This window comes from Thalia democratica, chromosome 1 (genome assembly GCF_965202585.1).
Source record: "Thalia democratica chromosome 1, ktThaDemo2.hap1.1, whole genome shotgun sequence".
NCBI classification, from domain to species: Eukaryota; Metazoa; Chordata; class Thaliacea; order Salpida; family Salpidae; genus Thalia; species Thalia democratica.
The window spans coordinates 76,067,475-76,118,919 of record NC_139165.1 but is presented as its reverse complement, the minus strand read 5'-3'; the positions used below and the strand labels follow the sequence as shown (position 1 = coordinate 76,118,919).

The window sequence follows — 51,445 nt, the reverse complement described above, 5'->3', positions numbered from 1 at the left end:
TAAAATATCCAAGTTTAAAATTACCGTTTATTGAAGCATAATATAATTTGTAAAACGACAAGAAAACTAAGTAAAAAGTTCCTAAATGTATAATGCAAAAAATAAATTCAAGAAACACTATTTATTGAATAGACCTTTTGAACTTGCTGTAGACATTTAGAATTAACATTGAAAATACTATAGTTAATGCGTGTAAGCATTGAATATTCTTAAAACTGTTGAGCCTTAAAGTCAATTTATTGTTAATGGTCATTGCTCTCTTGCTGATTTTATGGTTTGTACCTTCTTAAAAGTTTTAGTACTTGTAATTTAAAAGAAAATTATTAACTTTGTATAAAATAAATTAAGGTAATTCAAGTTGAACACTAAATAGAAAATACAAAATAAGGTTTTTATCGTATATTATAATACATTGTTTTATGATGTCTAAAAATAAAATTGGAAAATTGTTTACTTAAGTAAAATAAATCATAAAATTAGTCTTCAAGTTTGAGCAACAACAACACTAATTTAAACTTTTATTTTCAATAAGTATATATTTTACATTAACTTATAAACATTTTTTTACACAAAAAAAAATTAACAGTAAATCTTTTTTATTTTTTAATTGTGTATACTTAAAAAATATTTATGTTTGGAAACATATTAGTCTAGTCTTCAAAGATTACAAAACTTTGCTACTTATAATTAAACAGATTTTATAATGTATTAAAGTTAGTAGCTTATCATTTTTGTTAATAAAAGAAGTTATAGTTTATAGTCCTGGAAAATACGTTAAAAGCTATCCGTGGTGTGCGACTCGATAACCGAAGGTTTTTAGTACTCCAGGTCCAAGGGCTAAATATTTCGAGCGCTTTTTTTTTGGTTCAATAAACTTTACTTATAGTTTTAATTCGCATTTTTCTAATACGTTTTATTATTTTTTTGCATTTTTTACTTTATGTTTCACTATCATAAGGGCTAAACATAAAAAAAAAGTAATTTTAACAAGCAAAAAGCACTTTAAAGTAAAGTTTAAAACTCTTTTAAATCTAGAAGACATGTAAGTAATATGTTCGATGTTTATTAATTTATTTTATAAATATACTAACTAATGCCTATTGAATTATTCCCTTTTTCACAATACATAACAGTCGAATTATATAACATGTAGTGTATCTCATACTAACTATTAATCTATAGTAATTATGGCTTATCTTCAGTAGATGCACATATTCACCTACTTTATCTTTTATACTTTTATTACAGTATTTATTGTTTTATAACAAAACATGGTGGAAGTGTATTAACTCGTTTAATATACAGAAACATAAAGTTTCAATAAAGAAAAAGAACTGCAAGTTTTTTCATTATGGTTTTTAACATGAATCAAATTCTTAAACGTTGTTGATATTCTACAAATAAGCATAGTTTGATAAAGTTTAAGTTAGCTAGAAGTATTGAAACAGAACTTCTTTTAAATGCTTTAAATGTTATATGATAAAACGGTTGCCTTAAATTAAAAATATTTCACGTTAAAAAGTATTTAAAAAAAACTGCGTGCTCGTTTAAAACGGTTAAACAATACATTTTAAAGCTTTTTTTGGATAAAGAGTTAAAAAAGTTAAAGAGATTAAAACATTTAATCATTTATAAATTGCTTGTAAAAGTACTTTTGTTATTTATAACGACAAACAAAGCAGATTTTCTGTTTGAACAGGAAAAACCTTTACAAAAAACTCGCCAACTGCAAATAAAAGAGCATTATGACGTATTTGAAAATAGGGAATAAATTATCACGTGCTTGCCTTGTAAATACGAAAAAAGAGCGTTGACCCGAAAGTATCTTATCTCCAATAAAAAAATTGTTGGAACATTAAAATCGAGCCCGCTTCATTTATAGATGATAAATTTTTGTTTTCTTTTTTGTTTGTTTGCGGTAATGAACGTTACGTATTGTGTTTGCTGTTATCTTGAGTAACAAAAACTCACGTAAAACAAATATCACGTTTTTTACTATTTTTAGTCATTTGTGGTAACTTTTAATAATTTTTGTTTTGTTATTATAAATGCATCTTTTATTTTTTGGCAAGAATTTAAGTTCAAAGTCTTTATTTAATTGGGAAAATTATGTACGTTATTGTAAAGTACTTATGTAGTTTTCAGACGTTTTTCACTTAACTAGTCTGGATGAAGTAACTGAGCTATGTTAGCATATATAAAAATTTGATATCAGAACCAAGTGTGACTTAACGTGAAGCTTCTAAACTCAAGAGTATATACACAAAAATTATGCAGTACACAAAATAAAAAAACGACAAATTTATTATTTTTGTCCACTTTTCCTTAGTTATATGTTCACTGATTAAAAAATAAAAAGCAGCAATAATTATTACAACTACAATTTAATTCAATAATTTTATCTTGAATTATACAAGAACTGTTGTTGTATTACTTATTATTTTTCAAAGGAAATATACAAGTGAACAGCCGCTCACACAACACTTGTTGTTAATATTAATATGATACCTTAAAGTTTGTACCTTCAACTTAAGGCTCATATGAAAATGATAGAAACAATAGTTTCAGCTTTAAAAGTATAAAATATCTAAGTATTGTAAGATTTGATTGTTTTAAGAGATACAACCATAAAAAGTAGATTTTATAAAATTAGTTTAATAGTATTAGGACCAAAATGTATTTTTTACGAGATTTTCATTAAAAATTTATTATTTATAGATTTTATCAAACGTACCTTAATTTTATTCAGAGTTAAATAAGCTTTGACAAAACTATGAAAACTGTAGACCTTATCAAAGTAAAATATTTTGTATGCTTTAGTATTTGAACGACAGCCATTTGGAAACACGTGCTATATCACAACAAAATTTGGGCTACCATTATGAAAATCATACTACCAAACGATAACATTGATTAAAACTTGTCATATGTATTTACTAGTTTCTCTATAAAACTGAGAGCACATTTTGATTTTTAAATCCATAAGTTTGCTTTTTACATGAAGTTAATAAACTTAAATACAAAGTAGGCTATAGCGTTAAAAGAGTAGCTATTTGGCCAACGGGTCGTAGTTTATTGATTAAAAGTTATACTTTAACTTGGAACAAAACATTTATGTTTTTGTTTTTTTCAGTAAAAATATTTACTATAGTAGTTAACTAGTAGTAATTTATATTGCAGTAACTAATTATTTCGTATTGGACTTTTAATAAATTAATTACTTTATCTTTACTGTATAACTTACAACTGATAGATTCACAAACAAGTATAGTACTAGTGGTTTATTAACAAAAAGCAGAGGCGTAACGAAATCAAACACATTTTTACTTGAGGTAACAACTAAATAGCAAAAAAACGGCGATACTTAACCGAAAATCACAACTGTTTCAACATAAATTTAACTATTTTTTGCTACAAAGACATCAAGTTTGATAAGTAGTGGCACCTTAACTTGGCCAGATTCACGTCCATTGGTGTCAAAGTTATTTCTGAAAATTTCAACAAAATCTTTAACTGTATTCTCTCCCTTAATTTGGATACACGCCCCAAAGCTTGTAGGGAGGCTGTCAAAACGAAACCAGTTCGAGTCTGTCGTGTAATATCGAGTCTTGAATGAAACTGGGGCAGTTTCTTCTCTTGCGTCAATTTGAGCATCGAGCTCCGAGCCGAAACGACTTTCAGGTTTGGGCTCAACAATTCTGTTTATCGCATAATTCATAGGCAGCTCCATTCTGATTTTTCGGATCAAAGTGTAATCATCCGGACAATCGTCCTCAGCCATGCTTTTTATAACCAGGAAGTTGAACTTTACAGCTGGAGACATTGGCTCCATGTAGTTTGAAAAAGGATCCAAACTTGTGCCACCGTCTGCACTACCTGCTCCAGCTTCCGAACTAGCAAATGAATCGCTACTTTCGCGTTCCCGTTTCACTTCTACCTGCTCTTCAGAGCCAGGTTCAACTTTTACTTCCTGATCTTCAGGGGCGGGTTCAAGTTGCTTTGTTGCAGGTTCCTCTTTTATTTTCACCTCGTTTTCAGAGGCGCTTTTGATGTTCGCAGGTGAATTAGCTTCAGATTTCGCATTCGGGTTGGAAGACCGAGCCAGTTTTCCACCAGTTCCATCAGCACCATCGTTTGATTCACTTCTTTTAGACATTACAGAAATAACGGGTATAAGGCTGAAAAGTAACAAAATTATTTTAGAACTATACAGCATTAGAGTGTTTTAACAATGTGAGAACTAAAAAAACATTTAAGTATGTATCTTCATAAATATTAGCAAGGATTTAAGATTACAAAATTTATATGTAAGTTTTATATTTCTTGTTTTATAACAACTATTAATCTTACTTTTGTGTTTTGAAAACCATTTCTCTAGTAAATCTTATGAGCTAATGTATAGAAATTTATAGCAAAGATTTTGGTTTGTTAGGACTCAATTTTTTCATAGCTTACTGAGCTGTTATTTGCAAGCCTTACAATGACTGCAAAATTTATTATGTGAAAAAGAAAACTCTAGAAGCTATCAGAAACTTGAGTGTTTATAATCAAAATAAATTTGCTATAGTATATATTGTCTGTAGATTAACATTAATATTGAATAAAAATATTTTTGCATTAACTTTGGAAATAGCAAATAAGTTTGTTGAGAAAAAACTTTTTAAACTTTAAGTATTTGTGAAGTAAAAAATTTCAACACTAACTATAATTTTTTGATTTAGTTGGTGTATGACACTGTGTTTAGCATATTTTAATAATACATATACTAATATATCAATACTTATTCAAATTTCTAAATTAGAAAATAAGATAATTTTTATATCATTTATCAAATTTTTTATAATTAAAGTTTTAAAACTGCGTAAACTCTATCTAATTCCAAATAGTTAGAAAGTGGTTATATTTTTTGTTTTATAGATATTTATAGCTTATAACCTGGGTTAATGGTTATCAGTGTTTGTAAAGTTATGCATTTAGTATTTACTGAAGGTTAAATCAAATTCAGAAGTTTCAAGATGTCATTGATGAATAAACTTCAGTATTAATAATTTTTAGATAGAAATAAGCAGTGTAGTATTTTTGAGTTTAGATTTGCAAAAACTAGAGTAAAACGTAATAATAATTTAGTTTCTATACATAAATTACTTTTTTGAAACATAAAGCGATAATATAAAGCAAAATTTTATAATAGTAAATGAAGGTTTTAAAATCAGTAGACTTTAAAATATATCATTTATAGCGTATGAGCTTTAGTTACAATTCTAATCCTTATGTGATTTAATCAGCTCAATATACTTTTATGATTATAATTTGTGCTGTATAAAAGTTTTATTTTTACTATCTAACTATTTTCATTTCTTTTTTCACATCTTTTTACTTTTCTTACAGTCTTTTTATTAAAACAAAGAGCCTCTTTTTAGCTTATTTATAGTTATTTGTTTACGTTTTTTAGGTCATATACTGCGTAAATTTTCTTAAGTTGTTTTAATCCTGTTGATAATTTTAGTTTTTGTTTCTAAAAATGACAGTTTTTAGTTTTTTTTTTAAATTCTATGCTTAAAACTGATAAATCGCTTTTAGTATGTTAAAGCGAATACATATAACAAAACACATATTGTGACAACAATTTTCTTTTTCAATTTGACTTATCAACTACATCAGCTGTATTTTTTGATAAATAAAAAGTTTTTAAAATATAAGTTTTCATTTAATGAAAATTATGCGTTTAAGTACTATGTCTGCCTGATGAGTCTCTAACAAGGACGTAACCATATCGTAGATTGTCACACGAACTGTTAGTGATGGTCGTGCAGTGCAGTCTAGTGCTTATTTTTACAGATATAAAACACAAGGGGCTGTAAGAACGATTTGTAAATTTTTATAATTGGCCTAATATTGTTGTTATTTTTATACAAAAACAGTTTGGCTAACTTCTAATGAAATATACTGACATACTTTTAACATAATATTTGTATATGAAATTTTGTGTTTAAGGTTTACTTTTTACTTTTTGTTACTTATGAAATTACAAAAATGCTCTAAATTAAATAGTCTTACAATTTAATCTTAAGTTAAAAACTTAAAACTTAAAAGGCATAATTTTAAACTAAAAAAACAAAAAATCTTTTTGAATTAGAATCTTTTTCAAAATTTTCGAACTAAGTTAGATAATTAATCTTTATTTATAATTTAGTTGAACTTTTAACTTTTTTATACAATAAAAATTAAAAAATTTACAGTTGTTTTGACTCTATTTTAATTCTTAAGTTTCAGCTTAAACATTTTGAGTTTAATACCTAATAATTTAACTAGAAAAGTTTTGTTATAAATTCAAAGTTAGACTAAAGTACAAAAATAACATCTGTTTAAACAAGTCAAGTATATTTTTGGAATTCAAAATTTTCAAAATAAGTATATGTAACTAAAGCACATAAAAAAAAATAGTATGTTTCATATTTTATATTTTGAAGTATAAATTGCATAGGTTAAAACTTATACATGATTTAATGGTTTTTTGGTAAGTATAATTTAGTTTTACGTGTAATTTATTCATCTGATATCATTTTTAAAGACAACTGTAACAGATTATGATGTTTCTTAAATTTCTAGACTTTTATAATCATTAAAAAGATTCTTTAAAAACAGTTTTGAGAATTGTACAGAAATACTTTAAAATTACTTATACCGAGTAAAAATTTCTTTTTGCCGTCGGGAACAAAATAATTATGGTAGCGTTTTTAATACAAAACCTTTTATCTTATAATAATATTGTAATTCATTTTAAAATTAATAAAAGTATTAGCTGGAGTAATAATTTGGTAAAGTCAAGTTGGTTTAGTGAAAATTATTAAAAAAAAGATGAGAATTTGAAAAGACATATTAGATTTATTTTTATTCTTTCTTTAGACTTTACTAATGTTAGAAAATAACCAAACCTTCTGTCGAAAATATGGTACACTCAGACAATTTGTTTTTGCTTTCAACTTTTATACTTAAACTTGCAACTTTTTTTTTTACACGTTATAGTTTCACGGTTTGAATTTTTTTAATTAATTTTTTTACAGAAACACTTGAGCCTTGTAACACCCACATAGAATTTAGCATTTAAGCTGCAGTTGTTATCTTGAAACAACTGAAAGCTTGCTGAGCTAGTAGAAGTTTTGTAAATAAAAAAGCTTAAAGAGATACAGTTTATTTTAGATTATTTTTTTAACACAAAGTTTTAGAAATTACCTGAATTTGACAACATTTTTTTTTAACGCGCTGGAAATTATAAAACTGATAATGATAAAGCTTGAGATTTTATAGTTAAAAAAGTACAATTTATCAAAGAGACAGGGTTTGATTTGTTAGCATCATCTTTTAAGCTAATTAATAAAAAAATATTAACTTCTGCTTTTTTGAGTTTTTATAAAAAGGAATTATTTTAAAGTCATTTTAAGTTAAACTATTTTTAAACTTCGCTTTGTAGCTAGTAAAAAAAAATGTAGTAAGACTTACAATTAGGACCTTAATTTAACAATAGCTCTTTACTAGAGCTTTTTTTTGCTTAGATCATCACACCTTTAGTTTAAAGTAGTAGTTTTAGTTTGTTTTTTATATTAAAATAACTTCGTCCGCAAGCAGCTTTTTCTAGAAAAATTGGCCCTAAACTTATAAAATACTGCCAACCCATTTTTAAATCTAAGTCCTTTACTTAGACTAAAGTGAAGTTTTTGCTCATAAGAAATTTGATTTATCAAAAAACTTGTTTTTATTTGCAATCAAAAAAAGTTATAAGATATACTGCGAATTTTTTTACATATCCACTAATAGTTAGAATATTAAGTTCTAACTAAACAGACAGTTTAAGCTTATTAGTTTTTAGTTAAACTGTTAACTCTTAGGTTTTTTTATATAAAATACTGATCATTTGACAAATTAGAATGTATTAATTTGCACCCCTCACTTTTTAAGTATAGCATTAATTAGTTTAAACTGCTTTAGTAAGCTATTTTTAAGACACTTACTTTTATTATGATGGTATTGATAGGTTTAAGTACCTAGTTTAATAAAGCCTTTACTTAAAATAAGTATATTTTAAAATAATTTGAATAACGTTTAATTTTAACTAAGATTCGTGTCTTTTTAAAAACTAGTTATTGCTTAAGAATTCACTTGTTTGTATATTATCAATAGAATGTACTATGTAAAGCTTCTGCCCATATGAATAAAAGTGGGTGAATAAGTACTTTTCACTTCTTGTTGTAAAAAATGAAATTTTTCAAACATCCCTCAATTAAAAAACTAACTATACTAAGTGTTTTTTTAGAAATTCAAGTACAAATATGAATAAAACATAAATAACTTGGATAACAACAGTTTTCGAAATAATACATTTTATTTATGTTCCAGTACACTGTATTTGAATACAGTAAGTCTCTTTTTATTATTAAACTAACTTGTAGACGTACTAGAAATTAAAAAATTGCATTCATATTTTTAAGCATGATTCAAAAAGCTTTGACTTGGATAACGGCAGTCTTAGAAAACTTATTTTTCTCGGGAATAATTTTTGGGTGGGCGAATATCGAACCTGTGCTTGTAAAAGAAGGATACTTTAGCGAGGGCTGTGTCAATGCTTCCAGACTCAACAACGTAACCACGGTAACTAAGAAATTCATGAAGTGCGACTACCAAGAAGATATTTTTTCGCTCGTGTTTGTTCTTGCCACGTCTTGTGGTCTTCTGTTCAATATCATAGTTGGACCAGCTTTGGACTATTTGGGTATTTGGACAGTCCGGACTTTTCTAATAAATATTGCTGTTTTCGCTGTACTGATAACCGGGAAAGGAACGTCTCGGGTTTTGTATTTTACTTTTCCCATTTTTCACGTAGTCGGTGTAGGAATTCACGTAACTAATCTTCAAATGTCTAATATTTTTCATAGCAAGAGGAATTTTTACGTTGCATCTATTACTGGAGCTTTTTCGGCAGGATCTTTGACATTTCTGATAATTTCTAATTTGTACGAGAACTACAATATTAGCTTTGAAGCTCTATTTGCTGTATATTCAATTATTTATTTCTCTTTAAATTTCAGAACGTTTCTACTTACTCCTAAAACCCTAGCACCTGAAGTTACCCCAGACGATTTTAAGTATGGATACAAGGATTTTGTAAAAATTTTCCAAAAAAAGTCAACCGCGAATCCTGAAAAGGAAAACTTAAACACAAGCAACAATGTCAAAGATGCAAGTTTCGGAAAGTTCGCCTGCTCAATGCCCTTCATCACCACTGTCGTGTCAAACTCTGTCGCCAACTTCTTGTACATGCTCTACATTTCAAACTTCGACGTTCTGATTTACAGCCTCACGGGAAGCGGTGAGGAAGGGGAGTTTTACGTCTCGATCTTCGGCGCCCTGCTCTTCACGGGATTATTCTTGTCGCTGCTCTGTTGCGCCACCTCGCGGTTGATACCCGACAAGGACCTGGAAGACCGCCAGAGCAAATCCCGCCTGATCATGATGTTCGTGGGAGGCGCGTGCACCGTTGGCATGCAGTACTTCACCGCCTTCCGCTCCGCCAGGCTGCAGCTCTTGTCGATGACGTTGCACGTCGTCGGGAAGGCGTCCTTCACCAGCTCGAGCAACACCCACGTCAGTGTCGTCTTTCCCGCCAAACTGTTCGGCCGCCTGTACTCGGTGATGGCGGTGTGCGAAGCGTTGTTGCTGTTCACGCAGATCCCGTTGACGTTTCTCCTGCAAGGCGCCCTCGCGTGGAACTTTGTCGTGTTCAACTCGGCCCTGACGCTGTTTTCCCTGCTCGTGTTCGCTCAGCCCGTGTACTTGCTGTACCGCTTGAAAAAGAACAAAAGTTTTGACTGATTTGTTTTGTGTAAAATTTGTTTTACAACTGTGAGTTTTTTAGTTGGTTTGTTAAATCTCTAATATTTTACGAGTGCATTAAAGGCCGAGTGTTAAAATATATTTATTTTCAAAAAGAAATAAATTAAGAAATAATAATTCAATTTGAACTTTAAAAATAAATTACGGGATTAAACTTACAACAATAAACTTCAGTTTTAAAATTTTTCTAGTTGAACTATATGAGCTAACTAATTTGAAAAACAATATTAAATAAAGAACTTTTTGTAATATAAGCTATTTACTTATATACATCTCTTCTAATTTTTCTTTTTGTATTTTTTACTTTTTTATGAAAATTATTTTATAAAACTTATGCTAGTTAGTTTTAAAAAACAAATGTCTTTTTCTTAATGTTAAAAAACTTTTATTTATATTTTTACAAACACACGTATTTACATAAGTACTTGAAAGTATTTTACAAAAACTTTTAAAAGCTACATGATTTTTGTAAAAAAAAACTCTTTATATATGTATCATAATACAAACATTTTTTTTGACTTATATAAGTTTTTTAGTTTTGCTAAGTTTTTTATATATAAACTATTACTCCGAAGTCATGGAAATATCTTAAACTGAGACATTCATTAAAGATACGAGTTTTACTTCAACACAGTTAAAATAAAACTTTAGTAATTAGACTATGTTAGATTTACTTGATACAACGAAGTAAGATATGGTCAGACTTTAGCTTTACAGATAAGCACTGAACATGTTTAAAAATTGTTTGTATTTCAAAAAGATCTTTTTATTTCTTAATGATAGCTCTAGTTAGAAGAATAAAGTTAAGAATTCTATAAAAAGTTTAAAACTGCGAATTAAATGTATAAAAAAACAGACAGATATTCAACAAGTATAAAGTAAATAATTTCAGTTATAGAAAGTGATTCTTTGAAAATATCATCTCTATTTACAAAAAGTTACCTCTTACGGTAGCAACATGTTTATAATTTAAATTTTAAACATAATTATATTGATAGTATTATACATAATAGAGTAAGTATTTAAAAAGATATAAATTTAGAATGTCAAAACTGAACTTTTTATAACTAATAATAAATACAAAAAAAGATTCCTTCTAGCATAAAATGCTGAATGATTTAACATTGAAGGTTTTATTAAATAAGACCATTCACACTACAACAATATGTATTACCTCTGAATTAATAAAAAAAAAACAGACTGAAAATATTTTGTTCTCATATTAGTTAGGTTGTGAAACAAAGGTATTATTATCATTATAAAGTTTAATCCAATGTTTTACGAAATTATAACTAAAAAACTTCTTCAAATTTTATTTCTAAATTATCATATATTTGTGCCAACATCAGTAATATAAATTGAAAAAATATTTGAATGTAATTATTTTACTGGAGAAGTTACCACTATACCAACAGAAAGCTACCATAAAACAGAAATTACGGAGCTTATAAATGATATTAGACCTTTGAAACAACTTACGGTAATACTATCAAAAAAACGAAATATAAAAAATAGCGGGACAGCGACCAACCAATAAAATATATGGGAAGAAAATGAATGATTATTGGTGATCAGTGTGATGATGGTTTGTTATTCTACAGACTAAACATTGGTAAAAAGCTATTTTGCTTTTTTGCTATTATGTCAAAGGTTTTACACAGTAAATTTTCTCTAAGAAAACGGTCAATTACAAAAAAAAAATAGTAAAAAGCATTACTACCGAAGTGTACAATTAGTACTTCTCCTAAGCATCCTTAAAACCTTAAAAGTGTATACTCTTAGTCGCTATTAAAACGCGTATTCATATCAAATAAATGACAGTAAAGAGCATTAAAACAATTTTATTTTTCTTTTAATACAAAGGTTTATACCATGAAAACTAAATATACACTTTTTTATTAAATCCATCTACTTTTAAAAGCTATGCTCACGGCTTTGCACGATTCTAAAAAAATGTTTTGAAATTTTAAATTAATTACATAACCGCTTGAAATATTTCTAACAAATGCACTTTCAAGTTTTAATGCTTGTGTATGCAAAATCCTAAATAAAAAAACATAAACAATTTAAGTTTATAATATCTTTTAAGACCCAATTATGCTTGATTAAACAAAAGTTCTTACAAAGGAAGACTAAACTAAACTGTATAAAGTGAAAAGACAATTCATAGTTTAACTAAAGCGTTAAAAACTTAAGTTCAGCAAATAACCTCTGATAAACAAAATAAATTAGTGAGAATGGCAAACATATGTAAAACAATTATTACACTTATTTCTAAAATACTTTAAAGGTTGACGCTGCGCAGCTGGGAATCCCTGATCTAAGCAAAAAAAAAAGACTACTGCTTTTTTACTAACTCTAAAAGAGTTAAAATTTTATAAAAACAAAATATTTTAAATTTCTAAATAGGAACGAATTGGCAACTATATGAGCTACGGTAAGAAATATTAGCGATAAATTATGTTGTTGTTGTACACATATCCTCGCATATTTAAGTCGAGAAGTAGATTTTATTAGTTGTGCTAAAATCAATGATTATATTAAACATTAAGATCCTGTTATTAATGCTATATGCTTATAACATATCTAAATAAATTTTTCTTTTTGTCTATTATAATTGTTTCGTGAAAATACTTAAGTATTATTTTGCGTTTTTTTATATGCATTATATAGAGAGGTAGATTATTAAAAAATACAGTGGCTTTATTTAGCAGTCTATAAGTACATAAAAACTTGCCCTACACGGTCAGATTAGCGAGGATGCACTGTATAAATGATCAGGGTTAAGGGTAATGAAACAATTAATATTATTTTTTGACTCGCCTTAATTGTATGCACCCTTATAATTTCACATTCTATAAAACTACCATCGAAATATTTAAAAAAGTACTTTGAATGATCAAATAAACATAAACTCAATATACATGTGAAAACTTCTTGTTGAGTAAAGCTATTTTTAAATACATGAACTTGTAAAAAAGAAAAAGTCAATTTGAAAAGAAAAAATAACAATGTTGGAAAAATTTTATTAAAACAAAAACTGCGCATAACCAGGCGATATGACGAAAAAAGGTAGTAAAAGAAATCGGTTGCAAAAGTTTTTATCTCAATTGTGAACAGTAACTTAAAATGATATCGATTAAAACAAGAGTAATCAACTTTTCAAGTAAAATAACAAAAATAAATTTAAAAGAAAAATGCACCATTAAAAAAGTTCACTTTCATATTAAAAAACTATATAAGTTAGTCATTAATAATGCGTTTGCATTCAAGAGGAACTAGTGCTGTGAATATTAAAGCGTTCAGTTTTTTTTTTATTCATACGAATAAGTCAAGCGAGTTAACTTTTAATACTTTGTTGTAAGGCAACAGCATTAGTAAAATATCTAGAAAACAATTGACTATATTTAGTTAAAAGTGAAAAATAGGCAGTCAAAAATTTCACTTCTAAATAATAAAAAGTCTACTAGTCACAAGGTGGTAATAGGCTAGATTTTACAAAATTAAAACAACCAAAACTTATTAACATATTCGTTTGAATATTAGAATTCAAATATATACTGTACAGGTATTTTTGAACTGTTGTTTTTTATGAATAAAATGTTTACATTCTTGATATAAATGTAAAAAATAAACACTAAAACACGATTAAAACAAGCAAATACTAGATAAAATATGATTAAACTAATGTGATGAGAAAAAAAAAACACGTTTGAATATTTTGTGACAAGTTCTTATTCAACGACGGCAAAGTCCAAAAAAAAGTCCCTGGTACGAAGTTCGATTGAAAGTGTTTACGGCTCTCGGGCGCCACCGTCACAGCTCGTCGACCTCGTCAATGTACACCCTGGTGCCGTCCGGCAACGTGTCGATCAGCGCCTGCATCTGCTCCCTGCCCACCTTCATCTGCTCCTCGAACTGCCGCTTCTCCACGATCAGCGCCGACTTCATCTTCACAAAGTGCTCGTAATCCTCGAACTGATGAACAATATTTATATTATTTTGATTATAGTTTAAATTAATTTCTGTTGAAGTGCAGAAAAACTTCATATAGTAGATTGCTAGCTTGATCAAGTGAAGTTTCAATAAAAATTTTTACAGTAAAATATGACGCTACGAAGAATAACTTTCTGTAGAATTAAAAAGTAACTGCAAATAATTTTAAGAGAACAAAAAAAAACGTATGTGAGTATTTGATGACATGAAAAATTAAATGTTAGATAAAACATTCACCTGCTCCTGATTGAACTTGGACGCGAGCATTTCGGATATTTTAATCTGTTTCTTGTCAGTTTCGATCTTCAGTATTTTCGCTTCTTTGTGTTGATCCAGCAAAAGTTTCCTCTTCTCCTTTAACTTTTCCTGTTGTCGGTTTTCAAAATTAAATTTGAGACAAAACATTTCGACTTGAGAAAGCAAAAACGCTCAAAAAGTTGTGCGAGAAATTTTTGTAAAAATTTTGGAAATTCAAAACAAGATGTAGACAAAGATGTAGTCAATAGTACTTTATTTAATATATTTTTACATTTTGTACTACTTTTAGCTTTTCATTTTTAATTAAAGAAATTATTAGTTTTTTTTACCAAACTTATGCAATGTATATTATAAAATACATATACATTTTGTACACATTAAGAAATTCATTCATTCATGTACTTCAATTTTAAAGCTTACAACTAAATACATATTTACAACATCATTTGCATACATGTGCCTTCCACAATTGACTTTAAAACTTATGAGTAAACTTTTATTGTAAAATCAAAAAACGAACATTTTCATCGGAATCTTCGCACTGCAGCATTGACTTGTCGACCCTGGTGATCCTACCGCTCAGCGATATCAGAAGCTTGACGATGTTGTCGACCTCCCGCACGAAGTTCTCGTACTTGCCCTGCTCCTTCGGCGAGAACGTTTCCCTCACCAGCTTCAACACCGACTCTCCTGTGGGCGGGCACGATTGTTAAAAAAACAGTTATAACAATTGATAAGTTCTCTCAAATACTGTGCTGCAGAGAGAAAACTAAACTGTTTTTTTTTTCAAATACAAACATAGCAGCAATTTACAACAAAATACAGATTCTTATTCAAATTATCACTTTAACGATTTTTATTTAGATAGTAAAGTGTGCAAACCTAAAAAGTCGTTTTCTTTCTTTTCGTTTTCCAGCAGCTCAGTCGTATCTTCAAGCTCTGACAACTTCACACGCAAGCTTTCTATCAGCTTCAGCTAAAATTGCAATTCGTTTACAAAAAAAAACAGTAAAATTTTAATTGTACTCAATACAGATGAGACTAAAACTCTATTTTACTAGTTAGCAGTTGCGTATAGTTAAATTATTTTTTCAAAGACTGTAAATTTATTAAAAAAAAACTAGCTTATAAATATAAGTAACATAGTCAAGTAGCTATGTATATGAAAACAAATTATCAACCTTCTTTTTGTTAATTTCCTCAGCAGACTCTTCTTTGACAATTTCGTCACACTCGATCGAGTTCATCATCCTCGATTTTGATTGGCTCGTCAGGTAGCAAGTTTCGTTTGTTGCGCTGTTTGAAGAAACGATTTGTAAAAATTGCGACTAATAACAATTGCATGACTAGAGGGTTATATAAAAGTTTAATTTTGATAATACGCATCATTTAGCATTAACATTAATTTATAAACATAAAAAATTGTGTTTAGTTTGGAAAATTTAACACAGGTTATAAAAATACATTAAAAGCTTATAAATTAGCTTAAACATAAAATCTGACTGAGTTATAGACTTTTGTAAACAAATGTAACAAAATTAAACTTACTTTTTATTGTTTTGCACGTCACCACTCTTATTTCTTATTCTTCTCTTGATTCCTTCCTCTATGACGTCATAAGAAGGTTGCTTGAAAACTCCCTCCATGTAGTCTGTTGTCTGCAAATTAAAAAATAAAGTTTATAAAAAAAAAACTAATCAAAATGAAAGCTGTATAAACAATAGTTGGAAAATTTTATATGAAATTTAAAAAAAACTAACTTGTGTTGGTGCATTAGCAAAATTGTTTGACAGAGAAAGGTCCGGAAGTAGAGGATCTTCTGAAATCTGTGAAATTAACAATCAATTAGAAAAAGCTATTCAAAAAAGTTCTTTTGTTAACTCAATAACTTAAAATTTTTCTACTTAATACAATCAATTTGTAACACATTTTTATTTCACAATTAAAAAACAAGCTGACATACTTTCTAACGGCTAGTTTTTTTTCGCCAAAAGCTTTATTCTGAAACTATAAAAACAGCATCGAGTTTTCAATTTCAAAACCAAAAGTCTACAAAAAGCAAACAACATTTTTTTCAACAAACTAAACAAGGGAAAAAGTTTTACAATGAGAAGCAGTAAAATTTACAATTTCAACAAACTTTCACGGGAGTTTTCACACCGCAAACTTCATCGATGTCTGTTTCGACGATCAGCTCTTCCTCGAGTCGCTTGTTAGGGAAATCACCGGGAGTAAGATGGCTTATAACTTCACTGCTGGTGGCTTCATCACTGTGTATTTTTTTTAATTTAAGAAAAAAACATTTAATATTTTTTTGAGAGAAAGTTTAAAGATCTATAAACTTCCGTTTAGAATAAAAATTGAAACTGGATAGAAAATTTTAGTTTTGAATTTCTTATAGCAGGGTTGCCACTGGTTTTTGAGAAACTTCTTCCAGGTTTTTCAAAAGTACACGTTTTTGGGTCTATTTTTAGTTGAAAGTTAAATTTAAGTTTAAAAACTGTTTTAATTAGTATAACAACATTGAAAAGATACTGTAAAGCTACTTAAAATTAAATTTTTTTTTTTTGATGATGAAACTTTTTTTTAATCTATATGATAGATTTTTGCGTCAAATCAAAATTGTACTACTTAACATGTAAATATTGTTTAAAATTTCTCAGATTCCAGGTTTTTTAGTCTAAATTTTCAAATTTGAGGTTTTTCAAGGAATCCAGGTTTTGTGGCGACCCTGTTATAAGTAGTATTAACATAAAATTATATCTTTTTAATTAAAAAAATTAACTTAGAAAAAACAAGTCAGGTAAAAAAACCTGTGCTCAGATTGTAGTAAACACGACTTAACTGTAAAATTAAGTTTTTAAATATTTAAAATAAAACAATTAATAAACCCTATATCACTATGAGAAGAAGTGTGTGTTTATAAACTAGATAAAAATTCAACTTAGTATAAACAAGCCAAACAAAACAGCAAACGTTTTGAAAGTAGCAAACACAAGTTAATCGCAAGATCAAGTTTCTAAATATTCCAGTAACGAACCTTCCATCGTTCTGTGCAGGCGGAGGAGTCAACTTGTTCCTGCCGACGTTCCTGCTCTTGACCACCTCGTCCACGATCATGGAAGCCCTGTCGCTCACGCTCTTGGGTATGGTGGGGATCTCGGGAGGTTTGCTGATGTCTTGTGACCTGCGCGGCCTGATGCGGTAAGTCGAAGTGTCGAAATCGGGATGCTTCGGCGATTTGATTCTAACACTGCGAAAATTTTGTTAACATAAATAAAATAGTTTATTAAAAAAAAGCTTGACTTCTAAAAAGTTGAGGTAAATATTATTTTACTGCTTTTGTTTCTAAAATTTTTTATTGCTTCAGTGCTTTTACAACTGATTTTTTTTCCGTGCTAAAACAAATATATTTAAAATTCTAAACGAAGCTAATAAAAACTGAAGGTTTTAAAAAGTTTAAAAATCTGTTTTTTACTTTACTTTTTATTAAAAAATAAATAAAACAACTTACTATTCTTTTTCCTCTGACGATTTTGAAGTTTCAGGGCATTCTTTGGGACCTTCCGTGATGCTGACTTCCGCCGCGGAAGACTTCCTTTCACCCGATTGGTCCAAGCTCGGTTCGTTTTCGACTTCCAAACCCTCGTCCGACTCGTCGATTCTGTCCGGGTGCTGGGTAAACACCGAAGGCAGGATCGAGCAGGAAGAAGTTGATGAGAGCGAAGACAGCGTCGATGCGGTGGTTGATACCGTGCTGTGATTGGGTAATATTCTGATAAAAGGCGGGAAAATATTTAAAATAGCTGCTTGCGTATAGGTAACAAGGTCAAAGTTGTATGAAAAGCAGATTGAAAGTTAGAAGTTTTAATTAAGCGTTTGGGCTTAAGTTAAAAAAATAGAAGTTGTTCGAAATTATCGCAGATTAAATGAGAAAAAAAAACCGAATTATGTCGTCCTTTAATTAGATAAAAAAACTAGAATGTGTTAGCTTAGTTTTCTTTACAAAAGAAAAGCAATTAAACTTTTAATGACTAATATGGTAAGTAACTTAGACAAAGAACTCGCGGTTTAAGAAAAGAAGCAAATATGCTTAATTACCTTAGCATTCAGATCTTTCTTACGCATATGTAAAATAGCAATTGAAAAACGTACCTGTTAGAATGCCTGCTGGCCCTACACCTCGGTCTGCTGGCAACGTTCTGGTTTATATTTGTATTCGAACTGTTGCTTCTTCTTGTCTGGTTAGTATAAAAACACTTTAGTAATTTTTATAAAACCTTAAAACATCATCAGATCTGATAAATACTATCTAACAAATCTAGTATTACAGCTAGGCAGTACTTATACACAACACTATTAAAAAAAGTCGTTCAGAATTCTTAAACAACGTGAACATTATTCATAAAAATCTGATTTGGCCACAACAATATAAAACCTGTGTAAATTCTAAAAATAAAAAGATTGATTGTTTTGATAAAACTTGAAAAAAAACAATCACTCTTGAATTAAGAATGAATTTCAGTACTTTTTTAATATAAGTAAAATTAAAAAAAAAATACAATGAAATAAGATTTTTAGAAAGTATTCTAACATACAACATAGTTCACACAGTTCAACCAAATGTATTTAAATTTTATACTTTTAAAGTAAACATAAAATTTCAAATACTTTGAGTAACCTGTTTAAACTGATTAACTACAAAAATTTAGCGTGAAAACATACAAGTTAATTACCTCACTACTGAGTGAACTCCTGCTGTTGTTAGCGGAACTTGGTCGCATACTTGTGCTGTTTGTCGGTTTCAACCTGCTGTTGCTTTGCTGTTGTACGTTTGTTGCTGTAGTGTCTGTGGAGTAATATATTTCCTTAAAACAAGTAAAATTAATCATAGCATTTAATTATGAAAATATTGTTTTTTAATAATTTTTATAATTGATCTACTGAAAAAAGCTAACGAAAAATCAAAACCAGAACAAATTTTTTTGTGAAAAAACTAGTAAAAATAAGGTTTTTTAACAAAAAAGAAGCCTATTTATAAAAAAATGTTAAAAAAACAAATTTAGCACTATTTATAAAATAAATAACTAAATAACAATATCTCCTGAAAAAAAAACATTCTTAGAAATAAAGTTTATTAAAAACAAGTGTTGGTACTTTGAATTGAACGAAAATATTAAAAATTAGAAAATTAATTATTATGCACTTTTATACATAATGAATGAGTAAATACTTTTACTATTTAAACATTTAACTGCATTAGCTAGTAGTAAAATACTTAATCATCATTTAAGTAAAACTTCAAGTAAGTAATATTATAAATCCTTGGAACTAAATTCATAAGCTTTTAATAAGAAAGGATTAATAATCAAACTTGGTCAGTAATCAAAGCACTAAAGTAAATTTAATGATTACAAATTTCTAAAATTTTTAAATACTTTTTTTGAAGTAATGTACAATGTATGCAACTTATTTTTATTTAAATCTATTTCTTTTTAATACTCAACAAAACTAAATGTGTATGTTAAAACATACCTTGCAGTAAGTTGTCCATGGAGTTGCTTCTTTCGTAATACTTTTTGCTGAAGTTTGTTACTTGCGCGTGAGTTGCGCTTGATTTTCTGCGCGGTAACTCGCTGTGAACAAAAATGTAAATAAATTTCATAGCAAGGATTAAACTGCAAACTATAGCAAGTTTGTTGTTTTGTATAAGTTGAGTTTATTTTCAAAATATTGGTAACTTTAACTGTCATTTTTTAATTTAGTGATTCACACTTTTATTTTTTTACTATTGACTATAAAGTGTGTAGTAGGTTTTCAATCAATTAAATTTGCAATGAAACTAAACTCAAACAAGATTTTAAGGGCAACTTGTTAGTAAGTAGGTTTAAGAAAAGTCAAGCTCATTACAGAATGTTGATATACGTTGCAATGTACAAACATAAAGCTTCATGGGAAAGTAAATTACATCAATCAGTAACACACATGTTGTTAAACACTTTGATATTTTTTCTTGTGTTTGTTTGAAAAACACTGTAGCCTAAAAATTTTATTTCAAAAACATTCAAACAATCTACGAAATTTGTATTTTATGATTAATTTCAGTAAACTCTTAAATAAACAGAACTAAATTGAAATGAAATTAATGAACACCATAATGACTTTTAAGTAGTTCTAAGTGAAAAATCTAATTTGGTGACATATATAAAGTGACGCTTTAATGAAGATTTAAAGGCCTTTTATTAAGGTCTAATATATATTTAATCTTCAAAAATTTCATTAAAAGATTAAATTTTTATTGATCTTTAATTCCAAATTAGAGTTACACGAGCTTAAATTCAATTTAACTTCTTACATAAGCCGTAAAATAAATATACTAACTGAAGTCAATTAACTTGTTAGAAATAAATACCAAAACAATTTAAAATGCAAATACCTAAAATACAACAGTTCACACATAACTACTAACTTCATTTAGGTTAATTGAAGCAAAGTAAATAAAACAGCGACAATTGAAATAGTCTAGACAATGTGGATGTATCACACCAAACGGAATGCTTAATTGTGGGAATAACATTAGTGTACTTTGATAGATGTTGAAAAAAAATTCTCCTGAACACATTCATGTCAATATTTCGCATCAAACTTCAGTGATTCCAATTAAATAAGCTATATGACATTTAACAAACAGACTTCCCAAAACAAACAAGTAAAACGCACTTAATATCTGCAGGTTGGTTGGTGATCTTATTCCTTCTGCTCATTCTTTTTCTGTTTGCACAACTGTTTTCGCTCAAAGAAGGTATGCTGGACATTATAGAAGGGCTGCGATATATTTTCAAATCATACATTTAATAAAAATTAATTAACACTGTTAGTTTATCAAAACTAAAAGTAATTTATCAAAAAAAAAAATTTATCAATCTAATGAACAAAAAAGTATTTTTACGATACACTTATGTGCAAAACCAATCATTATTTTTAATTTACTAGAAACAAAAAAAAAACAACAAGAAAAACAGCAACTGACCCGAGACCCTCATCGGTGGAAGTGCACCTCTTCATGTTGGACTTGTTGAAGGTCAGGTGCTGCTGCAGCGCGTTTTGCTGGTTCAGCGTCAAATTCGTACTTTGTATGCCGGGCTGGACCGGCGATCTTTGCATGAATGACGCGTTTGCGCTGCTTTATTAAAATTATGTGACTTGTTTTTAAAGATTAATTCTATTTTATCATGTTTGGTTTATTAAAATGTATGGTGGCAAATAATAATTTACAATTAATTAATTTAACGCTATTCTTTTAAAGTTTATAAAATTTAAATTTTTGTTATAAAACAATACTGAGAATTAAAAATTTTTCATATCAATGTCATAGACAACAAGAAACAGGGTAAAAAAAAGTGGAGATTCCAACGTGTGGTTTTAAATAAATAAATGTATAAATAATGTATTGTCACTGTAACTTAACACATTTCAAAATATTAAGATTACAATAATTAAATTTAGAATAAGTCACATTGCCCTTTTATTTCTCTTCGTTTGAAAATAATGATCTTTTTACTTTATTTTTAAATAACTAAGTAAAAGTTACGAACCTGTAAATAAAAACAACTGATTACAACAACGAACCTGTGATCGGGCGAAAAGTTTTTGAAGTACTCGATGACGGACCTCCGGTTGCCACTCACCCTTCTCGTTGCCATGACGTCGGGTTTCACGTCGATCGACACCCTCCTGTGGGTGTCTTGGGGAGACTTCACGAAGACTTCTGGGGACATGGGGGAGTTTGCCAGCAGGTTTTCCTGGCTGTTTTGAAAATAGCTTGAAAAAAAAAAACACTTTTTAAAAGTTACAACACGGTTATAAAACTAATATGGAAAGAAAGTATCCCAAGAGTTAAAAATATATAAAAAAATAAAAATGATGCTAAATGAATTTTATAAATTTAAAAAATTTTAAAAGCACTACTAAATATATATATTAAAAGTTTAATAATAAAATATTTAACCGGTGATCTAATTAAGCTGAGTTCAACAAACAAAACGCATGCAAAAAAAAACTCTACTTTCATTAAAATACTGTGCATAAATTAAATGAATACTCTTATCATTTATTAATAAACTAATTAGAAAAAAAAACAAACATATGAACAACGTAAAACACATAAAAAAATTTTACATATATTTTTAGGTAACTATTTTTTTTCTAATAAAATTGCTTTGTACAAATTTTCATTTCAACCAAACCTTTTACACCTCATCAAAAATAATTAAAATTTTTAATATAAACCTTGTGACAGTGTGGTACTTGTGCGAGTTGTTCCTCGGAAGCGAGCAACCCTTCACGTACTTGAGCCTCGTTCTGGCGTCCAAAGTCTTGCTGACTTCGTTTCGTGCAAATCTAAATCGTGTGCAAACAATGTTCATGCAGTATAATGTGTGTGAATTACTAAAATGAGTGCCAATTGCGTAATTAAAAAGACACAAACTCAATTAATTGTCCTGGCTTGCAGACTTAACTGTAACTATTTTGTTTCTACACTAAATTAAATTTTTAAACTTGAAGCTACTTTAGCTAGTGATTTGTTAAATTTGCAAAAAAAAAAAAAAAACGCTACTAACAGGAATTTTACTAACATAATTTTTAAATATAAAACAATTATTTGTTAAAAATTTCATGACTCATTTTCATGACAAACAACTTAACAGATCAATTGAACCGCGCCTGTTAAGCCCGCATGTGTTTTAAAGATTTATGATCGATAAAAACAAATAAAGAGTCTTAAGGGAGTGAGTGTTTATTGGTAAAGTCGTAAAATTTAGCTGTGAAAATTTAAAGTCTAGTAAAACTATTTTATAAGCTGGTGACCTTTAAGTGAAATAAAACATAATAGTATAGAAAAAAATGTATTTACTACTTTTGGGAAACCTTTAAACTTGTTAAATGTAATATGTAATATGCACTTTTTCGTAAAACTTAAAGTTTTTATCTTAAACAAGTTTTATAACTGCTTTTAAAAATTTATAAACAACTATTTTCGAGTTTATAACACAAAACCAAGCAAAAAATTACCATGCAAAAAAAAAAAACAACACAGCAAAAAATAAAAACTTTTTTTTTTTAACATACGCTTTCAAAATGTACGATGCTACTAGTCTAACCATAAAGCAAACAGTTGAACAGTAAAAAACAAAATTAAACCAATCAATTACGTAACAATACCTGTGCGAAAGATACTTGGGTCGGTTCGCGCTGCCGGCAGATTTGGGTCGCAGGGAGCCGGGTTCAGTTGCGGTCGGCTGATTTGTTGCGGGTCTACTTTCTTGTGCCATTTCGGCCGCGGATGAGTTTATCTGCTTCTCTTCCAGCTGGTTGCCGTAGGAACGAGACCTAGATGTTTTATTTTTAATTTTTATTTTGAAAGTTAGCTTTAATGAAATGATAGGAACAAGACCTGAATGCTTTGTGTTGTGTTTTTGAAAGTCGGTTTTAAAATGAACTTGAACAAGGCTCAATCAGTTTTAAGATGTTGTTTGTATTTAAAAAAAATCAGTATGCAAAGTAAGTTAAGCATGCTTTATTGCTTTCATTTTAAAGTTTAATCTTTTAGTTTCAATACAAATGCATTTAACAAACTTTATTAAACAGTAAATATATATAACTAAGTATTTATAAGTATAAAAAACTAGTTAAGCAAGAAAGAACATTCAATACTTACAAAATATACCAGACATACCACATTTTACTCAACTTTTACAGCTTTAACTAAACATAGGTGATATAGCTAATTTTTTTGATGGGCTTGGGTGATTTTTCAATGAGTAAATGGGTACTAGTTGGAGAAATAAAACATTTAATACTTAAAAGTTTAAACTCTGCAGACATACCATATTTCACTTTTTATAACTTTTTTTGCCTGTGTCACCTTTAAAAACTTTGGTTAAAAAATTGAACGAAACTAGTAACCTGGAGTGGAAAATGACTGGTTTGGGCGACTTCTCGCTGAGGGAGTGGGTGCTGATGGGAGATGCGAGGATGATGTTCGATGTGCTTGACGCTGAAGTCCTCGTGTAAGCCTGCTGCTCTACCGGTGTTGGCACCTGAAGTTTGTGTTTATCAGAGTTTGAATATTTATTAAATATTCTTAAATGTATATTATTTTAATATTTATCAAATGTTTACTAGTTAAGTATTTATTATTTCGAACAAATGAAACTATGTAGTTTTTGTAATCAAAAATAAATTGTTCGAGGTTATAGCATAAATAGAGCCATTAAAACCTATACTTGTAAATTTTTGCTGACTTTAAAAACAACACATTTAAAGACTAATTGGTATTTAGATAACAAACACATTTAGTAAAAATTTTGAAACGAAATATTTTAGCAAGCGTTTTAAGTAATTACGAAAAAAAAAATCCAATTCATTTTGAAATAATTACACATGAATAAACTCACGTTAATTCAACGAAACTAGTAAACCTTAAAGATTACTGCGAAAAAACAGGTGACTGTAAAGGCATGCGGGAAACTAAATAAACATTCTTTCAATCATGAGTTATATTTAGAATAAAAAAGACATTAATGAACGAATGAAGCAATTAATGAAAAATCTAATTTCAAAGTATTTTTAAAAAGTTTTATCTATAACAAAATAAGGTGAAAAGGAAAATAATACATGTATAGAGTTTATCTATAATGTATTCGAACAGCTATTACAGTACAAACACTGATTTAAGCACTTTGTTGATTTAGATTTATCCTTTTATTTTAGCTATACGTCTATTTTAAATCTGAAAGGAAATGCTTAACCTTTAAAACTTTTATTTGTTAAAAGTTCTATTTAACCACATTAAAAGCGATTTTAATTCAAATATTTTTCTAGGCGCGCCTAAACAAAAATAACATTAAAAAGAGATTGATAAACGATAAACTGATAAAATTACAATGAAGTATTATTTCTTAGAATATGAATTCAAAATAAGTTTGACAACATGATCCTAAGAAGATGACTAGTTTTTCAGTTTTGAAAATGCTTAGTTGAAAGGATACTAAGTGAAGATATTTTATTATAAAATTAGCTTTAAAATTATTATAAAGGTATTTAGAAAGTTACAAACAATTTAACAAACATCATAATGTTAATTAATATCTAATAAGTTTAAATTTTTTAAATTCTAATTATAAATTAATAAGTTATTCAATTATATAGGTGTGTGTTAATTAAAGTTTTAAACCTTAAAAAAGTTAATTTTAAAATATTTAAATTACAACTATTTATACTCTCAACAGAGAGAAAACAACTTCTCACAGAAGCACTTTTCACGAAACCAAAACAAATGATCAAAATTCAATAAAGGAGATTTTGTCTGCGGCGAAGTCGGGCAATAAGCGTAATTTACATAGAAAAACTTTTGGCATTTTTAAATAAATTAGCACATTAATGAAATCAGATAACTTACTTTTTCACTCAAACGGGCTTTTGTCTCGTTAACGTCCACGCTGGATGTCTTGTAGTCGGAAAAGTTGCTGTAATATTGTTTTACGCTGTTATTTTTAATAAAAATTCTAAGTGGATACATTGAAATTAAATTAGTTAGGTCGTTTTAAAAAATTAACACAAAAAACTTTTAAAAATTTAAATAAATACAAAACTATTAATTTAGATACAGTAGTTTTTTATCTAACTGTTTTGACGTTTCACTCGTTACATAAGACAACACAAAATATTTTTCAAGCGTAAATAAATAGAAAAAAAAATCAGTTACAACAAATAAAAGACAAACTTAGAAAATCTTACACTCTTTTTAAGCTATAAATCTAAGTATCAACCGAGAAAGTTAAAAGAAATAGTATTAAAAAAAAACCTCTCAGACACACTGTGCTGCAGCCTGCTCTTCACATCTTTTCCGTCTCTGTTCCGGGAAACCACTGACTCAGCAACCCATATCATCTCGTAGTCCTGGTGCTTGCCGTCGACCACCGACGACTTGGACCTGGTGTGGTGGCTGACGTGGTTCCACACGACCGGGCCGTACTTTTTGGCCGTCTTCGGTTCGGCGCTGACGTCCAGGCAGGAGCTCGTTCTCGACCTCGGGGCTTTTTTGGCGGCTTCCTGGCTCGAAGGCTCGGTGGTTTTGAGTTCCTAGTTGTTTGAGTTTTGAATAGAGGTGGTTATTCACAAGTGTACAACAAAAGTACGGCATGCAAACTACAATCAAAAAATAAAAATACTTGAGGTATTATGCTGAAACTGTTTTGAGTAACAAAAAAAAACTAAAACAAACAATAAAACAACTTTAATTAAACATTCATAAATACCAACAGCGACTTTGCCAGCGGAGCCGTTGACCCGCTTCTCGATCCTGAGCGGCTCGGAGACGGTTTTCGCGCTGATGCTGCTGTTGGTGGGCGAAGTTGACCTGACCAAGCCGAAAATTCTCTCCCGGTTCCCGCCAATTTCGATGTTCTTCTCGATCGCCTTGACGAACTCCTGCTTGCGCATCGACACCGCCCTGTTGATCGAGCTCTGGTCGTGAGACCTCGGTTCTGCCGGTTGCTTTTTGCGCGCGACGGGCTCGTTCTGGTTGAGCTGAATCTGAAATGAGATGAAAATTTCATTGGCTGGAGTACTTAAAGATGATTGGAGAAAAAAATAATTTTGAGTTGCTTGTTCTTTATTTTCCTTGCACAGGCCAGTAGGTTTAATAAATAAATTAAAATCAACTTTGAATGGAAATTATATTTCGAGTACGGTAATTTCGAAAATATTTACAAAACATTTTATTGGCATTGTTAATATGCTTGAACAATATTTCTGATTATAAATTTTTTAGGCTTTTTTTTATAAAACTTGAGTCCTCAATGGCTAAAAGTAATAAGTTATATACTTCACTTAAACAAGTATGAAGATTTAATAAAATAATTGAAACTTTTCATTTAAACTTGTACCAAAATAAAACAAGTTTAATAGAAAAATTACATAATCAAGATAAAGGCTAAAAAGTTTAATTACAATAATAAAATTGGTCGATGTATAAGAATTTAAACAAAGTTGTTTTTTGTAAACTAGACAAATCTGACTATGAAACGTAAAAAAGTTTTTTAGATAGAATAGCTAGTATCTCAAAAACACGTTTTGACTAGCTGTGAGTAAAATTAACTTTTATTTCGAAAAAGATACTAAGACTTCATAAGAAACTACCAGTCATTAATCATTTGCAGTATTACCTTTCATTATTAAATCAAAACATATATTTTTATACTATTTCTCGGTAAAACGTTTTGCTTTCAGGTGTAAACCAAAATACAGGGAGATATTTTGACAAGATAAATTGGTAAAACTGCACGTTTAAACGTAATTTTTGTTGACAAAAATTAAAATATCAAATACTTTAAATGTTTAACATACTTTAACTTAGTTAACATAGTTTTTAATGTTTTATTTGTTTTTAATTAACAAAAGAAAAGTAATTTTCTCATTTTTGTTCCTAAAACTTTTATTTATTTTTTTTGTTAAATTACTATTATGGACTACTAATACATAGAATAGTTTTTTCTTTAATCATTGTTATTAATAAATATATAGACACTAAAATGAACAAAAACTAACATTGATTTTGTTAATAGTTTCACTACTCAGTCTCTTTTGATGATATTTATATTTTTCAACGCTGGAATCTCTCATTGGAGGTTCCGGACTCCCATACTTGAACCTGTTTTTTATATTAAATCCAGTTTTGTAGTGTAACAAACTTTGCACAATTGCTTTCAAACATACTTCATATAAAATATCAAGATGTAAAGATGCAAGTTTTTTTAAAACTTTAGGATATAACAAAAGGCTTTTAGTAAAAATTGACGACTGACTCTAAAAATGTAAACATATTTTTTTTAGTAAAACTATTTAGTGCGTACTTTTTACTTTAAAGATGACAATCAAACTTAAATATAAGGAGAATGATCACTCGGGTGAAACATTGTATTGTTTATAAAATCTCTATTAACTATTTAGTAACAAATAAATTATTAACTCACACATAAATTCTCACAAAAATATTTTTAGAACTAATAGGTTTTATAGTGCTGTGTATATTTTTGTATCAAAAATGTTAAAAACCTTATATTTCGACTAGAATCCCTGACTGGAGGCTCAGGGGACTTCAGATCTGGACTTTTCAAGTTTTTATCATAAATCCTGAGTGGAGCTTCTTTTGCAAGTGGAGACGTGTTTTTCCTACATTTTAAAAATATACAGTTTAAAATTTTTCCTACTCTTATAAACAAAAGTAAATTAAACTCACAATAAGCGTAACTACTTAACGTTTATGATTTAAAAAAGAAACAGTTTAAAACGGTAAAAACTTCCAAAAGTCATAATAAAACTATATTCAATAAATTCTAAACAACTACTTGTACTCGATCAAGCTGTCCTGAGAGCTTCTGAACTGCTGCTTGCTGCAGAGTTCCTCGAAAATATTTTTCTTCTTGTTGACGAAGCCGCCGCTCCTTCTCTTGTCCGCCAGGTTGTCCATGCTGCCTCTGCTGCTCGATATCCGCTCCGAGCTCAATCTGTTCATTTGTTTACAGTGTTGGTGAAAATAAAATAACAGTACATGTACCACCAAAGATGTGTTTTTTAATAAAGTAAATAAAATAATTACTCTAAACCAACCAAAATCTAATAAAAGTAATATAATTTTAACAATTACTTTACCTAGTTAGGCTATTAAACCTGAGACATATTTTAAAAAGTTAACCAAAAAAACTGCAAAATAGTTCCTTTAAATAATTAAACATCGTACCCTGACGAAGTGAGACTTATTTTCGACGACGAGCTGATAGCCGAGTTGTGATTGGACAGTAGCGAGTCACGTGAGCCCTTGTACACCAGATCGCCGCTGTCCCTCCACCCGCGCGACTTGTTCATTTTCTGCTGAGTCAGCAAGTTTGATATGTTGTAGGGCGACTTCATCTTCGATATTTCTCCCGAGTTTCTGTGCTGTTGTGACGTAATAATCAGGCTGTTGTCATGCTTGGAAGCGTGCCAACTTTTGGGTCTTTCTTTCGAAGTCGTTGTTGATGATAAATTTGAATCTTTAGAACTTGCTCTAGCTCTGTGAAAAAAAAAACAAGCTTAATTTAAATTATTGAAAAAATTATTTAAGTTGTATACATTGACAAGAGATTTTATTTCAACAAAACTAATTTTTCAAAGTTAAAACTAAAAATCTCATATTTAAAAATTTTTAAAACTAATAGTGTAAGCTCTATGCTAATGGTTCCTCAACGTTTTAAAACTTAATATTAGTTATACTTTAAAAATTACCATTGAATTTATATATTAAAAAAACTAATGTAAATTCTAGTTTTTTTTTTATTATGAGCAAAAACTTTCATATGTTTAAGTTTTTATAAATTGTAAAGCTAGTAGTTTTTAAACGTTTAAAACTTATTTTTAATTCAGTAAACCAAAATTCAGTTCATTTTTGTTTATAATGTGACTACTTTTAATTTGCTTAAAGTTTTTTATTTTAATTTAAATTACCAAAACAGTTATTTTTAGCTAATAAACTTGGCATGACCTAGAAAAAAAAAGTTAAATTTTTCAAGTAAAGTAAACTTATAGTTGCTAAAAGAGTATTATATTACAAAAAATATTTGTTAAATACTTTCAAATTTTTCACAACACATGACATACTAACAAAAAAATCTGATATTGAAACACTTAATACAAAAATAGTATTTAAATATTTAAAAGTGTATAAATTCATTCTGAGTTCAACAAAAAAACCTTAAGCAAAAAATCATTATAGAGGTTTGTAACAAAAAGTTAAACAAGACATATTATGCTGATGCTACCGATTTATAAAACAAAAAATGCAGTACAATACAATCACATCTAACTTAATTTACAACTGAAACTTCCCCGATTTTTATACTAACTAAACTGCATTACTAATCAGCAAGGAATTTGCAGTAGACGCAGAGAGGCCACTGTTTGAAAGGCGAGACGACTTCCACTTAAAATCAGTCACAATTGACAAGAAAGTGATTTGTTTTCTTTCAAATTTATTTGCGTACAGTTCAACAAAACAATTTATACCATACATCATTGTTAGCTCGACAACAGAAATTACTTTCGCTCGTATCGTTGACATACCTTATATTAGGCAATGTAAAAGCGAAATAATATTTCAAAATTAATGAACTAAAAGTGACCCGCTCTTGCAACGATAATTCGAATATAATTGTGTTAATAGAAAACGTGCGGTTCAGACCACACACGGCCGAATTTTTGTTATATCATTTAGACGAATTGAATAGAACAATTTGAATTTCGGTAAGCTTATACACTGAGAGAATATGAAAATAGATTTGACAACTTCACAGCAAGTTATGAAATTTTAAATGCGATTTGTCAGTGTAAAGCTTTTATTTCAATAGAACGTCTATAAATCTGTCGACAAAATTGACAACTGAAAACAAATTTTTAAAACTTTTCGAGTAAATACTGTGCAATAAAATGTAAACAAAAGTGTGCGTTTTTAATGTTTAAAAACTTGATTAGTAAACAGTTTTAATAGGTAAATTGGACAGTAATTGTATTAGCAAAACAATTACTAATACAATTATGGTACAACAATCTATTAAAATTACTCAAAGCATAACTCTATCTAAAATCTTGTTTACGAAACTTGTAAGCTATCTTTTCATTTTATGACTAATGTAACTGAGTAAAAAGCTTTATTTATTTTTTTTGAAAAATTAACCAACGGATCGAGACCAAAAACAAAAATAAGCTTTGTTATAAAACAAAATACAAAAAAAACGTTAACAAAGTTGAAGCAAAAGCAGCTTGCAGACAATACGCTCTCGTGCCACGAATGCTGAAAACAAACAAAATTTCTGAACGTAAACAAGCGCAACAAAAACATTTCTGTTTTGCAAACAGACAGTCGGTTTTATGCTTGGTCTGCAGTTTTTGTATGCATATATCTTGCATAGAAAAAAAGGGGGAAATAAGATTAAAAGTTAGAACAAAGCGATGCGCAAGGATTAACACGCAGACATTGAAAGAGGGATCTTTAAAAATAACAAATTAAAAAATACCGGCCAAAAATCATCAGCTGCTGACTGAACATGATTTAATAACTAATGCAATTCTCTTCATCAGCAAAAATCATCAGTAAATCACCATCGAGCAATTTGTCTGACCAGTCGAGCGTATCATCATCAATTATTCACTTTCATCCCGCCGACGCACTTAAATCTATTATGACGTCACTAACAAGATTTTATCTCCGTCGCCGCTCCGGAGCTTCCTGCGAGCCGTCATTTCGTTACGACGTCATAATTGCTGTCAATTTGCGAGAAAATATTTGTGCAAAGTTGATGAAAAGCGTGAATAATTGAGGGTGCTCGAAAAAGCGTCGAATTTTTCAGATTTTTTTTGCGGTGCTTAAAACGAAACTTAACTCGAGTCACTTTATTTTCAGCTACGCAATTGCAATTTTGCTGAAAAAAAATATGCACAGTTGAAGCTTTTGTTGTGATTTTGCAAAAAAAAAAGTTTTTTTGATCGACTTAGAAATTTAAAAAGGGTTGAAAATATAAAAATAAATATTTTCAAAAAAAAAAAGAATACTGAACAAATTTTATTTTAAGAATGATATAAACATTATTTTGGTATTTTTTAAACTTAAAATCCACAACGTTAGAGGATAAGATTAGGAATCTTATTACGATGGGAAGCAGGTATATAAATTTTTGAAACTTAAAATCAATAGTACAAATTTGAACTTGACAATTCAAAATTACAAAACAGATATGATATGTCAATTTTATGAAACTCAGAGTTTTTTTACCACTCTATTTTTATTGACTTTACCAAAAAACAAGCATTGTCAAAATTTACCATAAACAGTAAAACTTTGTAAAAATACTTTTTGATTAACTAACAATTATAGAGCTTAGACCAAATAAAAAAAGCACTTTAAGAAAATATACAGAGAAGTTAAAACAAAAATGTGCTTCAGAATACAAAAAACAATACAATTTTTACTTTAAAAACATCATCAAGTACAAGCTTTTGAGTTAAATAATAAGTAAATTTGATTTGACAAAAAGCATACCTAACCTGAATAACAACCTTAATTACCAAAAAAACTTTAGTTATAACATTTTTTAGCTTAATTCAAATTGCTTCACTTCCTTTACATAAAACTTGTTATCTTTTCAAACAATATCTCACACGGCGCGAACGGTTTTTACTGGAAACGTTCTCAAAATAGATAACGCGCAGGAAACTTGGCAAAACAAGCAGAGTTAAGCAGAGCGTTAATCAACCAATCAAACGCCGAGCACAGGTGTACCCAATTGTGCTGAAAATAGCTTTTGGTGATAAAAGACTTTCAACGGATTTCTTTGAAAGAGGCTGACTTTTTTGTAATGCATGCAAAAGAAAACAAATTCGTTTGAAGAAATATATCACTCATTTATTTTAGTATCAATTGTGTTTTTTAACAAAAAAAAGAAATTTTATATTTTACAAACTATGTTTTTTATTTTATACAACTATTTGCACCCTAACAACTTTTATGACTTTGACTTTTATCTGATTTTTTTTGTTTATATAAATAAGCTAAAAAGGTAATCTTTTGTATAAAAACTTTAAACATAAACGCCAGAAAACACTTTATACTTCTCATTCAATTACAGATCAATTCAGTTGTGTTTAGGCAAGCAATCTGCTGGTAAGATCTGCAGATTATGCACGGTAGAAACAGCAAATAAACCGGAAAATCGGGTTAAATGCTCGTTACAATGTACCTTCAGCGTTGTTTATCTCCAAGTGTTTTTTTTTACATTACACAAAATTTCGTGCTATCAATCTGCTTCATCCGCGCATAAACCACTCAATCATAATGCAGAGGATGCAATTTGAAATAAATGGAGTTTCGAGTGAAAAGCTACGGTGCAAAACAAGAACTACTAATCAAAAACGATCTCTTAAATTTCTTGAAAGATGTATAAGTAACTCAGACTGTAAAAATTCAACTTTACATATTATAAGTTAGACAGGGTTGCCAAAGTGTTTTTTGCAAGTTTTCTCCAGGTTTTTAACATTACACGTTTTAGGGTCTATATCTAGTTAAAAATTAAGTTTAAGGTAAAAAACTGTGTTAAATAGTATAACGACATTAAAAACATATCTTAAAGCTCTTTAAACATGTTTTTTGATTAAAATAAAATTATGATGACAAAAGTTTTTATTTTTTTGATAGATTTTTGTGTCAAATCGAAACTTTACTCCTTAACATGAAAGAGTTGTTTAAACTTCCAGGTTTTTCCAGATTTTTTTTTGAAAATTTTCCAAATTCTAGGTTTTTTTAGCCTATATTGCCATTTCAGGTATTTTGACAACCCTGGTTAGAAGGAAAAACTGATAAACTAGCACGGAGTTAATAATCAAACGATAGAAAACTCACCAACTATTTACCAAACAAAAAAAAAAGTTAACTATTTCTAGACATCTGGCTCATGTGAAACTTTGAGTAAACAAAAAAGTAACATCGTAAATTATTCACAGTTTGTTAAAGTGAAAATGTGATCTAAACAACAAAATACTCTGAATAATTCATCAATCCGCAAAAGCAAACAACAACCAGTGCTTTATCTTCGTTTTGAACCAAAAGCTAACAAAAAAAAAAGATAAGAAAAAAGACACTTCCAATACCTTGACTTATTTTAAGTTACCATTTAACACAAGCTATCACCTAACAAAAATTTACTAAAAAAACTGTTAGTGTTTCTTAATAACGCGCTACTAGTCTGATAACCTACAAACCAAACCTAGCAATTTCTTTTTAAATTATCAATACTCCGGCTTGAAAAATATCAGATTTTATATTATCGGCTGGTCAGCAAAATTCCACTGGACAGCACTCGACATTTCCACACGAAAAGAACCACTCGTTGACCCGCACAACACTCGTTGTGCGGGTCAACAACCGTTGTGCGGCACAACACTCGTTCGCACAACACTCGTTGTGCGAACGTTTCAAGTTATGACGTCACAATGCGACTTATCGGAACGAGAGAAAGTAGCAATGCGATTGTGGAATGTCGAATATTGTGTTTTTTTTATTACAAAGTGTATTGATTTTACGATACGGGGTAATATGACGTATTGGCAACAACAAAGGTTTGTGAATATGGATTTAAAACAACTGTAGCTCTAATAGTGTTTTGAACTGTCAAGGTATCTGCATTTAAAAAATTGCTATTAGTTTAGTAAGTTTACCTTTATATCGCTATCAAAAAGTTAAAACCTCCACTATTATTCCTGTTTCAACTTGTACAACATGTCTTAATCACGTTTACAAAACTTATGCAATTTTGATCCTGCCATTCTAAAAATAAACTTCAACAACCTGTTATTTTTCTATTTAGTTTCTGCACAGTTTTGTGCAAGCCAAAGGTTTTGAACTTGTAAACTTTTACCTACAAACAATTAAAAGTCATTTTAGTGGCTGCAAACTGGGTAATTAGCTGTCAAGTGGTAAGTTTAATTGATTTCTCATCTAACTTCACCTAAGTTATATTCAACTTAATAAAATTTATTTTCCATCGTTAAAGTACTTTTCCATATAACTTTTTTTAATTTTTGTAATAATTTATCTCTATTTTTGTTATATTATTTCTTTATACGTATAACTTATAAAAGTTTAAAAAATTCTTTGTTCACATCTAAAACCACTCATTTTATTATTTTCTTAAGCAAAAATACCTTCAAAAAATTACAATAATTCTGAGCAGAAAATTTCAACAAACCAACACATTCTAAAAATAACAATAAAACGTAACAAAATTTAAGTGTATTGTACACAAATAAAGCACGACGGCAAGAAAGATAAAACTTTTTCATGAATACATTTGAATTGATCTGTTAACAAAGAGCCTATTTACGGTCAAGTCTTGTTCAGTTAGTGATGTCACAATGTAAATGAGACATTTTGGGAATTTTTCGCAAGCACAAAGAAAACTTGAACGTTGTCAAAACAAACAAAACGTTAAAATAATAATGATTCAAAACTTTAAGGTAGTAAAAAAGATACTGTTTGTGGTAGTTTAACTCTACACTACATGTTGCATAAAGTTTCTGTTAAAAATCAATTAGGTATTTTTAACTTAACACGTAAACTTAACAAGAAACCCTAAACAGCTTGGAAAAAACAAATACTTGGTTTTTCATAATTAAAATAATTTCACCTTAATTATTACCAATAATTAATAAAAACTAATGTAATTTTAGCGTGATGAAAAAGTAAAACTAAAAAACAAAATTATTCCTTAAACTGAACTTGACCAACTTTTAAAAGGCGTCGGCGAAGCAAAATACTGATCTGCGATTAACGAAAAACTGATGAGAACTGATGAGACGCACTCGGCAATGTTTAGTCTGACGGTGCCTTTTCTCTCTCGATAAAACTAAAGTGAGACCTCAAGGCGATTTGCAGCAATCAGAGAAAATACTTTTTTTTTTTCTTGCGCTCGCGTCTATCAAAATTCGCTTGCTCGAACTTTTTATGTTGCATCAAAAATTTGCAGACTTAAAAATGTATATTCATTGAAAGTAGTTAGTTGCAAATTAAAAAAAAAACCAACAATAAGTGGGCTCTGGCTAAAAACACGCTTTTAAATTTTTTCAATACAAATTTACCGTCTTGGTCTGCTGAACAAAACGCCGGCATCGGAAACAGAGAATTGTTCAGAGAATCTGAAAAATTCAGACTAATCTGATTACAGGTTGCGGCAGTGTTGCAGTCTACACGTGTTTATATACAAACACACATACATGCACATTAATATCAATTTAAATATTTCTTAATGCATGCTGTTATATATTGAAACGTTGCAACGTCTGGCTACACAAAACCTTTTTTATTCAAAAATAAACTGTGTTCGATACTGTGCTGCACAGCTGGTTTTTTTCATGAACAAAAAGTTCGACAAAGTTTGGCTTGAAGTTCTTTTAATTGTAGCCGAGTTTTTGCGAATAGTTGGCATTCCAGAGCATGCCAAGTGCCTGCTATCCGTTTAATTCATCGTTGGAATTTGTGGCGATAATTAAGATGTTTGTTTTAGATTTGAGCCAGATCAAAACTGGTTATAATGAAAACATTTCACTAGCTTTTAAAATACTGTCTGTGCCACGGCAAAAGTAGTAATTCAATATAGTAACACAGATAAATTTGACAAATTAAATACACAAATTGAATTATATTCGGCGAAATTAGCTGTTATTAGTTATGCCTAGTTAAATGAGATAAAAATAATTATTCTTATGAAACTAGTATAACTAGAATATTAACACAAAAGTCATTAACTAATCGAGAGCATTTTATTAAACTTTCTAAAGTTTAAAAGATCAATATAAGGTTGAAAAAACACATTTTCCACTAATTCACTATATACTAGAACATTACGATTACAAAATATGAGCAAGCTAAGTTTTATAAAGCAAGCAAGTATTTCACACACGTGTTGATAAAACTGCATGTGAATGCGTACAAGAACGCGACATTCGAAATTAAATTCTTCACAACATTATCCAAACACTAGATATCAAATTAAAATATTGAAACTGACAGCAGTGCCAATTTGCTTGAGGTGTGAGCCGGCAAAATAGAGATTAAATTGAGGATATTTGAACAAAATCGAGGAATTTTTTGATAACGGGTGATGTAACGGGGTTAAACAGGTTTGAAGCTGAAAAACGAGCTTAATTTCGAAGCACAATGATTTATGAGCGAAACCCCCTAGCTTTAACTTGTTCATAAATCAGTTTTAGAACAAATTTGCACTGTGTTAACCAGCACATTACAACAACTACAGTTTAACAAATGTACCAGTGGTTTGATAAGTTAAGTGTCGATTTGTTTATACTGCCAAATACAGATTTTAAAAATATGCAAAGTTTTGTTCTGGTTAATAAAGTATGAACAATGAACCTTCAGTGCAAATTGTTTCGCATAAGCTATTTTCTCATTAATCTTACTTACAATGCTTTTTGTGAGCCAGTTTTAACTGAACAATAAATTGCATATTAATCTTGTTTCAAATCTTACTTTCTGACAGCATTAGAATTAAAATATTCACAACAACATATTTAAAAAAAAAATAATCAAGTGTATTTAAATAAAGAAGTAAAAAATAAACTTTTGAAAGCAATTAAAGTTGTGGTGCTAATAAATTAGTAAAGACAACAATAAGCATTTTTGTTTTTCAAACTATTATCCTTTTAAAAAGTGGCTAACTAACAAAGAGTTAAACTTCCATTCAATTAAAAATTCCCCTATGACATAGAATCAGAAACAAAAGTTCTCATAAGTTACAATTCCCAAGGCAATTACAGACTTAATATGTTATTGATTTGCCACTGTAACTTTAATCAATCTTTATTAAACCAGAATCAAAGAAGGGATCTAGTCACAAATTTTAATTGTAAGAAATAATCTAAAAGTAAAACATTGAGCAGCATGCTTAAGGTAATCCAGCAATTATTTAACCCGATGAGCTGTTTACTTAAAGCGTGGCTGACATAAACAAACGACGCTGTTAGCAAAATAAAAGTTTGCTGTTTCCATCCAGGAAACGCAAATTAACCAGGTTAATCGATTAATCTGTTGACGTGGCAAACAAAAACAAGCCTGGATGTAAACATCGTTCAGGTTATTATCAGCCGGGTCGTGAAGCTTTATTTGAACGATTAATAACTTAACTTGCTGCGTTTGCTTTCGTTTCTAGACGAGTTTGTTTGGTAATCTGCAAAAAATAAACGTACTAACAAACTTTTTAATGTTTTTAAAACTCAGCAGACGAACTTATCTAAAAATATAAATTAATTTTGTTTTTAGAACACTCAAGACGCTAAGCCTCCAGACAGTGCAGCTTTTGGTGACTGACTTTCTTCCTGAAACTGCAACAAATTCAGAACGGAAGCTCGCTGCGACATTCAGACTAACAAGCAGACTACTAAGGTGTTGCGTGTTTCAACGACAAATGTCAAATGAACCGTACCTCCACATACACAACACACCTACTGATGTCTGCATCTGTTTCGCGTCACAATCAGTATGTGAGTGTTAAAACCTCAGTGAATAGCAGATGACAACTGCACTTGAAACATTACCTTGCTTTTTATTTTTTGATGTCCGCATCTTTGCTCAGTTTTACAGAACAATTGAGGCGTCGAAGGTAACAGATATGAATATATGTTTAACGGAAATTTCAAAACGAGATAACAAATACATACACTTGAAACTTCGCTCCGCAACCGTTAAACTTTTTTTGATGTCTGCGTCTTAAGTTTTCAGAAAACCTTTCGGCGTCGAAACCAGTGTTTGATATCCCGTTGAAACGAGATAACAAACACACTTGAAACCCGGCATCGAAAACTATTTATAAAAAAAAATCGAGATCGAAATCGGCTGCTTTTGGGTTAATCCGCCGCAAAATTTCGCTTCAAAGATTTTTTGGCGGATACTTTTCTCATTGTCTGCGCGAGACCATAACAAATAGGCTCATCATAATCAAATGTGAACGTTGAACGTACGCAGAACAATTTACAAATTACACTCGTTAACTTGCGTAATCTCAACTTTTCGTTTAAGTATGGCTGAGAAAAAATAGTTTTCGATTTAAAATGTTTATATCAATAAGTACCAGTAAAAAATATAACGCACCAAATTTACTAAACATGTATTCATAATTAAACTAATCAAACTTTTGAAGCTGTCAGTTGCACTGCTAAACTAATTTGTTACACTTAAAACTGCACACATGCGCATACTCGCATACTTTTAAATAAGTTTATTCAATATACTGTCAACAGGTCACAGCAAATACACTGCTGTGCGGTGAATTTATGTGGGAATGTTGAGTTGAAAAGAAGCACACCTTTTGTCATTTCCTTGCGAACTTTTGCTTGCGGTTAATAACGCGTTTTCACAGCAAATTGCTGATAACATAAAAATGTGCAGCTATTTATTAAAAAATATTACAATAAATAAAATTATAACAAAAAACATTTATTAAAAATTTAAAAAAAGTTTTTTACGATTGACAGCCTATTTTTGTAATACTATAGTCAATTTAATTTGAGAAGAAAAAACCTAAATGTTAGAACTCACAAACTTTAATAGCAAGATTAAAAATGATAAAAACATATAATTTTTTTAAATACAATTTAACAATTTCTAATTCATAAACTAACACAAATTTTATTCGTACGCAAATCACTTCTTTATTGCTTTTTCCTTTTCTTCGTTTAATTTTCATTGCAAAGCTTTCACTTTTAACTTGTTCAAACATATATTCCAAAAAACACAAGCAACTATTTTACACGTTTGACAAATAAAAACTCTGAGTTATTTTTGTAGGGTAGTATAAAAAGAAAAAACAACTAGGTTTTCAAAATCGTGACACAAATTTTACCGAGAAATCAACACGAAAATAGCAACGTCACGGATTAGATGTTACGTCATAATCACTTGAGTTGGCTTCCGTTCGAACTTGAATTTTTCAGCAACGCAAAATAATAAGGTTAACTGCGAGTGAAGTGCACTTGGTTGAGCTGAATTATATTTTTACAAATCAAAAAAAGCGTGTTTATTTCAGTAAATTTTAACTAAACTAATGTAATCTTTTAAATTGACAGTTTTTTTAATTAGAATTTTATGGCTTGGTTTAAACCAAAATACGTTTTGTTATACTTTTTATTATCTAAATATATTTTAAGTTTTTTTTTTCTTCAAAAATACAAATATTTAAGATGAATTAAGAACCTAACAGTTTTTTCAAGTTCAATTTTTTTATTTAATTTGTTTTCATCTTAGTAAGTTTTTGCTGCTGTTATTCTTTTCATAGTTTAATAAGCATTAAAAGCGTTTGTTTTGAATCATAGCTCATTATCTTATTGAATTCTGACTAAATTGATAATAATAAAGTTATTAACATCAATTTTGTTTTTGTTTAAATAAAAACTTAAATTATAAAAGAAGAAGTGACATCAAAAAACTTTTGTTTTATTCCAAGAGGTAACGGGTTTTTGTTGGCAGTAAAAAAATACAGACAGATAAATTTTAAACAATTGTTTATGTTAACACAAGCTTATTGGCCTTTGCTAAAAAAAATTATAAAACCTAATAAGTTACTAAATCATGTATTTTTCATCATTATTTAATTTAGCAGTCTTATTACACAACTGTTAATTTTTTTTTTAATTATATATTTCATACTATGTCAAATAAAAACAAAATAGTATAAAGTGAATTATTTAATAAATAAAAAACAAGGAATTTATTTTCGGACTTAAAACTTAAATTTATAATATTTTTCTTAAGTAAACATTAATACTACTTTTTTTATAAATTACAACTTAATAAAAACTAATAAAAAAAAATTAATACAAAAAAGTTAATAACCACTCCGCTCTTTTTTAAAGACTAAACTAATTTACAGTCATAATACATTAAAAAACTTTAAACTGAAACGCCTGTGCAACGCCGTACTTGACACAAAGAGACTTAAAAACTTTATGAGCAAATGTCAAGATAGCAGCTGTGTAAATACAATTACCGACCAAAACAAGAAACCGTTTAAATTAGAAAGTCGCTTCAAATTGATTGTTGATTCGAAGTTACATTGCTTGCTGAACTTATACATTGTGCATGAGATAAACGAGCAGTTTAATGTAGCCGTATAACAGTTATTGTATACGTTTCAAGATAGTTATGTTTTATATTCTTTGAAATTCAATTACGTCAAGACCACATTTAAGCTGAGAACTTTAAAGAGGACAAGTTTTAGTTTTTTAGTTGAACACTACAACGCATACACAAATACCTCAAAGTTAACGAAGCAAGTTTGTTAATATAAACAAGTTGGCAAAATTAAACTTTCTATTTTTAGAAAGTTTTTGTTTACGCTAACTGTTCTTTTTTTGTTAATACAAAATTTTGTCACGAACGTAAACTCAAGAGGTGACTAAATTAAACAAAATTACACAAACATGACTGTAAAAGTATTAAGGTGAGATTTTTTATTCAAAGAAACTTAAATTCCAACGAGCCCAGTCATTAATTGCAAGGATTTTAACGGTTTCACCCGAATTTTATTACTCATTAATGCTTAAATCTGGTAAAGAGTGACATTAATAAAAGTGATATTAGTCACATAATTGTTTGTATAGCGAGTCTTAAAACTTTTTTAATTTGTTTCAAAGTAAGTTTAGGTCACGAAACAGCATACTTATTTTTTTTAACACATGATGTGATCTTACAATAATTAATTTTCTCAAAGTTACTACACAACTTAAAATTACTTTTCACTGTGAAACTTTTTTTTTCTTGTGTTAAACAATTTACATTTTAACTTATTTTACTGAGTAAACAGAGAAACTATTTCTACGTATAGCAACTGAATAAGTTATTTTTTAAATTGTTAAAAAAATACTTTGTAATGGAAAGCCATGTAAATATTTTATGTAAACAACAAATTTATGTTTTTAAAGTTGTTCAAAAACAAAAAAAAACCTTTGAAAGTTCTTCCTTCTCATTATAACACTGGTAGTTTTGCTCTCCGCTGGCTTATGAGGCTCCACTGACTCCGTTTTTGCCGATTCGATCGCTTTACTGCTCGTATGTACTTCTTCTGAAAGAATTTAAATAATTAGAGTGGCCGTAATGTGGTAGCACTTAATCAGTTCTTTTATTAGATTATCAGAGAACTATAGTGTATAAACATCAAATGTTGACCTTTAGCTTAACTTTTAATTCAAAGTCTTCACATGATCAAATACATCTTTGAAGTAGAATTACGATTTATTCTGAACCTACCGGTTTCTGGCATGTAACAGATTATCTTGTAATAAATTTATAGTTTATTTTTTTAAACTAGGTTAAGAAATTTTAAACCACAATATTTTATTAACAAAAAACGACTCTATTTTATTATTTCTTAATATTTTTATTTCGAAAAAGTTTAAAATAGTTCATCATAAAACCTTTAATTTCAAATGAAAGTATTTTTTTTTATCATAATATAATAATAACACTATTTTGTTAAAATAAAGCGTTAAACAAAGCTTTAAAATAATTTTAATTATAATATACTGTAAAGCTTTTGGATAAAGCTCCGTTAAGTATGAGGAAAAATATTCATTTTGGGAACTAACAACATTGTTTTATTTAAAAATAAAAACTATTAAAACCGCTCATTAGTTTGTTTACATCTAATATGTTTTTTTTTCATAAATAGATTGGACTTTAACATGCATGAAAACAAACAGATGTTTAAAAAAGCTTCCGACCATTTAAATAAAATAATACTTTTTCGCTTTTTATGTTAAAAACTGGCAAGCTAAATTATATTGTATTTAATCACAAGTAAAGAATTTTGCACCGATACCAAATTTAAGTTTAACTTTAATTTTATTAATGATTATTAATAATACAATAAGTTTTATACCCCTACCATTGTCATTAATCTTCTATTAGCTAAATAAAATGTTTATAAAAACTTCTGATTTTTTTTTGTTGAAATTAATTTATTGAAAGAATTATATTTTCGTACAGTGACTTTTATGTTTCTAAATGCAAAAATAATTTTATAAAACATAGATTAAAGCTTCATTGCAAAGATGTTTAATTTTTCTTAAATTAGCAAATTATGTTTTAGTTTATGTAAAATTGTAAATCTTTACACACCATATTGAACTCTCTGCTTCCAGGTAGTGGTAAAAATTTCAGTAAAATCTTTTACAACATGTTAACAAAAATAAAATACCAAAATAAAAATAGCCAAAAAAGACCTAGTTGATAAAATACCATCAATTCATATGAAAGCCACATTACAATTGATGACAATACAACGAATATGTGCATAACAAAACAAATTGAACATACAGATTTAATAAGTAAATACGTTGATGTCTTATACTAAGTTTTATTTTTTACTTTAAATAGTTTCAGGAATTTATATAATCCAATAGATTAAATTAACAACAAAAAAAAAAAGAGAATTAACTCCTTTAAGTTCTTTATTGTATAAGAAAAAATTAACGACTTAAAAAATATTTCAAATAATGTTCTCCTACTGCCAAATTGTTACAAAATAAGTTAATTTATAGATATGTTACATACATGTTAAACACAGATTATATTATTACGTAAGTTTAGAAATATCTAAAAACTCGTTATTTATTAACACATGTGCATTTCTTTTATTAGCACAACAATAGGCAATAAATCACCTCGGTCAATGAAATGCAAACATTGCAAAGCAATAAATTTTACTTTTAACATTTTTCATAAAGGACCTCACACAGCTTACAGCGGTAACAACAACGCAAAAAACCACCTGTTTTATCTAACTTAAAACCAAAATAAATATAAATGTTCAGTAAAAAAAAAACGCAGCTATAACAAGTCTTTTCCTAGAAAGATTTTTCGGCCTTTTAGTCGCAAACAACATTATAAGTATCAGTAGTTTTTAAGTTTATAAAAACCATACACACAGTTCTTTAAACTAAAAGAATAATTTTAAAATAAAAGTTTCGTGCCATCTAAATTACTAAGCATGTACTTGTTTTAACAAAAATAATATTGTATTGTTTGAAGGCTTATACTGATTTAGTACCAGTGAATTATTTTATTCAATAGTTGGTAAACTTTAGATAAATACTAAAAATTTAATGAACATTTCGTCGAACGTTCAAATAAAGAATGAAGTTTTAAGTGCTACCTTGATTTTATCAATTTTATGTAATTAGCTACAATAGCACACAATAAAGCTTGAAATCCCTGAAAAACTCCGGACAAAGGGAAGTCATGAACGAAAGCAAAATCGAACTCATTGTGCAACACATTGAACATATTCCAACAATGGAAATTAACATCGCGCGACACAGTATTGAAATAATTGCGCAGATAACAATCACAGAAGTAAACTAAACAATAAGGCCGACCCCCTATTCGTTCGAATAATTGCCCGGCCGCAATCTCATTATGACGTAATATTAGTTGGTCGTAACAATGTTTGAGTTCGGTGAATAAACATTGTTTTGGGTGAATTTAGATTTCGTTTGAAGGGTGTCTGTATTTAAGTACGTGACTTATTGTACATAAATGATATTAAATTTACTGTTCGTTTCAATAGTTTTTCATTATTATTATCATTAAAAACATTATCATACTTAAGACGTTATAAAAAGTTTGAATACTTATACTTTTATAAGTAAAACTGATGTATTTTAACAAGTCAACTGAAATTTTTTTTTAAGTAAACTTAAAGTACGTTTAAATGAAAAAATCTGTGAATGTCTTACGTTTATCATTTTTTTCTAAATTTTTCGTTTATTAATATTGCTAACAACCAAATATTTTAAAACGGTAATACAAATAAATTAACTTGTTATAAATACTGAGAATAAAAATACTGTAATTAAGCAATTAAGTGATACTTTGTACTAATACTTTCTAAAACAGGTTGTATTACATTTAATTCTAAACGAAAACCGCAAACATACACAACTAATTAATATAAAAATTCATTTTTTGAACGCATGTTTCACAAATCACTATACAAAAATACCTGAATACTTTTAGTTAGTTTTTTAAAAAAAAAAATATTCAAAAGACTAAAAATAAATTTAAAACATATAATAACTAAAATAGTTTGTAACAAAAGACTTGAGATGACTTTTTTTCCTTTAAAGATATATTTTGTATTTATTTTATACGCATTTACAATTTTTTAAGAGTGATTGATAAGACAAGTTAAAAATATAAATATTAAATTTAAAATAATGCCTTTTTTTCTGTGTTCAATGAATAATAATAACTTAACACTAAATACAGTAGTCTTAGAATTTTCAGAATTTATAAATGTTTTTGTTTATAGATTTTTTTAATACATAAACTTAGTTTTTTTTTTCTACAAGTATAAAAAAATATATGTTCTGAATACTTGTTCTATAGGTTTATAAAAATAGGTTAAAAACCTTACTATTCTTTTTTACTCTATGTCTTATAACATACTGTTTTTTTCTCTGAGCAATAAATTAATAGTTTTGTTTGAAAACCTAATTAAAATTGTGTCTTAATTTTGATTCAATAGACAAAAACACTTAAATACTGCTTGACAAATCTACTTATGTTACAATAGCATTTTACAACAATAGTAAGTAATCAGTTTTACACTAATACAACCTGTTAAAAATTTTGACAACCAAATAACTGCAAGTATTATAGGTTTGGTTTTATGGTTGCTTTTTTTTGAATAATTGAAACTAAACTAAAAAATAATTTATCATTTATAAGCAAAACAAAAACCTTTATCAATATTGTTTTGAATCGGAATCTTGTTGATGTGACCTCGGTAATTAATCATGTTATTTATTCGGTTGTTACTCCCCTTTCTACTTCTTCTGAGGTGATCTTCTTCGCAACCTACTTCTCTGTCGTATAATGAAAACAATGATATCATATGTAGACAGTGAAATTATAAAAAAAAACATTTTGTTTTAATTTGAAAACTAATTAAGCGTGTAATTACAAAAAAGCTTCAGTATACACTTGGCCAGTGGATTTTTCAAATACTTTACCTTAGTTTCAATAGTTTCAACAGTTACAATAGTTTCATAAAGTAAAAAAAAAATTCTAATAATTCATTTATTTAATATAATTTTATATAAAAAACAGTAGTAAAATACTTAAGCGCGAACACTTCTGTGTATAAAGTGATTTAAATTTTGTTAAGTAAAAAAAAGCTCATACATGACTTAATTAAAAGAAATTTTAAAAACTAGATTAACATAATTAATTAGTCACTGCTGAAATAAATAAATTAAAATAAATCAGATTAATAAGGTAAATCTGAATTTATTGTCATATTTGATCATTTATCAGAACCAACTTGATTATCAAAATTCAGGTTTGTACTTTTCTATTATTAGTACACAATTGTTATTACTTAACTTGATACATGAACTGTAAAAAAGAAAATTTCCTTTTCTATATATTATTAAATATTCTTCTTTATTTGCAAATGCAAAACAATACAAAATGTAAAAGTTTCCAATATTTTTAAGGAGCACTTATGGCAGCACTCCATACAAAAAGTGCTCATAGTGAAAGTGTGGCAGCTGAAACCTTTAAACTTGGTCACATGCAACACACTTGCAGAGTTTTAAACAAAAAACTCGCATTTAGCACAATTATATTTTTCCAAAGTTGTAGTAATTGCTACAAATTTAATTATTGTTGTATGATGTTTTTTTATAAAAACTATATATGTCAATCCAGATTTAAAACAGTAATTTCTTTAAAACATGGTTATATCAGTTTGTCAATTTTGATAATAGTGATAGAAACAACACGAAAATACTTGACATTCAATTTGGTTTCAAAACAGAGACAACCTAGTATTAGTATATATATTTACAGTTATAAGTCACAGATATCTAGCTTGGAATATGAAAGAGCAGGGTAAAAAAATATACGGAAATGGTAAATCTTCCGCACGTAGCAATTTACTCAAAATGACCTGTAATTGCGTTTCATTACCACTACGACACGATTGAATTCTTCAGAGTAAAAAGTTAGGATTTACGCATACGTTATAATATGTAGATCTAGTAAAAACTAAACAACTGTTTTCTAAAACAGCTTGCACCTGTTTCACTGTTTACTTGGATTCTCATATCCATGAACAGCTTATTTACGATACCCATATAGTACAAGTTGTAATTTATTATAAACCAAACAATGATTATAAACTTAAATAACGTACCATCTAATCAAAATATAGGTAGTAAAAGTTTAGAGCTTTAAAATTACAACAAGTTAAACAAAATAGCAATAAACAACAAAAACACCATAATGACCAAACCTTTTCACTTTATAGTGAATATTAAAACTGTTAGGTAATTATAACTGAATTCATTATTGTTCAGCACAGGTTGTGACAGCCTTTTTATACAAAATAAACTTTTTACTAAAAGTGCATTATCTTTCAATTAACAATACGTACACAAAAGCAAAATGATAGCAAGTTCACAACAGAAAACAAAAGAAAAAATTTGAAAAATTCTTCCAAAGACAGAGTAGTCAATCATTAACAGTTTTGTTGTAACGCATCAACTCTGCACTCGAATTAATTGAAATTGTTCCCAAGCTGAAAAGAGAAAATCTGCTACTTAGTGAGTCACACCAGCTAGTTAATAGCTTCTTAACTTTCAAATGTTTATGTAAACGGTTGTAATATTCATGCTCGTCATGATGCTCTCTATTGGCACTCAATAATCGAGTGATTTTTGACTCATCCCATAGCGTTTAAAATTTGCACTTTGATAATATAATTTTTAAAGTAAACATTTTTTACAAGAATGGGGAATTAGGTAGCTAGAACTAGTGATACTGATGTTTAAACGAATGATGCTTTTTTAGTTTGTTTTTTGTTTTAAATGTAAATAATTAAACAAGTATTTGCTCAGTAAAATCCAAGTAATATTAAACAATTATAAAAACAATTTACTTGTTCTCTGAATTTAAACAACAAGATATAATTATTGATATAATCATTTAGTTTGACAATATTAACATATTTGAGCTATTAACACATTTTTTTTATTTCCCTAAAATATTGTACAGCAAATAAACAAACTAATTGGAGCTTGTGAAATTAAATGTTTACTTTTGTTATCTAAGTTTAAATTGTCAAGTTTTACAAGAAAAATACATTATTTCTGCACATGCTATAACTTAATATTGCTTGATCGATTTTAAGATAAATTATCATTTAGTCTTACAACTTTAAAGTTATTCTATTTCAAGTTTGCAGTTACACTATCTTAATTATTAAAACCAATAAGCACAAATATATTAAGCTAAATATCAGTTAAAAAATATTTAAAAATATAGACAGTTAAAAAATCTTAAATTTGAAAACATTATCTTTAACAAGATTTAAGTGCATTTATAAATTATAATTAGGTTTGACTAAACAAATTTTAAATTAAACAAAATTCTTAAAAGAAAAATGTTAAATATATTTATATAAAAGTTTCTTTAAGACTTGTAAAGTGATTCAAAACAAATTATAAATTGACTCTAAAAAGTAGTTTGACAATTAATCGTAAGTTTATAAAACTTTTCAATAGTTTTTTTTAATTATACAGCCAATAAAATACTCATTTTAAGATAAAGGATTAAATTTAGCAAAATAAATAGTGAAAGCAGTCTTGAAACTTAATAAATTTAAAATTAATTTACTTCATAATATGTACGATAACCTACAACAAATAAAAATTTAATATGAATACTTTATATTTATCTACAAACTTTAAATTGTTATTATAGTTTATTTACTGTTTTTTGAAGAACTTACATAAAAGTATGTAAAAGCTCTCTCATAAAATAAATTAATAATTTTATAAATTATTTCTAGAGTGCATTAATGCTATTTGAAATCTGTACCCTTCTATACTAATAAAACTTTCAAATTTTTAACTTATCAATCATGTATAAAAAAAGAAACATAAAACAGAAGTTATAAAAAAATATTTAGGTAAAACTTCAGGATACTGGATATTAAATTATATAACGTTTCACAAAGCCTTGCAGTAAAAAATGCAAATTTAGATGTTTTTGTAAATTTTTAAATACTTCTTTATACATGTTACAACTAAAAACAGTTTATTTATTCAAAAAAATTACACAATTAAGAATGTTAAAATAAGAGTAAAGCGTAGTTGTATAGGGTTTTTTACAAACAAGATACTATGTGGAAAAGGGAACTGTTTCGAAATATTCTAACTCCCTAAATTGTTTAAGTTGGATGAAGTTTTTATTTATTGCATAAATCTTTTCTTTATTCTAAGTGATATTTATGTTACAGAAACAAAAAATAAAGCCTACAAAACTTAATTAAAATAACTAAAAATGAAACCTAAAATTACATGAAAAACTTAGTATTTTCAGCTTGTTTCACTGAATGCTAAAAGTAGTAAAACTTTAGAAAGGGAGTTACTATAACAATATCAAAAGAACATAGATAGAAAGTAAGCTATCCTCAATAACTTTGCAATTATTTAATTGTAAAAAAAAATATTTTATATATAACAAAATTAAAAAACAATATTGTAAAAAAAAACTTTTGTTAAAACTTTAGAGTTATTAAAAGTTTTAAAAATAAATCAAAAAATATTGTAAACAATAAATTAGTATTCATAAATTAATTATAAAGATGGTATTTTTCAATTATAATAAATTTATTAGTAACTTATATTAAACTTTGTTTAATTTTTAAAATTGTAATTTTAAAATAGCACTAAACTTTCATATATTTTACATTACAAGTTATTGACATACAGCTATAAAATTACTTTATTTCAGCTATTTATGAACTATTATTTATGAACTACTCTTTACTTAGTAGTTTACTAAACTAATAAATACTATTTAAAAGCAAAATTTGATAGTCAAAAATTTTATTTTTAGAAGTGACTACAAAAAAGGTTATTTTTAAAGAAAACCTTTAAAAAAACTTAAACTTATAGCAAATGGAACAAAAACTAATTAAACTATAAAATTTATCATTACTTACAAACCTTTGAACCTGCAGAGTCAAGGTATAAGGTGACATTTTAACCAAATGAATGGCTTCATCGCGAGAGCCGCTCAACGGAACATTATTGATACTGAACAGAACATCTCCCACTTTCAATCCACCTGACTCAGCTTTGCCCAAATGCTCAACCTTTAATAAATCATACTTAGACTTTGTCTTCTTGCAAAAATTATTAGTTAGGCTAATGATATAATATTGATTGAATATTATAGCTATACCTTGTTTTAAACAAAATGTAAGCTAATTTAATATGTATAATCAAACTATTTTGATTAACTTTTACCACATTTCTTTTAAAAAGTTTTACAGAATCTTGTAAATTTTATAAAACTTCAGTTATGTTTTAAAAAATTATGGATCAGTATTATACTATTGAAGTCAATTAAATCTTTACAATCTTTACGTCCTGAGTGTTACAAATAGTAAGTTTTTTGAGTCTTCCGACCTTGGATATAACAAGGGGTCTGTTGCTTTCATTGCCTCCCTTTATTGCAAACCCCCACGGCTTTCCTCCATCCAAATAAACTTCAACCCTTTCTTGGCGATGGTTGAAAGCAGACATTGTTCCAACAATTCATTTATTTATTTTACACAATATTTTTCTGCTGTGTATAAAGAACATTTAAACACATAAAAAGGTTATTAAGAAATCTGTTTTCTCACTAGTAGCTACAAGTTCTGTATTTACTTTTTAAAGTGATAATTTTAGATTGGGTACTCAATGCAATACTAATACTAATACTAATTAATGCAATAACATTTGCTACTTCAACTTATTTCAATTTTGACAGTATAACTAATTTTTTCCTTAGGTTTTTATATACATTGTAACTAAACCAAAATCATTTAAGTAAAACTAAATTCACAAAAAGAAGTTGACAAATTATTTTACTTGTAATTTTATTTTCCTTTTTTTTTCTAAATAAATTTCAGTTTAACTTAAAAAAACTTGTAAAATAGATAAAAAAAGTGTTGGTAAGAAAAAAAAACTTTAGTTTAAAAAGAAAGATAATATCATAGTCACAAATAAATACACTAAGCTAAGATGTGTAATAGTTGTTAGGATATAATTTTTTAAATATCAGAAAAATAAGTATGTAGAAAATTTTTTTAAAGAACTCATGAAAAGAAAATAATAGTTTATCTTACTTGAAAATGAAGTTGAATAGGCTGAAAACCTTTTCTCAGTTAATACTATTTATTTTTTGCATGAACTGGAATTATAAAGAAAATTAAAAATATATTTCTTTAAATTAACAGTTTTGAAATTAAGTATAGCAGTTTTTATTTAAACACAACAGTGCACTTATTAAATCTCACATTTAAATGCTTTTTTATGCTCTAACTGACAATATAACTTTAAACTATCTAAAGAATTAACAAAAAAGGTACTAATTTTACTTAATTTTATGATAAAAAAATATTGGTATTGTTTATTAAGTAAATTGAAATCCTAGATAGTCATAGATATAGCTGTCTGATATTATAATGAAGCTTGGAAACATTGAAAAGTTGAGATAAGTGTCTTGATTTTAACAAGGGTAAACAAAAAAACAAAGTTCCAAGGCTGGAATTAAGATTGTAACGCAGAAATGTTCGACTGTTGACAT

General features: G+C 28.2%; 2 protein-coding genes across 5 annotated transcripts; one reads left to right on the top strand and one right to left on the bottom strand.

Annotated features, from left to right (window-relative positions):
• Positions 1 to 8,487: 8,487 nt before the first annotated feature.
• Positions 8,488 to 9,867, top strand: LOC145839478 (equilibrative nucleobase transporter 1-like). The gene has a single exon (XM_082947055.1). It carries the CDS (start codon positions 8,488 to 8,490, stop codon positions 9,865 to 9,867), a length of 1,380 nt encoding a protein of 459 aa, XP_082803181.1.
• A 3,043-nt stretch (positions 9,868 to 12,910) lies between these two features.
• LOC145831293 (uncharacterized) lies at positions 12,911 to 50,431 on the bottom strand. Of its 4 annotated transcripts, none has more exons than XM_082938530.1 (30): positions 50,281 to 50,431; positions 49,816 to 49,964; positions 45,539 to 45,663; positions 41,741 to 41,858; positions 28,946 to 29,257; positions 28,554 to 28,712; positions 28,261 to 28,377; positions 27,754 to 27,856; positions 26,467 to 26,739; positions 26,009 to 26,286; positions 25,604 to 25,670; positions 24,109 to 24,242; positions 23,365 to 23,532; positions 22,432 to 22,542; positions 21,772 to 21,948; positions 21,173 to 21,325; positions 20,863 to 20,967; positions 19,678 to 19,778; positions 18,879 to 18,991; positions 18,298 to 18,383; positions 17,657 to 17,899; positions 17,183 to 17,395; positions 16,283 to 16,412; positions 15,903 to 15,968; positions 15,691 to 15,800; positions 15,324 to 15,438; positions 15,025 to 15,118; positions 14,663 to 14,832; positions 14,122 to 14,250; positions 12,911 to 13,866 (listed from the first exon to the last, which is right to left on the bottom strand). In XM_082938530.1, exons 1-30 carry the CDS (start codon positions 50,395 to 50,397, stop codon positions 13,705 to 13,707), a joined length of 4,398 nt encoding a protein of 1,465 aa, XP_082794656.1. In that variant the 5' UTR covers positions 50,398 to 50,431; the 3' UTR covers positions 12,911 to 13,704. The 4 variants fall into 4 exon arrangements, with proteins under 4 accessions (XP_082794656.1, XP_082794741.1, XP_082794817.1 ...); XM_082938615.1 differs by having other exon boundaries at positions 21,173 to 21,322; XM_082938691.1 differs by lacking the exon at positions 22,432 to 22,542.
• Positions 50,432 to 51,445: the final 1,014 nt, after the last annotated feature.

Excerpts from the sequence above, each read along its gene's own strand:
- LOC145839478 (XM_082947055.1), top strand. The coding sequence starts at position 8,488 with ATGATTCAAAAAGCTTTGACTTGGATAACGGCAGTCTTAGAAAACTTA.
- LOC145831293 (XM_082938530.1), bottom strand. The coding sequence starts at position 50,397 with ATGTCTGCTTTCAACCATCGCCAAGAAAGGGTTGAAGTTTATTTGGAT. Across the intron at positions 19,779-20,862 it reads AACCAACCTGCAGATATTAA|CGAGTTACCGCGCAGAAAAT; the intron begins GTGCGTTTTACT and ends TTTTGTTCACAG. Across the intron at positions 18,992-19,677 it reads CATGGACAACTTACTGCAAG|ACACTACAGCAACAAACGTA; the intron begins GTATGTTTTAAC and ends ATTACTCCACAG.